General features: G+C 46.6%; 3 protein-coding genes and 1 non-coding gene across 14 annotated transcripts in view; 3 read left to right on the top strand and 1 right to left on the bottom strand.

Moving 5' to 3' along the window:
- The window catches only part of LOC118078799 (myosin light polypeptide 6), a 17,362-nt gene extending 17,167 nt beyond the window's left edge, over positions 1 to 195 (top strand). For both annotated transcript variants that reach the window (XR_009557231.1, XM_035102808.2), the window contains exon 7: positions 1 to 195. This exon is cut by the window's left edge and continues 85 nt beyond it. The gene's annotated coding sequence lies outside the window, so the exon portion shown is untranslated.
- Positions 196 to 10,746: 10,551 nt separating this feature from the next.
- MYL6 (myosin light chain 6) lies at positions 10,747 to 25,433 on the top strand. 3 transcript variants are annotated; one of them, XM_035102793.2, is made up of 7 exons: positions 10,747 to 10,860; positions 11,159 to 11,186; positions 16,436 to 16,579; positions 18,208 to 18,381; positions 19,006 to 19,083; positions 20,787 to 20,826; positions 25,119 to 25,433. In XM_035102793.2, the coding sequence occupies exons 1-6, from the start codon at positions 10,858 to 10,860 to the stop codon at positions 20,813 to 20,815; spliced, it is 456 nt and encodes a 151-aa protein (XP_034958684.1). In that variant the 5' UTR covers positions 10,747 to 10,857; the 3' UTR covers positions 20,816 to 20,826; positions 25,119 to 25,433. The 3 variants fall into 3 exon arrangements, with proteins under 3 accessions (XP_034958684.1, XP_034958678.1, XP_060128137.1); XM_035102787.2 differs by lacking the exon at positions 20,787 to 20,826; XM_060272154.1 differs by lacking the exons at positions 10,747 to 10,860; positions 11,159 to 11,186; positions 20,787 to 20,826 and adding an exon at positions 11,377 to 11,423.
- Positions 25,434 to 26,724: 1,291 nt separating this feature from the next.
- Positions 26,725 to 59,112, bottom strand: SMARCC2 (SWI/SNF related, matrix associated, actin dependent regulator of chromatin subfamily c member 2). Of its 8 annotated transcripts, none has more exons than XM_060272153.1 (29): positions 58,955 to 59,112; positions 55,616 to 55,735; positions 54,147 to 54,232; positions 52,428 to 52,509; positions 50,128 to 50,220; positions 49,149 to 49,218; positions 47,993 to 48,062; positions 47,644 to 47,719; positions 47,287 to 47,418; positions 46,287 to 46,402; positions 45,633 to 45,757; positions 45,255 to 45,314; positions 43,037 to 43,074; positions 42,171 to 42,301; positions 42,011 to 42,082; positions 41,283 to 41,396; positions 40,773 to 40,926; positions 40,383 to 40,475; positions 39,822 to 39,941; positions 39,449 to 39,511; positions 38,467 to 38,725; positions 37,173 to 37,334; positions 36,505 to 36,566; positions 35,958 to 36,087; positions 34,778 to 34,944; positions 33,967 to 34,101; positions 32,536 to 32,911; positions 29,805 to 30,173; positions 26,725 to 28,237 (listed from the first exon to the last, which is right to left on the bottom strand). In XM_060272153.1, exons 1-29 carry the CDS (start codon positions 59,063 to 59,065, stop codon positions 28,161 to 28,163), a joined length of 3,663 nt encoding a protein of 1,220 aa, XP_060128136.1. In that variant the 5' UTR covers positions 59,066 to 59,112; the 3' UTR covers positions 26,725 to 28,160. The 8 variants fall into 8 exon arrangements, with proteins under 8 accessions (XP_060128136.1, XP_060128135.1, XP_034958654.1 ...); XM_060272152.1 differs by having other exon boundaries at positions 36,505 to 36,569; XM_035102763.2 differs by having other exon boundaries at positions 36,511 to 36,566; positions 37,011 to 37,334.
- A 5,074-nt stretch (positions 59,113 to 64,186) lies between these two features.
- TRNAS-CGA (transfer RNA serine (anticodon CGA)) lies at positions 64,187 to 64,268 on the top strand. The gene has a single exon. It is a non-coding gene; the product is annotated as a tRNA-Ser (tRNA).
- The last annotated feature ends 5,242 nt before the right edge of the window (positions 64,269 to 69,510 follow it).

A 69,510-nucleotide genomic window follows, 5' to 3' on the forward strand; every position in this document is an offset into this window, starting at 1 on the left:
TTTTTCTACCTTTGTATAAACATAACCAGCCACCCAACCCTCAAAGGATGCTTCATTTATACTGCAACGTGGGAACATCACTGAGTGTTCCTCTGTAGAACCAGAAGGGGGCACCATCAAATGCTACAGCCTCTATGAGAAAAACTCTCCCAAAACAATACATTTAACCCCCTGGACAATAAAGTCTTTGGTTTTCAGCTCTTTCTGGTCTCTGAGTTTGTGTGGTGGTGGTGATGAAAACACATTTTTATAGAGCACTTCACAGCGTAAAATCATCAAAAGAGTATGCACAATTAAAAAATGTATCTTTGGCATCTTTGTGCAAGGAGGTTCCCCCTAACGCCAAATTGTCAGGGAATTGTGTGACAGGAAAAAAGCTCCGTACCATATTGGAAAGTAGGAGAGCCAGGATCCGTCAACAACATGTGAATTTGCACACACATCCGAATCTGGTTCACTGCTTTAGAACAAAACTCCACAAAGTGATTTCTGAAATCGAACGGGAGCTGCCATGGGGTTCCCTTCTCCCAGGTGGGCTGCCTGTGCCACACATGCTAATTCCACAATGCTTCAAGTCTGCCCAGGACCAAACATTATGCAGTGTGGTGTAGTGTTGGACTAGGAGCAGAGAGACCAGGGTTCAAATTCTCACTCAGCCATGAAGCTCACTGGGTAATTTGGCCAGACTGTCAAACCTGTAAGCAGGGGCGTCACAATGGGGGGGGCGATGGGGGAGGTCTGCCCTGGGTTCCACTCTGGGGGTGCCAAGTGGACTCCCAAGCCGAGCCTCCAGCCTCCCGGGGAAAAGTCCGCTGGGCTGCCCCGGCCCTGCTCCCACGGTGGAGTCTACCTCTTCCTGAATCTGAGTGACTTTATCTGCAAAAAAACTTTGCACAATCGTTGTAGGAGATCATGCAGCTCGACATTCATCTGTCTTGAGAGATAATGGAGTGTGCCTCTGGGGGTGAAGTCAAACCATGGCGTTAGCAGCACTGTGACTTCCCCAGTGTGTATGGAGGCCCTGGGCTGCCCAGACAACAAGCCAACCTCACTGATGTGGTCCAACGGAAAGCAGAGCAAGACACCTGGCACCAGCTGGGTTGCAGAAGTTGCCAGAAGGAAGCAGACAGGATGCCATCCCACTTTCTTAGGGACTCCACTCTGGATTTGTGTAGGGCTTACTCCTTAGCCCTTTCTTCTCCTGAAGATATCACGCGAGGCAGAGGAGGTTTAGGAATAAGAGTTTCCCTTCTCCTAGATGGGCTGCCTTCCCAGGTGGATAAGCCCCACCCACCCCTCACTTCCCTCTACAGCATGGGCAGAAACTGCCTTCTTGTCCACTGGACGCACTTTTGATCTCATCCACCCAATCCACTAGAGCCTGTCTTCACATGCAAGGGAAATCAAACGTCAAATATAGAGACATCTTGGTAGAAGAAGGAGGCCAGTTTAAGATGAAGACATATGGCCAAGTAAAACATCAGCTCGATGACTGCCTTCAATATCATCAGATATATGAGTTATTCAAAATGGATAGGAAAATTGGTTCTCAGTTAGAAAAATCCAAGTTGGAAACGGAATTATTAGAACCTAAAACCAAAGTTCTCTCCAGAATGTAGAACTTATTGCTGGAGTGGCACACGAAAGATGTATGGGAATGTTAGGGATGTGGATTAGGATATATTATTAGATAGATCCTATCCAAGCTTGTGTTAGCAAGCTTCCAATATTAGCAGAGTGACATTCCCCTTTTGTGCGCAGCAAAGCATGTGCGTTAGATTCGCTAGAATCTCTATAACAATATTACACTTTATAGTTCAATATTACACTTCCTGGCAAAGGTCCCCTTTGTCCCTCTTAAAAGAAATACACAACACAGTGTTTATAAAATAAGATAGAGTTTACTTACAGTTTCATCCTGAGTTACAGCATAATCTCAGAAAGGCAGGCTTGCTTAGAAAAGTTACAAGTATATATACATCTAGAGACTACTTAGTAAAGTAAGACTCCATTTGGTCTCACTCTTGGCTGCAGGCCTAGAGTGAGAACCATGCTAACTAGAGATTCTCTGGAGATGTGTCCTCATCGAGGGAGGAAGTAGCTAAGAGAGAGAGTGATTGCAGGCTAGGGCTTTTGTCTAATCCAACTCATTTGCATGTCTGAGGGAACAGGAACTGACCTGTAGTCAGGTGTCCCTCCAGGTGAGTTCCTGTTAGTGGACACTCTAGGAACTGTTGTGACTTGTCTGCCCCAGTGTTCCATCCCACAAACCCCTTCTCAGGCAATTCACAACATTCATTACATACAAAACAAAACATAAGCAACTTTATTCAACCACCCAAGAGTCCCAGCTTGACACGCAGGTTCTGGAAACTCTGTCTTGGCAGGGGTTTTGTTAGGATGTCTGCTGTCGTCTCCGATGTGCAGCAGTACGACAGTTCGACAAGTCCATCTTGTATCATCTGGCGAACGTAGTGGTACCTGACCCCAATGTGTTTTGAGCGTGCTAGGAACTTCTCATTCTGCGCCAGCTTTAGACAGCTTTGGTTGTCCTCCAGCAGGCTTATAGGTTCCTTTCTCTCCACGCCAAAGTCTGTTAGGAGTTGGTCCAGCCAGGAAATCTCTCTGCACGCTTCTGTAGCCGCAACATATTCCGATTCTGTAGACGATAAAGCTATACATTTCTGTTTATAACTGCCCCATGTGATAGCTCCGCCCCCATACATAAAGACATGCCCGCTTGTGGATTTATAATCAGAATTATCACCCGCCCAGTCAGCATCAGTGTACCCAATGAGCTTAGGGTCACTGACAGCTGGTAACTTTAATTTACAATCCATTGTACCCTTAAGATATCGAACCACCCTCTTCACACCAACCCAATCATGCTCAGTGGGACTACTCACTTTCCTGCTGAGAATCCCTACTGCATTGGCTAAATCAGGTCTGCATGTGGTAACTAAATACAAAAGTTTACCAATTGCTGAACGATACTCTGTGTTGTTTGGCAGCAGCTTCGAATCCTCTTGGTTCTTTAAGAAGTCTGTAGCCATCGGGGTGTCGACGGGTTTTGCATCCTGCAATTGCATACTCTCCAACAGTTCAATTATCTTTTGCTTCTGATTAAGTAGAAATGAACCATCCTGTTCTCTTTCAACTTGAATCCCGAGGTAATACTGAACTGGTCCTAATTCCTTCACTTGCACTTCCTTGTTGAGGTGCTGGACTACATTTTTATAATCCCTGTCATTTGACGTTGCGATTAAAAGGTCGTCAACGAAGGCAAGAATATAAGAAAATTGTCCATTACTCTGCTTAGTGTACAAACACTTGTCAGCTTCACCTTGCTTGTACCCAAGTTTCACCAGCATTCCATGCAATTTCAAGTTCCAGGCTCTGGCTGCTTGTTTTAAACCATACAGTCCCTTTTGAAGCTTGCAAACCAAATGTGCCTCATTTGGCTTTATAAAACCTTTAGGCTGCTTCATGTAAATTTCTTCAGAAATTTCCCCATGCAAAAACGCAGTAGCTATATCGATGTGTTTCACCTCCATCCCTTTAGATGCTGCGATGCTTAAAAGTAATCTTACGCTACTGTATCTCACTGTCGGTGCAAAGACTTGGTCATAGTCGTGGCCATATTGCTGTGAAAAACCTTGTGCCACTAGTCTTGCTTTGTAACGTTGCACCTCCCCTTCTGAACCCCTTTTAACCTTGAACACCCATTTGCTCCCAATTGCTTTCTTACCAGCAGGTAATTCTGTGAGTGTCCAGGTCTTGTTCTTGTGCAGTGCGTCAATCTCCTCCTGCGCGGCTTTCCTCCAGAGACTGGCTTCGGTGGCTGGCATCTGCTCTACCTCTTCCCAAGTGGAAGGTTCTGGTGGAGACGCCGACCCTGCAAAGTAGGACAGTCGTAGTGGCGGAACGCCCTTGTTGGTTCTGGATGAGCATCTGACCTCTGGTTGTGCAACCGCATCAGCATCCTCATCCTCCTCCAACGCTGGCATGTCCACGTACAGCTCCTCCTCTTTGTCTCTGGTGCCGCCAGGGGTCTGGACCTCTGCGTCTTCTGGGGTGTCGCCTGTAGGGGGTGTTGTGACACTAGAAGGTATATTAGTTCCTTGTGCTAAAGGAAAACTTATAAACTCTTCATCTGGTGACTCTCTAGAACAGTCAATAACAGTGTTCTTTGTATCAAACTTTCCTAGTTCATCAAAATGAACCACATGGTATGGGTCTACTCTGCCACTCTTTGGATCTAGAACTCTATATCCCTTTCCTCCAGGAGCATATCCAACCAGGATACCTGCTTTTGCTCTGGAGTCAAGCTTGTGTCTGCGCTCTTTGGGCACGTGGTAATAACAGACACTTCCAAACACACGTATGTGCTGCAGACTTGGGACTCTCCCGTGCCAAAGTTCAAATGGTGTGCGTTCTGCACCCTTTGTAGGCAATCTGTTTTGCAAATAAATCGCCGTATTCGCCGCTTCACCCCATAGCTTCTGTGACAAGTTGGCCTCTTTTAACATGCACCTTGTCATCTCCATAATAGACCTAAACTTTCTCTCAGCAATGGAGTTCTGTTGAGGCGTGTAAGCAACTGTAGTTACATGTGCTATGCCTTCTTGTGCCATGATGGCCTTCATCTGCCGTGAGCAAAACTCTCCACCATTATCCGAAATTAAGGTGGAAGGAGCTCTCTGGAATTTGTTCTTCACCATGTTTAAGTACAGTTTGAACAATTCCGGTGTCTGACTCTTTTCTTCTAGAAAATATCCAACACAATATCTTGAGAAGTCATCTATAAATATCAGAATGTACTTATTGTTTCCTAGGGAAGGTATATTCAGCGGACCACATAGGTCAGTATGAACAGTGTCCATGACTTTTGTGCTTCTCTTCTCTGTACAACGTGGGAAGGAAGGCTTGACTGCCTTTTCAGTTATGCAAGTTGTACAGTTTGGCATTGGTGTACTGCAATTCTTTACCTGTAGACCTTTTACCAGATTTTCCTTCTGCATTTTCAGGATAAGGTTGGTATCCCTGTGTCCAAGCCTTTTGTGCCAGAGTTCCAGATCTGGTTGATCCTTTCTGCTGGGTTGTGCAACCCTTGCAGACTCATTCTCTGAAATATCAATCTCATACACATCATTGATTAGTTTGGCTTGAATAAACACTTCACCATCTTTTATCACATTGCATTGTCCATTTTTAAATATAATTTCAAAACCTTTCTTGTCCAAGCTAGACACACTTATTAGATTACAGTTCAGCTTTGGTGCATACTTAACATTACTCACTGTAGTATCAAAAGACTCATTGTTCACTTTGAAATTCAAGTTCAAAGATCCTGCACCTATTGACTTTATAACATTTCCATCAGCAATTTCAATCTCAGACTGTTTATTATTGTCTATTTCATTGAAATATTCCCTTTTATAACAGAAGTGGCTGCTTGCTGCACTGTCCAGAAGCCACTTATTGCGCTTTCCTTCACAGCTCTGGAAAGCTACATTTCTTTCTTGCAATATCATTGCACGCCCATGACCCCCCTTCTTTTCGCCTTTTGGTGGAAAGGGGCGGGATTCATTCTTTGTAGATGCTCCATACTTGCGCTCAATATCCTTTAAGATTTGCGCTGCATCATCTCTGCTATTAATTGACGTTAGATGCTTATTGCGAAGTCCACTCAAAATTATGTGTCTGGCCTCGCTGTTCATGCGTTTCCAAGTTGCTATCTTTGCTAAATCCTCTTCTGTTTCACCAGTAGGCATAGGATTTTCAATGGCATCCAAAACATTCCTTGCATCTAAAAATGCTATCAGGCGTTGTTTCCAAAATACGTAATTGTGGTCATCTAAAGCCATGAATCCTGGCTTAACTCCACTATCAAAATCTGCAAAAGCCATCTTGGAATCTCAAAATTCTAAAAATTTCTCAAAATTCAAAAATTTGTCAAAAATTCCAAAATCAAAATCTCTAAAAATATCTCAAAATGCAAAATAATCTTCACTGCCTCTGAGTTCTCAGTGCTGTAAACTCTGAGGGAGGGGAGGGGTAGCTAATCCCCTAGGCACACTGGAGAACAATAGACTATGTGCTCACCAGGAAGTTCTAACTGAAAAAATCCTACTCAGTTCAAAATCACAATCCAAAGCAATCCTTCAAAAATACACAAAAATACGCAGTCCTGGGCCGTAATAACCCTTTATGGGAATGTTAGGGATGTGGATTAGGATATATTATTAGATAGATCCTATCCAAGCTTGTGTTAGCAAGCTTCCAATATTAGCAGAGTGACATTCCCCTTTTGTGCGCAGCAAAGCATGTGCGTTAGATTCGCTAGAATCTCTATAACAATATTACACTTTATAGTTCAATATTACACTTCCTGGCAAAGGTCCCCTTTGTCCCTCTTAAAAGAAATACACAACACAGTGTTTATAAAATAAGATAGAGTTTACTTACAGTTTCATCCTGAGTTACAGCATAATCTCAGAAAGGCAGGCTTGCTTAGAAAAGTTACAAGTATATATACATCTAGAGACTACTTAGTAAAGTAAGACTCCATTTGGTCTCACTCTTGGCTGCAGGCCTAGAGTGAGAACCATGCTAACTAGAGATTCTCTGGAGATGTGTCCTCATCGAGGGAGGAAGTAGCTAAGAGAGAGAGTGATTGCAGGCTAGGGCTTTTGTCTAATCCAACTCATTTGCATGTCTGAGGGAACAGGAACTGACCTGTAGTCAGGTGTCCCTCCAGGTGAGTTCCTGTTAGTGGACACTCTAGGAACTGTTGTGACTTGTCTGCCCCAGTGTTCCATCCCACAAGATGAACAGACAAAAGCTGTCATGATTCAATGGGCAAAGGATGTGGGACATAACATGGTTGAGGATTGGGAAAAGTTATGGAAGAAGCATATAAAATTTACTGCGTGTAATGTTTTGAGAGAAAACCTAATGAAAATGATGTACCGTTGGTATTTAACACCAGTAAAACTTGCTAAGATATATCATAAACAAGAAAACAAATGCTGGAAATGTAAAAAAGCAGAAGGAACCTTTTACTGCTCCCCAGGGACCCGCGCCCACCCAGGAGATCACGTACCAGCGACCCCCTCCCCCCCGACCAAGCCCACACCACACACACACACACACCACAGATCCCGCCCCCCATCCCGCCACCTCCAGCGACCCCTCCCCCCACTTCATACCCCCACACCCCACGGATCACACCCCCGCCAATCCCACCGCCTCCCGGGAACCACCCCTGCCCCGGAGATCACACCAATCCACCCCCACCCCACAGATCCTGCCGCCACCGATAACACCACCCCCACGGACCAGGCCGCCTCCACAACAGCCCTAGCCCTCTCCAAACCCTCTCCAAACTAACTCCCGCGATCCCCCCCGAACAAAGCCACTCCACACCCCCACACCCCACGGACTTACACCCTTCACACGCCTCTCCACAATCAAAGACCCATGACCCTCATGGACACTAACCCCCTTGGAATCCCACCCCACCACAACCCCCCACTACAACCCTCTACCCCCAAGACCCTCCACCCACAATACCCACCCCAACCAATACAAAGACCCCGCCAAGGAACCTCACCTTTCCTCAATCCTCCCCTCCCCCCCAAATACCAGGATCACTCAGGGAACCACACCTCCCCTGGGTGGGGGTTACCGGGAAGAGGGAGTTGGGGGATTCACAGGGATAAGCCGACGGGGGGGGGGGGGGACAAACAGATAAGATCATGGATCGGGACAGGGTGGGGGCAATCACAGGGATTAGCCACAGCAATGTGTGGCAGGGCCAGCTAGTACACACATAATATGTTAAAAGTGTGTATAATGGCTGCATAGGAAGGGCAATGAATATAATTGGCGCTTACTTATCTGCCCGACCCTCTCTCCCTTCCCAGAATAAATATTTAAAGTGGCACAAGAGAAACATGTGTCTTTGGATCTGTCCGGCTGTTGCCATTCAATATCCACACTAAGCCCAAGATTCAAAGGAGTTGTCAACACATTGACTTATGATGTGTGTGCAGCACATCTGTAGCCACTCCACCTGTGATGCATTGACATATATCCTAGCCACCCCCATTCAGGACTTGCACGGTAAGTCCTGTTCAGAACATGGGAACTTCTCATTAAGCAGTTTGCCTCTAAGTGTTGCAAGCGGAAAGTCACAACCAGACTTGGAATTTTTATAGCAGGTTGCAATATCTCTCTGTCCCCTCAATAAACATCCACTCATTGTGTTGTCACCCTCTTTGGACCCCCAGCCCCTAGTGATGACAGAAGAACCATCTAATCGCACTTTGCCCAGACTCACGACAAGCTGTCAAATTCAAGAAGGTTAAAAAGAAAAGGCCATTCCCACATCAGGGAATACTCTGGACTCATTAGCGCAGACGAGACACATTAGCACACAGCCAGGCCTGCTGATATATGAGCTGTATTAATGTGTTGCATTTAGTGCATGTGTGCCCTGGAGATTTGACTTTTGCTGCTGGAGAGGCTCTGATGTTCCAGTCAGAATCACAGCTCGACAAGGAGGCCCTGTACCATACCTTAGGGTCAACCTTCCCCAACCAGGTGCCCTCCATAGCTGTGCTGGTTAGGGCTGATGAGAGAGTTAGAGGGCACCAAGCTGGTGAAGGCTGCATTATCATTAATATTATTAATGATTAATATCATTAATATTATTAATGATTAATATCATTAATATTATTAATGATACCGGTATATGCATTTGCACCTTTTGTTGTGTATTGATTCAAAGGATTTTATATCTGTATTACTATTGTCTGTATTTGCATTAGGGTAAAGTAACTGCCTTTTGGTTCCAGAAGGTACAGCTACTATTGGTTCATTTAAGCTGCTGTATTTGGATCCTCTGTCTTATTGGTTGCCTCCAAAATGTATCCCTTTCTAGCTAGTCCCCCGTCCCTATAAATGTAGCTTTCCTCCCCTCAGAGCTTAGTCTTGTTTGCTTTAATAAAGAAGTGTTACTAGAGAACTATCTCCAGCATATTATGTCAAGAGAGCTGAAATCATGAATCCCATGTCACAACACCCTTTGTGTTAATACATGTATTTTTTCTAAAACAGTTGTTGGTTAGAGGACTGCAAAGCGAATTCCACAGAACTGTGAATTTTGAAGGCTGCGTACAGCTCACGTACCATTTGGGGAAGTGTGAATTAGGTTCACTTTAAAATCAGTATCAAACCGGATCCTTTCCCAAATAAACAGCATGGTTGCCATGCTTCTCATCTCAGAAAGTAGCAACTCCAGATATACCTAACCTTTATGGGAAGGTTGAGTCCCACTTGCTTTCTTGACTCTCATCTCACTGTTTGTTTACCCTCCACCAACCTCCAGCTCACTGCCCCAAAAATCTCCAGTAACCATTTTCATTGCGCTTCACTTCTCTAGTGACAAAGTGGAGTGGGTGCAATTAATATCCTTTCTTGAACCGGTGAGTTTTGTGAATGAGCATAAACATCCAAACCATAAAAGGCTGCTTTTTTGTATTGGTTTGGCTTCCATCATGTGGGGGGAACTGCTTTCTCCCTAAGACAGGAAAAGCCACCTCACTGGTTAATGCAAACAATTCAGGTTGATTAAATGGCCTGTTATTACAAAGCTCCTGGATTCATTCTGTCACATGACATGCATACTGCAAGAACTAGGGAAGGGTTAGGGCCCCAGGGCACTATATTTCGGAGTCAGACAAATGCATCCCCTCTTGCATTGCACTTCAGAGTCTCCACCCACCCAAAACAGAGACCTTCAGCCCACCTTATGATCAAGCCAGCCTTAGGCTGGGTTCCAGCTCCAGCATACCCATGGATGCACTGCTTAGCCTTGGGAGAAAACACTTTGCACCTCTCTGTCAAGGGCAACAGTTCTGCTAAGTGCGGTGGGGCGCAGCTGCTCACCTGTCCTTTGGGCGGTAACATTTCTGCTGTTTACTAGGAGGTAGAGGGTTGAGGCAGAAGGGAGGTTGGTGCGGTACAAACACACCATCAGGAATCCTGGATTGGCTCCAACCAAGCATTTGCACTGTGCCAGCTCACCCCTCCTGGTAAGCAGCTGCAATGCAACTGACTGGAGATCAGGTGAGCAGGGCCAGCCCATCACACCACCTGTGACAAGTCCTCAGTCCTTGGATCCTTGGCAGGTGCCTGGCCATACTGATGCATATTAAATTGTGTATTAGTTAGAAAAATAAATAACACATTGCTGTCCTGTAAGGAAATATGATGAAGCAAACACTGCAAAGCACCGTGCAGTTTGCACTTAAATAAGGTGGCCAGGTGGAAAAGAAGGCAGGGCTTCTGCACCTTTAACAGCTGTCTGGAAGAATTTCAGGAGGTGTGGCTAGTTATGCGAGTGACACCTGCAGAAATCTCCTCTTCTACAACGCTTCAGGAGTCTGGCTCTCTTTTTGCATCTACCCAGCCTGGTTTAATCCCCAATAACCCAGAGCTACAGCTCAGACAGGCAGACATCATGTTTTCTTTTATTTTTGGGGGTAAAAAATTAACTACATCTCCCAACATGCAATGCACCAGCTCCTTCTCTAAGGCAACAGCCTCGGCCCGCGATACTGTCATCTCAGCAGCCCATCTATAGGCAAAAAAAAGCTCGAGTGCTTTCCTATCTGGGGAACTCCGCCCACTCCTGACTCGATCCATTTTTGCTCCTCGTCAGCCAATCCGGGGCGAGTGCCTGCGTGCTGACCTCAGAGCCCAACCAGCAGAAAGACTTTGCACACGTTCAAGGCGGAAGGAGGGAAGCGTCAGAGCGCCAGGCGAGAGGAACTGCGAGCAGCCGGAATCATGGTGGGTGCTTTGTGATAGATTTGAGGGGCGGGGGTGGGGGGCGACCCAGACTGCGCGGTCAGGATCCAGCGAAAGCAAGGTGCCTGGATCCGGGGACTGCTGTTTTTATTCTAAGACAAGGACCCGCGGGTCACCTTGGAGGATGGCCAGGCTCGGCGGGGAGCCGACAGCAGCGAGTCCAAGTGCGCACCAGAAGTTGTCAAGGGGGTCCTTGCGAGCAGAAATGCGCTCTCTCGAGCCTCTTGAACTTATTTGCTGCTGCAAATAGTAATCGGCTTTTCTCTGATTTCCTTCGCAGTGTGACTTCTCGGAAGATCAGACCGCAGGTAGGTGCCCGCATCTCTTTCTGGGCGCTCCCACTTCGGGCAGCACTTGGGAGCCCCGAGGGTGGCAGCGGGCCAGGGCTTAATTTTTAAATGTCGAAATCCTAAGGTTTAAACCAGGGCGCCCTAAATCTGCTTAGGAGCCTGATTGGGGGCTTATGACTCTTTCCCCCCACCCTTTCTCTCCTTCTAGCTGCTCTCTCTTCCTCCCACCCACCTCTTCATCACAACCCCGCAATGGTGAGTTAGTATGTGGACAAAAGCTAGCCCCGTGTTAACTAACACGTTTCCCCGGCCTCCTCGCTAATACGCCCTTCCGCGTCTCTCCCCCCCCCCGGGAGTTTTGTATTTAAGCTTTGTTAAGCTAGGCCTGTGTGTGTGTGTGTTTGTGTCTGAACCTGGCTGCTCGGATGGAGCCTTTCTGCAAAGTTGTCCCCACCCCGGCCCAACCCTTTTGCATGGGAATTCTTTGGACTTCAGCTCGGCGCCCCCGCCCGCTTCGTGGCTCATGCACGATGCATTTCCTGGACCCACCCAGATCCCCTTCCGGCCGTTGCGCGGGGCAAATGCCAAATTTTGCGCGCCGGCGGGATCTGGGAAACGCCAGTGCGCCGGAGAGACGCGGCGAGGGGGAGCTGGAGGGGCGCGAGTTGACCCTGGCAGCCCGTTCCCCAAGCAGGAGGAGCCGGTCGCGCAGAAGCAAGGCGGGTGGAAATGGTTGCTTGCTCTTCCTTCTCCAACGCCGCGCGGCAGGCGGCCAGACTTCAGCCAGAGCGGGATCTTTCCCGCAGGCCTTTCCGTGCAAGAGCAAGACTCTGACCCCGCTGCTGCCTCCCCGGTTTGCAGGAGCGGACCAGCAAAAGATGGGCGCCGGCCGGGATTCTGTACTCTTGGTTTCCTTATATGGGCAAGAAACTCATTTCGGAGCAGGCCGGGCTGGGAGCTGCTGCATTGGTACATTCCAGCCTGGATCCCAGGCGCTAGGAGGCAAATGAGGAGAGAGTCCTATTGGCAAGGGAGTCTTGCAACTCTAAAGGTGGAGCTGCATCTCTGTGGCTGTATTACTTGACATCCCAATTGGAAGCAAGCGGGGAGGCTCCATTAGTGTTAATATAGTTGTGCATTGAGCCCACAGCATTTGGAGAGGAGTTGCCTGGCATCTCTGAGCCCAAGGCTTCCTTCCCCCAAGGGTTGTAGCGATGCTTGCATGTTTTGTGTGTGCATGTTTTGAGACTAAGGCTGGCAAGGGGATCTGTGGTTTTCCTAATTTTAGACTTACTCTGAGATTTTTGATCCAAGCTGAATACATCTCCATGCTGGTTTATAGTTTTGAGGGGAGTTTAGTTGCACCTGATGTTCCAGGAGCTTAGTGTGTTACAAATTGAACTTCCTTTTTTATTTGTAGACATGTTTTATTTACTGCCTTGTGTTTGCCCGAGGTGCTTTGCAACAGTGAAATACCATTTTGGTACAATAAACTGAGAACAGTAAAACTAAAACTCAAAACTAATAACATAACAGTTAAAATAATTTAAAATCTATGTCTTCTATAGGCTGTGTCACTGTTTATTATTTCTAAGCATTTATAATCTGCTTTCCTTGAATGTTTAATTTAATTGATGGTGTTTCCTGCTTGGCAGGGGGTTGGACTGGATGGCCCTTGTGGTCTCTTCCAACTCTATGATTCTATGATTCTAATTCCTTAATAAAGAGGATAGGGATAGGAACTAAGTCACAAGTCAGTTCAGATGGCTTGATGTAATAGGACTCAAATTGCTTTTGCTTAGAATCATCATCATAGAACTCTGGAGTTGGAAAGTGACCACAAGGGTCATCTAGTCCACCCCTGCAATTCGGGAATCTTTTTGCCCAACATGGGGTTCAAACCCACAACCCTGAGAATCTCAGGCTCTAATGACTGAGGGCTTGTTCGCCTTCTGGCTGCTGCCTTTTGCACTTAGTGCAGTTTGTGTACAGTCTTCAAGGGCAGCCTTCTGTGCTACATGTTGCAGGAGTCTCATCTGGATTCTGCAGCTTTGGAAAAAGTGTTCCGGAATCAAGAGAGGCTGTAGCTTAGTATTTGCAAGTAAAAGGCCCTAAGATCAACCCTCGACAACTTCAGTTATTTGGATGCATGTGTGTCTCTCATCACACCATCTCTGCACATACTAGAAAAAAGGAAGGTGGGTGAGCATAAAATGGCACCCAGGGCCGGCTCTAGGTAGAGTCCCGCTGGCGCAGGGCGCCGGGCCAGTAGGCAGGGCGCTGCGCAGCCGTGCGGAAGCCATGCTGCGCCCTTCGAGTGCGGGGGCGCCGGAGTGATCTCAGCGCCAGGGCGCTCAACCTGCTCGAGACTGCCCTGATGGCACCCCCACAAAGAACAGCATTCGTGCCCTTTCCTCCTGGTTTAAAAGTGAACAATCACTTAAATGGCTCCAGAAAATTGAGTGATACAGGAAACTCTAGGTAAACCTGACAATTAAGTCCAGTCGCGAACGACTCTGGTTGCAGTGCTCATCTCGCTTTAGTGGCCGAGGGAGCCGATGTTTGTCCGCAGACAGCTTCTGGGTCATGTGGCCAGCATGACTAAGCCGCTTCTGGCGGACCAGAGCAGTGCACGCAAACCCCATTTACCTTCCAGCCGGAGTGGTACCTATTTATCTGCTTGCACTTGATGTGCTTTTGAACTGCTAGGTGGGCAGGAGCTGGGACCAAGAAATAGGAGCTCACGCCATCGTGGGGATTCGAACCGCCAACATTCCAATTGGCAAGCCCAACAAGGCTCAGTGGTTTACACCACAGTGCCACCCTTATAGGAAACTCTAGTGATATAGGAAACTGCCTTAATGCTGGGTGAGAATATTGGTCTTTCTAGCTCAGCATTGCCTACACTGACTGGCAGTGACGCTCCAGGGATTCAGGAAGGGGACAGGGAGGTGGCAGGGTTCAAATGTGGGGCTTTCTGTAGGCAGAAGCTGAGCTGCAGCTTTCCCCACCCCCTTCACCTGGGCCGTGATTATCCTTTCTGGTACCTTCTGCCAAGGAGGACAACACTTGTGGTTCTCTCTGGGTCACACACTTCCCCTTTGCTAATCCTTGTCTGGTACAAATGAGATCCTGCTGCTCGCCAAGGTGGTATTGCCTGGCTGATTCCCTTGCCAGCCTTCCAAAGGCAGGGATGACCCTGGCACTTCCTGTGAGGTAATAAACAGGCAAGCATCTTCAGCTGAACGTCCAGAGCAATTAGCTGCTTTGGAATTTGTGGCTAGGCAAAAGCATCGTTGGAAGCGGATGGGGATAATCTCTCTAAAACAGGTCTTCAATCTGGGAAGGGCAGACAAGGCACTGCAGGATGCAAAAATCTTAATAGCTGATCCTGAGTGGCTCTTGTCTCCTCCCCACCCCCTGACTTGCTCCCCCTTAAGCCCCACTGGTGTCCCCTTGCATACAACTATATATTAAGTATGGACCCCCCCATTAAAATCCTCCACTGTTAGGGGTCTTGTGGGAACTCACATATGCAAGCCTCCCCTATTTGAATTCCAGAAGCTGTAGCTGCCTCTGGATCCTTCTCTTGCTACTTCTCCCTTCTCTAGGAGCAAAGTGCTCCTAGTTCTATGGTAAAAGGCACTCTGCCAGAGACGGGTGGCACCCTCTGTCGGCCTCAAGGTACGCTCTGGGGGAACAGGGTGCAGTGGGGTGCTCAAGTGTTTGGGGAGAGTGGTTGCCCACCCACAATTGGCAGTGGACCCATAATTGACTCCTGCCCCCCCCTCTTGAGAGCTGTGCTGGCCTGAGAGAAGCAGTGTAAACCGAATCAGTGGAGATTGGTGTAATATGAGTCAAATAGTTTTGGTTTGTTTGCATTCTGGCAGCTGCATTTTTGCACCTGTTGTAGTTTCTGTAGTCTTCAAGGACCGCCTCATGTTGTACTGTTGCATGGAATTATTTCAAGGTAGGTGTAAGCCTGCAGTTTTTGAAAAAGTGTTCCAGAATTAGGAGAGGCCCTAGCTGAGTGCTGAAAGGCTATGAAACCAGTCCTTGACATCTCCAGTTGATTGGATAATATGTGTATCTCCCTCTCCCTCCCATGTCACCCCCTCGGCTTAAAAGTGAAAAATCATTCAGGTGGCTCGTGAGCTGTCCTTATGGTAACTGGACTTCATGCAGCTCCAGAAATGTTCTCAAACTTACCCAGCTTCCTTCACCTCTGCACATGGAATTATTAATATTCTGTATGAGATCTTGATAACAGAAGCTGCTAATGGACACAAATGTAATGAAATAGGAATACAAACAAATTAATGGTTGAGTGGACTCAACAGGGGCTACAGATTCCATTTTCTTCTAAAACTCTACTAATTGTACAATGGCACAGTCCTTTCCAGCATCTGACCCAAGTGTACTGTAGGCTATGGAAGTTAATTTTCTTAGAGCAGAATAAAATTAGGCCGGATCCAACAGAACAGAAGCCAGTGCATGGACTCTTGTTAGCACGATGGTGCTTTCCACCCTCCCCTCGTGACCCCCAGTTGACTTGGGGGGACGGGACCCTCAGAATAGCATGTGGAGAGAGAAGAGGAGAGATTGCTCTGCCAGGCAGTTGCATCCCTTGTTGCTAGCAAGACTCTCTTTTCTCCCCCCCCCTCAAATATCCATCCATCCACCTGTCTGTCTGTCTGTCTGTCTGTCTTTCTGAGGTATATAGCCATTCTCTGATCATTCTTATCTTAGTCTTTCTATGCGGATCTTGTTACTTTTTAAGGCTCCAGTTTCTTTGTGCCTGAAGAAACTAGATCCTGCTTGGTGAAGAAACAGGCTGTGTCTTAAATGGAAGATTATCTAGTTGCCCGGTTAATAGGAAGGTTGTATTCTAGGCTCCTGGAAGCAGTGGCATAGGAAGGGGGCTGCGGCCCACCCCGGGTGTCATCCTGAGGGGAGGGGTGACATTTGGTGCACAGGCAGGCAGGGGAGAGTCCCTCGAATTCATGCCTAGGGAAAGGGGCATCTTACTGCAGCCTGAAAATATGTGGGTGCAAGTAGGCTGTCTTTAAAAAAGGAGAGGCAACCACAAGAGACAAGATAGGGCCTCAGCTTTAGGAACAGGAAAATACATATCTTAAGGTTTGTTTTGGGGTTTTTGCTGGGGTGGGGTGGAGGATATGAAAGGAATATGTGGTTGGTTGTCTTGACCACTCCCTCCCCCAATTGTTTTTGCGTCTTACCTCTTCACCTTCTGTGACTCCCTGCAGAGTTCAAGGAGGCTTTCCAGCTCTTTGACAGAACTGGAGATGGCAAGATCCTGTACAGCCAGTGTGGCGATGTCATGAGAGCCCTGGGCCAGAATCCTACCAATGCTGAAGTCATGAAAGTTCTGGGGAACCCCAAGAGCGATGGTGAGTGGGCCCTTCTGCGGAAGCAGTTTGGGGGGTGGGCAACAGGTCTCTGTGCTCTCCTGAGTGAAGGGTCCCTGATCAGGGTTTGGTTTAAACAGAGACCACTTGGCTTTTATAGTAGAACTACAAACCTGGCTGCTAGTTTTTTTAAAAAACAGTTTTCCTGTGCTAGCAATTGTGTGGACAAAAACCTGCCTGGTCATTTGCCCACAAATCAGAGACAGCTGAGCAAGACTCCCAGTGCAAGGGGGGGGGGCACTGGTGCCTCAGCTCTTTGTTTACTTTTGCCAACAAAATGAGCAAATTTTGTGAACTTACATAGGTCACAAAATGTGGCTACTCTTTATCACAGATCCTGCACCTGGATGAAGCAAGAATATAAGAAGAATCCTGCAGGATTAGGCCAGTTGCCCATTCAGCATCCAGTACTCCCAGGAGCACCCAAGCAGGCCCTGTTCCCACTTGTGGCTTCCAGCAGTTGGAATACAAAAGCAAAGTGCCTCCCCACAGGGGAGACCCATGGCTGTTGGGTGGCTAGGAGCCCTTGGCAGCCTTATCCTCCATGAATTTGTCTAATCCCCTGTTCAAGCCATCCAAGTTGGTGCTGGGTGAAGTAGTGTTTCTTTTTGGCTGCCCTGAATCTTCCGGAATTCAGCTTCATTCGGATGGCCCTGAGTTCTAGTATCATCAGAGAGGGAGGGGAAATGTCCACCTCCCCATCTGCTTTCTCTGACTCCATGCATTCATAATCTTAATGCACCTAATCTGAGCCTTTGAACCTGTTCTGAAGGCCAGAGGCCAACCTAGAAAAGGAGCAAGCGAGAGAGGGAAATGTCTAGACCAGGCATCTCCAAACTGCAGCCATCCAGATGTTTTGGCCTACAACTCCCATGATTCCTAGCTAACAGTACCAGTGGTCAGGGATTATGGGGATTGTAGTCCAAAACATCTGGAGGACCGAAGTTTGGGGATGCCTGGTCTAGACCCTCTCCAGATGTTTTGGACCACAATTCCCATCTCCCCTGACCACTGGTCCTGTTAGCTAGGGATCATGGGAGTTGTAGGCCAAAACATCTGGAGGGCCGCAGTTTGGGGATGCCTGGTCTAGACTGTCAGGAAAAGGCCTACTTATGAGTAGGACCCTGGCAGAGACACATACCCAGCTGGCATGTTCTCCTCCCTCCTGGGCGATCGTTCGGGAGCTTCATAAGCATTCTCCAGCCCGAACATCACAGCGACTGGTGCCAGAAGACACCAGCACACTTTAGGGTTGTGCAGTGGTTGCGCAGTTGCATAACAGAACTCAGTAGCACAGCATCTTGGCTAATCGACTTTATATACATATAAACACACGGAGCTCTTCATCATGGCTCCCTCTCTAGCTTCACAGACCCCAAAGAGAAAGAACAAAGGAACAACAGTCCCACTTAGGAGCACAGTAAGACAAACATCCTGTCTACGTCACTTCCACTCTGTGGAATGAAAACACATACAGTCATATGATACACAATAAACCTATGACTGCAGGCGGGGAATGAGTCTCCCAACATAGACTCCCCACCCATCCTCTGCGGCCATAATCCACCTACGATGCCTTCTCTCCCCCCCCCCCCGTGCTCTTTTCACAGAAATGAATGCAAAGACACTGAGCTTTGAGCAGTTCCTCCCCATGATGCAAACCATTGCCAAGAACAAGGATCAAGGCTGCTTCGAGGATTATGTGGAGGGGCTGAGGGTCTTCGACAAGGAGGGCAACGGGACGGTCATGGGAGCAGAGATACGCCATGTGCTTGTCACCCTAGGTATAGATGGAGAAGACTTGGTGTTCCATTTTAGTGTTCCATTTTAATCGCTTGCCCCATTTGTTTCAGGGTGAAAGCTCTTGGGTTATTAGCAGCATATTGCTATTACCACAATCTCTCCCCCTCTGTGCCTGTGCATTGGGTTGAGTATTTTTGCTGGGGCCATGCATCAGAGGAGAGAAGCCCTGATCCAAAGTGAGCTTGTCACTTGACTCCTTTAGTGGGATGAGTGCACAAAGAGGGCTGCCTCGCCTAGAGAATAGTTTTCCCATTCCACCTCAGAGGTGTCTTTCCCCCAGGGCCTCTTATGCATGTAAGCTGCTGCTTGAGCATTCCCCATTAACTGCAATACAGTATTAGAAGACGGCTGTGCATGTTCCAGGGAACATTTGCTTGTCTTCCCAAACTTGCATTCCCATTCCATTCATAGTTTGTACAAATGTTACGCCGGCCAGTAATTCATCTCCTCCCCCACTCACTTGCCCAGATTTCCTTTTTGTGACACTTTAAACCAGGGTGTGTTCTGCTTGTTGCTTGTGATCCATTTTGTTAAGGGCGTTGCTTCTTCTTGCCTGGGTTTGCAACCTAGCCAAACCTCCTCAGATCAACCTACTTTTCCTGCAGGGGAGAAGATGACCGAGGAAGAAGTAGAGATGCTTGTGGCCGGCCATGAAGACAGCAATGGCTGCATTAACTATGAAGGTGAGGGACAGAGGTGGTGGTGACTTCTCGGTTGCTGTGCACTGGTCTTGTGAGGAGGGGGCCCTGCCATCTTCCTCCATGCTAGATAGAGGAGGAAGGGCTTAGCGTTGGTGTGACTAGATGGCACCTGGTCTGGAGCTTCTTTCGCTTAGACATTTTCTCATGTCTCAATGAAGAGAACATCACCTACAGAGCTCTGGTCTAATCTAACACTATGCAGGTATGCACTTGGGGAGGCCAGTTGACTTGGGTGTATCTGACATCTGTGCAGGCACTCCTGTCCTTTGATTAAAATGCGGGCTAGACAATGCTACCATTCAGTGGATTTGTAAATGGCTGACGGACCAAACTGAATGGCTCCTCTTCATCCTGGAGAGTAGTGACTAGTGGGGTGCCACAGGGTTCTGTCTTGGGCCCAGTCTTATTCAACATCTTTATCAATGACTTGGATGATGGGCTTGAGGGCATCCTGAGCAAGTTTGCAGACGACACCAAATTGGGAGGGGTGGCTAATACCCCAGAGGTCAGGCTCACACTTCAAAATGACCAGATTAGACTTGGGCAAAATAAAAAAATGAAGGACACAAATACAGGATGGGAGACACTTGGCTTGAGAGCAGTACATGTCAAAAGGATCTAGGAGTCTTGGTAGACCACAAACTTGACATGAGTCAGCAATGTGATGCAGCAGCTAAAAAAGCCAATGCAATTCTGGGCTGCATTAATAGGAGTATAGCGTCTAGATCTAGGGAAGTAATAGTACCACTGTATTCTGCTCTGGTCAGACCTCACCTGGAATACTGTGTCCAGTTCTGGGCACCACAGTTCAAGAAGGATACTGACAAGCTGGAACGTGTCCAGAAGAGGGCAACCAAAATGGTCAAAGGCTTGGAAACGATGCCTTATGAGGAACGGCTTAGGGAGCTGGGTATGTTTAGCCTGGAGAAGAGAAGGTTGATATGATAGCCATCTTCAAATATATAAAAGGATGTCATATAGAGGAGGGAGAAAGGTTGTTTTCTGCTGCTCCAGAGAAGCGGACACGGAGCAATGGATTCAAGCTACAAGAAAGAAGATTCCACCTAAACATTAGGAAGAACTTCCTGACAGTAAGAGCTGTTTGACAGTGGAACTTGCTGCCAAGGAGTGGTGGAGTCTCCTTCTTTGGAGGTCTTCAAGCGGAGGTCTTTACTGCTCTGTCAGGAATGCATTGATGGTGTTTCCTGCTTGGCAGGGGGTTGGACTGGATGGCCCTTGTGGTCTCTTCCAACTCTATGATTCTATGATGCGTCTAGTGAGCCATCCATCTTCCTCATTTCTGTATATGTTTGCACATCCACCCACCCACACCTGCGATGTAATTCAGGAGGGTTCACGTCTGCCATGCTTGCATCCCATTGCTTTGTGTTGTCATGGGGCGTCTTCAGGTAACCTGTTGAATCGGAAAGAGTGATGTGTGCCATTTAGCTTTTTGGGGTGATTTGGGGGCAGGGGTGAGTTGTCTGTGACCGAGTCTTTTGCAGCAAAGGCTCTTTTGACTGCATGAACACTTCAGGCAGGTTGTGCAGACTCAAACTCACAAAGACTGCAAGATCTGTGTACGTGAGCCTCGAATGGGCTGGGGTGTGTGTGTTTTATGTCCATGTGTCCAGTTTTGTTTGTTCATTTGTTTGATCAATTTTGATGTTTCTTCCTTTCTACAGCATTTGTGAGACACATCTTATCAGGGTGAATTCGAACGGGGTACGCCTCCTCCAAACCTACCTTATATATTTTTAACAGCCTCCTTTTTTTGTTGACCTAAAAAAAAGGAAGATTTTTGTTGGCGCTCTTTATTGTTACTTTTCCCATCCTTCTTGTTCAGCATCTTCCTCCGTTTCTCCCCATCTTCCAGCATGTCTCTGCATGTAGCTGACTCTGTAATCTAAGCAAGGGGATCTGGGGAAATGAGGCAGCTCTGATTGGCTAAAGCAAGACTGTGCCTGTGTAACCTCACAGTTGTGGGGTAGGGATGCCGGTGGCAGCAGGAAGAGCAGCTTAATTGTTGCAGTGGTGAGAGTCACAAACTTGGATCTGTGGGTGTTTTTTTCAGTTGTCAAGTACTAGGGCCAGTGGTAAAGGTACCCCTGACCGTTAGGTCCAGTCACGGACGAGTCTGGGGTTGCAGCGCTCATCTCGCTCTATTGGCCGAGGGAGCTTCCAGGTCATGTGGCCAGCATGACAAAGCCGCTTCTGGCGAACCAGAGCAGCACACGTAAACGCCGTTTACCTTCCCACCGAAGCAGTACCTGTTTATCTACGTGCAGTTTGCTGTGCTTTTGAACTGCTAGGTTGGGAGGAGCTGCGACCGAGCAACGGGAGCTCACCCCGTCACGGGGATTCAACCGCCGACCTTCTGATCGGCAAGCCCCAGGCTCAGTGTTAGAAACTCAGTTATATAAGCTAATTGCCAAAAGGCACCTTAAACCTAGGTTGCGGTTGCCACAGTGGAATGTCTAGGCACCGTTTTTTTGCAGTTAAGAGTTATTATTAATAATAATTAGTAATATTTTATTTTCATTGTTATAATGCTTTATTTCTTAAAGAAATAAAACATCAGATAAAACAATCCAGAATAAACTTCAAGCTTCAAAGAAAATATTTCACATCCTTTGCTGATATGTTGCTTTTCCAATATTTATTTACCTGCTTAATTTATATAGCTGCCCCATAGAGAAGTACCCTAGGAAGCTAGTGTGGTGTAGTGGTTAGAGTGTCGGACTAGGACCTTGGGAGATCAGGGTTCAAATTCCTACTCTTGTCATGAAGCCCACTGGCTGACCTTTGCGTCAGTCACAACCTCTTGACCTACTTGACAGGGTTGTTGTAGCGATTAAGTGAGGTGGGGGGTGAACCATGTACTCCTTGGAGAAAAGTGGGATACAAATGCAATAAATAAGCTCTTCTGCTTACCTGCTTAAGAAAGCTGGAGGGGCCAGCCAGATCTCACACCCAGAGACTGACACCAGTCGCAAAACATGCCTGGCGCCTGAGGAATTTTGAACCCTGACTGGGCATGCCTTTCTGTTTGGTGTGGAGATCTGGATCTGGTTGGTTGGCCAGATTCTCACCTTCCCTATTTGCTGTGGGCCCTCCCACCTGTCAATTTGCCTGATATTATATTTATTATTTATTAAATTTGTATACTGCACTTTATCCATAGATCTCAGGGTGGTTCACAAGTGATACCACAGTGAGGGGAAGGGACGCGGGTGGCGCTGTGGTCTAAACCACTGAGCTTCTTCGGCTTGCCGATCAGAAGGTCGGCGGTTTGAATCCGTGCGATGGGGTGAACTCCCCTTGCTCTGTCCCAGCTCCTGCCAACCTAGAAGTTTGAAAGTACGCCAGTGCAAGAAGATAAATAGGTATCGCTGTGGCGGGAAGGTAAACGGCATTTCCATGCACTATGGCTTCTGTCATAGTGTTGTATTAAGCCAGGAGTGGTTTAGTCCTGCTGGCTATATGACCCAGAAAGCTGTCTGGACAAACGCTGGCTCCCTCGGCCTGAAGGACTGCCTTTGACTGGACTTAACTGTCCAGCGGTCATTTTCCTTTGACCTTCCCTACCACAATGAGAGCAGGTGTCCTGTTTTGGTCCACAGGCTTTGAATTCAGCTGCACAAAGGCATCGCACTTTGCAGGCGCTGACAATTGGCTAAGGCCTTTGCACAGCCCAACCTCCTTTTGGCCCAGCTGCATCTGTTCCTGCCCATAGGTAGGGCTTGTGTACTGAACACATAGGTGCTGCTTTGCATACTGCTGTAGATGAGACTGGAGACATTTTCAGCTTGTGGACTTATAATCTGTGTTTCTGCTCAAAAAGTGAAGCTGGACAGAGGCCTTGGAGGTCAGGTTCTGGTCCAGGTGTGGGGAACCTGTTGGCCCACCAGTTGCTGAATTTGGCCATGCTGACTGAGGCTGATGAGAATTGTAGTTCAGCAGCATGTGGAAGGTCAGAGGTTCCCGGGTCTGGTCTGGTCTGTTTCCTTGCTTGACACAGGAGACGTAGAGTTAGCACTTCCCCAAGAGATGTTTGTCCAGCCTTTGCATGAATACCTCCAGCAAAGGAGGGGCCCCGGCCACTCTAGCCCTGCCTTTGCCCCTTTTTGTATGCGACATCTCTTTGGGGAGAGAACATGCACAAGTGGCAACAGCAGACGTCGCAAATGACGTGGCCCAGGGGTGCTCAGCCAGCTGGGTGGGTGGGGCACTGCTGGGTGGCTTTTGGGAGCTGCTTTTGTACTGGAGCAGAGGAGGATGTGAGCCCTGCCTCTAAGCCTTCTAGTCAAACTCGTCTTGGTTTGCTGGGAGTTGGGTCTGGATCGGTGCTTTGGCTGCAGAGTCTTGTGGTTTCCAGGCTAGAGCGGATTGTGTTCACAGTGCTGCTACAAACTTTTCTCTCCCCAACATGGTGTTGGTTTTATAATAGAAGGTGGTATTTTGAGTCACTTTTCTGAGATAGCAGAGCTATATAAGTCTCTGAATGGTGCCTTATATCTAAACCTATAGACCCCATTGTCCTCAACGGCAAACAGCATAAAAAAACCAAGATCACGATGATAAAACTATAAATCCTTATGTTTGTCTGATATTGGTCTAGTGGTGCAGCTCTTTCCCTCAGCGCATGCATTTAAAGGATTTGTCTTAAATTCTGCAAGAATTGAGGTTGCAGGGAGTGCAAAAAACAGGAGACTGAAGCAGGGAGATGTACAGCTAAGCAACAGGGGAGGCCCAGTAAAAAAACAACAGTGTGCCCCCTTTCCTCACCTTATTGAACAGCGAAGTCTAATCTTGCTTTATTTTTATTTTTTAAAGCACAAATTGCAGTGGTTTTCCAAGTCTGTACAGAATACATGCAACCTTAAATAGGAAAAAATGCACCTTTCTTCAATGTTAAATGCAAGAGCAGATTGGGTTCTGTGGCATGCCACAAAAAGTTGCAGTAAAATGTTTATTGTCGGTGGGGATCCAGTACTTCATTTGGGGGGGGGGGCAAAATCTTCCACATAGCTGCTCTCATTGGGTGCAGGGTGCATGGCAACCCCTCCAGCTCTTCAGCCCCCATCCTGCCCTCTCTTGGAAGTGTTTCCACTTGAACTGAAGGTTAATTGGACAGTCTTTCTTTAAGGGCCTGTGCTGTGGCTGCCTGCCTGCCTGCCTGCCTTGCCCGCCCCTCTTCTCTGCCTAGGTAGGCTCAGTTGGAAAGCTGAGTCCTTTCTCTGCTGTAGCTCTGCAGAAAGCAGTGCATCCTCATAGGTTCAACTCCAGAATTCTGATGCCTGGCAACTAGTTTTAGAAATGGCCGCACTTCCTTCTGCCCGTGTTGCCTTCTTGTTTCCTTGTCTCTAGTTATTTTTCCTGATTGAATTATTTGTTAGAAGTGTTCGTTAACAGATGTGAGTGGGACTGGGGTGGGTCACAGAGCGAGCCCACAGGACATTGGTGCTGGAGAGGGGGGGTGGGACTTCTTGTGTGATCCTCTACTGCTGGCAGGGACTGGGGTTAACCAAAACTCTGTTGGGAAGGGAGTAGAGAGGAAACTCGGTTGTGCTTGTTTGTTTGTTTCCTTTGCTAGCCTTTTTCATTTTGTGACCAAAAGCCATCTATGCATCCAAAGAAACTGGACACCAGTTTTAGTGTTTCTGTCAGCCGATATAATTAGCTTTGTGCTATTCCTCCATAATTCCAACGTACAGTACAGCAGCTGTCACCAACCTTGATGCCTTCCAGAAGTTTTGGAGTACAACTCCGATCAGCCTCACTGTGATCCTGGGGGCTGATGGAAGTTGTAGTCCTAAAGCAGAAGGACACCAAGTTGCCAAAGGCTGCAGGAAAGCTCCTCATCTAGTAGAAAGATTGTTCATTGTCATTGCTAACCATGAATCCCCACGTTCTGGCAAGTCCCTTCCCCCCCCCCAAAAAAGTAGGTTTAGCCTGGCCCTACGTCTTCTGTTCGTGCCTGTCTGTCTGACATCAGCTTTATTTTCTCTTCCCAGAGTTGGTGCGGATGGTTCTGAGCGGCTGAAGATCACCTCTAGCTTCCCCCAAGAACCTCTTCCAGTTTATCCTTAAAATGTTTGTGCCTTTTTATCTGTCTGAAACTACTTTTGGTTCCCTCTTTCTCCAGCCTCTTGGTTTAGTCCTTGAGGCGGGAGCTAGGAAAGGAAGAAAAAACATTTGTCTGAAGGGGGTGTTCCTGAAGGGCAGGGAAGCAAACTGCTGGCTTGTCTTGCATCACTTTATTTCCAGAAGTGTTCAGCTTATTTCCTCTTGGTTGCTTTAATAAACTATTCCCAAAAATGTCTTACCAACACTGTGCAGTGTTACTTCTTGAAAACCAAAGTAGCTGCTGGAGTTCAGAGATCTTCAAACAGGGTTTTTCTTGTGATTCTGGTACCTATACTCATCTGAGCCAGTTTGAACTGTTGGCAGGAACAGTACATAAAAATGCTGTTGGTAGCACAGAACTAAGTTTTAGCTATAGCTCTGTTTGTTGGACTAAATCCTGGGAGACCAGGGTTCATATCCTGACACTTGGCCATGAAGTTTACACATTCTCCGCCTCACCTTCCTTACAGGGTAGTTGTGAGGATGAAATGGGGAGAAAACAATGTCACCTTAAAGGAAAGGTGGGGTGTAAATAAAATAAATCTAGAAGACTGAGTGGTATCCAATGAAGTTTTACTCAGAGTAGACCCTTTGAAATTAATGAACACGGCTGAATAAAGTTGGGTTGCTGTTCCAGGTTCTGTGAAAGTGGTCGTGGTATGTGTTTGTTCTTGCAACCTCTTCTTGCTGCTCAGTAAAACCCAGTAATTTATGGAGTACAGCTTTGATTCCCCTAGAACATATGTCATTAGTGGGCTTTGCCCTGTCAAGGAAGTCTCCATAGCCTGCCCTCCTTCACCATTCTTGGAAACAGTGCTACTGTCGCGTTCTAGGTACTATTTTAAAATGGCAGGAATTTGAAAAACAAAAACCTGAGCCATTGCCAATGGCCCTTTCCTCAATTAATCCTAGCTGTCAAAATGTGACTGCTTTGAACAGAAGGGCACGTTTCCTACTTTTGTAAGCAGCCTAATATGGAAAGGTGCCTGGAGCAGCACCAAATAAAGGCAACTGGACAAGGCATGTGCACTACACAGCAGGATTTGAAAATAGGGAGGTTTTGAAGCCTGTGGTAAGGGAAGGAGAGCAGACGCCACTGCCAAGTGACAAGAAGAGTTGTGATAATAGACTGGGGGTCTTCAATCAGACAGTAATGGCAGAGACAACCCGGAAAGAGTGGCTTTTTCATGGTATGCAGCTGTAGGGCACCAGTCAGGCCTGTTACATGAATGAATGTAACCTATTAAATGGAGAAACGTCTCGTCTAGAAGGCAAGCAGTAAGGCCAAACAGGTCCAGTAGGGTTTTTTTTTTTTAAAAAAAGAAAAATACAAGGGTTCCCTGTAACAGTCCCTGGATATAGGGTACTATTTCCACACTGCATAGGATGTGAAGGGGAAAACGGTTATGTTTATGCCTACACATACCTGTTCTTCTATCTGGAGTAAAATTAGCATGTTGCATATCTCTCCCCCCCCCCCCGACGGATTTATTTTTAAACTCTAAGGTTAAACAAAGTAAGGCTGGGTTTCTGTGCTTCAAAAAGCTGCAGGGTATGGCTGGGCGGTTTCAAGTACTGGATACAGGGCAGCACGACAAAAGTGGAAACATTCTCTTCTGAAGTTGCACAAAGGTACAGAAAGGAGTGGTGGACTTAACCATGTGCACACAGCAGATGAAGTTTATCCTGGAGTGGGTTACTTGCCATCCTAGGCAGAGCCCTGCAAGGGGTTTACTCCTTGTAGGGCGAGGAGCCCACTTTGGAGCAACAGGGCTTTAAAAGAATTTCAACGCTACACATTTTTTGCCTTGAGCAACTGTACGAATACCACTCTTACGCCTTCCCTTCCTGTGCAAGAAATCCATGTGATGGAGAGCGAAAAAAATAAACATTGCACTCCTGAAGGCCAAGGCATCGCTGTTATTTTTGTGAGAGGCAGCCCTATTTTGTGGGGTAATGAAAGAGAAGAATCACAGGAATCCCCAAAACAATGGAAATGGCATGGAAGTAATTTATAGCTTAACAAGACTACATGTAAAATGAACATACGCAATTGTAAGTTGCAGCCGTTGAGTAACAATTTCTCCACACTCCTCAAATTATGTTGAGATCTTGCAGGGTGCTTTCATGCTTCATTGGAACAAAGAGTTTCTCATGGGTGGCCAGCATGACTAAGCCGCTTCTGGCGAACCAGAGCAGCACACGGAAACTCCGTTTACCTTCCCGCGGGAGCGGTTTCTATTTATCTACTTGCACTTTGACGTGCTTTCGAACTGCTACTGTAGGTGGGCAGGAGCTGGGACTGACACCAAATAGTGCTGCCCAAACTGCTGAAAACCACTGCCTCTTTAATGCATAAACTACACATAAGTAAAATTTCCCTGCATCAGTGAATTAAAAAAAATTGCTCAGGTACAAACACCGTGTCCCCCTCTGGCTGCAATAGCTTCTTCCCTGTAAATATGCCCACTCTCAAGTAGATTGCTGTTTTCCCTGCAGAGGTGACAGAGAATATTTCTGTTAATTTTTCTTTATTGTTTTAAAAAAAGCGAGACAGACACATACAAGGGGGAGTTAAACTCCCTTTTCAACCATGTTTAAAATCAAAGCCCTCTATAAATAGCAGTGGCTGTTCGGAGACATTTTCTTCTTTCTGCCCCCCACCCCACCCCCGCAATTAGAAACACCGTTAAATAAAATCTTGGTACAACTGGATACAAAAAAAGCATTGAGGACACGAGGCGGGGCAGAGACACACAGGGGAAGGGAGTCAATGCAGCCAAATCCTCTTCCTCCTTGGATCACTGTTTCGAAGCCTTTTTAAAACCCATCCAAATAGAATCCATGTTTAACACGATTTAGGGTTTTCCTGTCCTTCCAAGTGATCAGGGCTCACTGAGGAAGCGCCAAGAAGCGTCGCTTGTAGCTTCTCACTGTGTGGGTGGGACTGGTGTGGCCGTGCTGGGACTGGGAGCGATGGGATCCGGCTGAAGTGAAGGCCCTTGATCTGGGTTGAAAGGGGAGAGAAGTGAGATGTTAGAGGAGGTTGGCAGTGCTGCAAATACAAGCATTACCTTGCTGCCACTTTTTGTGTGATAAAAATGAGTGTTCTGCTGTCATTTATTTACTTCAAAACCCTAACGGAGGAAAATTGGAACATCAATATCCATTGCACTGGAAAGACTTAAAAGGATCAACCTCCCTATTCCTACTGCCAAGCAGTCTCTTTAGCCTGATGCCCTATCAGACTGCAGAATCATCTGATATTTCAGTACCCCAGACCCCTTAGTAGGAAGGCAGTAGGTGAGCATATTGCCCCCTCTAATGCCTATCAAATCAGTTTCAGAAAAGTTTAGATCCCTTGGGAGCATTTTCCTCTGATTCTGAAGAGCATCACTACAGTACAATTTATTAGAAATACTTTAGATCCTGAAAGAGAAAACGGGTGAGGAGGTAGCAAATGAATTGCTGGATGTGCTGTCAGTTTCCTTTGTGGCATGTTTAGAGAAGAAAGTGGTTAGCAGCACTGCTTACTGTCACATCCCATACATAGCAGATATGATAAGGTTTTGTCATTAAAGCATACTGTAATTTACTGCTGCCCAGAGGGGGAACCTAGGTCTCATTCCTGTTTACAACAGAATGCCAATGGAATGTAAGAAACAACAAAACTGATGACATGGTTATCTAGGACTCTAGTGGAAATAATTCAATAAACCAAGATGGCTCAAAACAAGCAAGCCATGCCAAACAATAAATAAGAGATGCAATGTCAAGCACTAGCTCATTGCATGCTATTTTCTCGAATGCTTTTTGGGGGGTGGGAAGAGACGTTTAATCCTAGATGGAAAAGCCATCTTCCTAACTCAACCAAGACAGAGGTGCATAGGTATGATAGGATGGAATTCTACTGTAAATCTCAAATGTCACTATTAAAACAAGAAGTCTAATTAAGTGAATATATAAAGATATGCATAGCTTGCACATCTGCCCCGATGCAGAAAGTGAAAGAAATAATCCATGCCTGGATACTAATGAAGTATAAGGCAAGATTCTGCCTCTAGGTAACACTGGGCTTTGAAAAGCAAAAGGTACATAAATATGGTCACATGTAGAATGTAACTGCATAAACTGTAACTCCTTTTCTATGGAATAGCTTTCTTTTTTCTCCCCATGTGCAAGACATTCCTAGGGCAAAGTGGTGAAGTTGATTGAATGCATGTATGTCTTGACTTCAGGCTGATTTATTCAACTCCAGGACACTCCTAACACACCTGCATGTGACACTTTCCAAACATGGGCATCATTTCTCTGTCTAAGGCAGGGAGGGGGAGATAAAGGTAGGCCACAAGTTCCCCTCAAGTTCTCGGGGTGTGTGTGTAACACACATGCACACCATATTTACTTGTGAATTGTAATGCATTTATTTTGCCACAACAACGTAGGCAGGGAAGCTTCCACAGTGTCTGTCAAAGCAGCCCTGAGCCTAATGATCTTGCACAGCACCGTGCATCTCCGTACGTGAAATCCTCTCCCCTCTCCCACCCCGCCATGATCTCTGGGTCAATCCTCACCTGATCCAGCACCAGCGTTTGAAAGGAGGCTGCCCTGCATGGCTGCCACGATAGCAGGGCTCTGGGCAGCTGCAGAACCGTGAGGCAGTGGGGTGGCAGGAGGGTGCAGGGTGCTAGCGATGTTGACGATGGGCGGATTAGCCATGCTGCACGCAAGGTTACCATGCACTGGATGGATGGGCGTGTTAGCAGGGAAGTTAATGCCGATGGAGTCTGTTACGTTACTAGCCATGCTAAATGGGATGGAGGCAGGCATTCCGAAAGGCAGAGCCGAGGGGATATTACCAGCCATGGCAGGGTGAACGGTTGCTGGGACTGCCCCAGGGAGATTCTGGGAGGATGGCTGCTGGCTGGGGAACGGAGGCTGGGCTTCAGAGGGAGAGAGAGACAGAAAGAACTAATTAAGTGTGACAGTTAAGCAGGCAAGCAATGACTTAACATGACCCATTTGCATCCATGGTTGGAAAATACACACCATTCACCTTTGACCCAGCCTGTATACCAAACTGGGAACCAAAAATTATTATTCGAAGCTAAATGTGCAGCAACCACCCACCCAGGAAACTGACTTGATGCTGGAATATATCATTTTTATGAACATTTATTGAGATGATTTGGAACCAGAACCAGAAATACTGTACCCCATAAAAATGTGGAAGTTTTGTCCAAGAAATAAAATGTCCGGCTTTATAAGCAAGGCTGACACATTATGATTGCGGCTTCCACATTTTTATGACACTTGTGAATGTGCAGCTTTGGCTCATTTCACAGATTAGAGCCCAACAAGGACCTGTGGTCTGGTTGTAACATTTGCACTCAACAGAGGACTTTCTCATGCAAAGGTAGCTTCGGATCAGACCACAGGGAAGTGGGCCTGAATGCCACTTCAGTAGCATATGAACTGAAGTTTACTCTTTCATATTAGTTCCCATAATCTCCTGTGAAGTGCGTAGGCTGGCATTAACCCTGTTTCACAGACAGAATAAAAGACACAGAATTCCTCAAAACCAAGAGCCCGCTGTTAACAATCTCATCTTAAACCCATATCTTCCAGATCCATATCTTCCAGATCTGCCCTCTGAAGCACAAACACACAATTTACTGGGTTGTACAATCTCTAAAGCTTTTTCATACAACCCCCTCATGTGTACACTTAACATGAAATGGGGAAGCAGCATTATTCCCAGTGACCCCACCCCTTGACACCCACACATTCAGCAGGACCATGTGAAAACAAGAATCCTGTGTATTTCATATAAAAATGTATACCCCACCTTTCTAACAACACTGGTATTCCGTAAGGTTGCTTACATAAATTAAAATCAAAGTGGAACATGAAACATTATAATATCACACTATAGCTATCACAAATTACAAGTCTTTCCAGCACTATAACTGCAATATCAGTAACTAAACAATGACAGGCAATCAAATATGGAATCGCCTGACTCCCATAACATTGTGGCAGCCAATGACAAACCTCACTTCCATTATAGTTGGTACAAAACAGATCTCCCACCACATGACAATCGATATATATTAGGCATGGCAACATTCGGATACAGTCCAACTCCCTTCTCTACTGCTCAGGGAATGTGTAAATAAACAGGGCTTAAGACAGCTATCATTCTAGGTTGGAAGAATTCAGGTCTTCATTTTCCACACCGATTCCTGGTCTCTTTTTTATTTCCACCATGTTAGAGTAGCATAAACAGTAGCATTTCATTTAACCAAATTTGAAATGAAGTTGAGATCACTGCCTTCTCCCCTTGAACTTTGGAAAGCAAGAACAGCTGTCCGTCTTTGTATAAATCCCCACCCAACTCTCAACAGATTTGTGATTTGCTTCCACCCTGGAAGGGGGGAGGGCAGTGGGAAAGATGATGGTGGGGTCAGAATTGCAGGGGAGTAAGACATCTTCTACCAGAGACCCAGAAGTACAGCATGGGAGATTTTCTTGGCCAATTCATGTGATGAACTTTTATGGCAATCACCAAACTATTCTCATTCCAGGAAACAATTTGGAATGGAGTCGTCATAACTTTATAGTGGGAATCTACTGCATCTGAAATAGAGCCATTGGCTAATATCTACTGAGGACCATTCAGCTGAAAACATCCATTTTGGGCTTGTTGTAAATACCTAAAACATTCCCAGCAATGCCAGTGTAGACTCTCGAAAGCCTCGTAAGGCAGGAAAGTACACAAAAAGGCTCTGTAAGCAGCTTGTTCCATTAGATCATGAGTAGAGATGTCAAATTTCCAGAAGTTCTGAAGCCATGAAAAAACCCTGGGCTTTCCCCCGTTTTTAAAATTTAAAATAAAAGTTTTTACATACTGAAAGCCACTTTGTTACTTTAGGAACATAAAGTGCATTATGTATGAATTGGTTTACCACAGAATACACTTTATTCAGAACATAATTATCAACTGATTTTCTTTTTTAAAGTTTTTGTTACAAATGGAGCTACAAGCTTCTGAACTGTAAGGAATCTAGCATCTCTTTGGTTTTGCCAAGGGAACAGGTCTCTTTAGCTCTGGAGCTGACCTCGAAGGAGCCAGAGCTGTAGCATTTCTGCTCTGACTAGAGAAGCTCTGCAAACCCTTAGCACACTCTTCCTAGCCCTGATATTTGCAATATGAGAGATGAGCTTGTGTGCCCTTGCAGAGCACAGTCTCTCCCTGTTTCGTTCTGCCCTTGGTGGATCAAACGAAAAGCTGGTCCCACTTACCATGAGAACCTGCAGAAGGCTGTCCAGTCTGACCTGGCCCTGTTTGTGGAGCTCCAGTAGCTGCGGGCTGTGGCTGAGCAGCCACTGGCTGCCCAATCTGTTCTGCTGGAGCCAAACTGCTGGGCTGCCCTACGGTGCTGGTGGCCGGCACAGAAGCCTGGGCGATGGGCATGGAGTGTGCGGCTGGTGCCAGAGGAGCCCCTGAAGAAGGGAGGGGCTGTGTGCCCACAGAGAGAGGCGGTGGCGGTGGCTGCTGCTGCTGCTGTTGGTGCATCTGCTGGAAATGTTGCTGGCGAGCGCGCATCTCGGCATACTTGAGCTGCTCCATGTGGAAGGCCTGTCGGTCAGCCAGGAGCTGCTGCCTCTGGTACTCTAGCTACAGAGAGATCAGGGACAGGTTATGCTGGGCAAGTTCGCTATTCTAAACCCCCTCATGCATTGCTCTCCCTTCCCTTGGTTTCTTTCCTCCTCCTAACATGGCCACAAATTCTTACTCCACTGCACATGCTTCGTTACACACGGAGCCTAATGTTCCCAGGAGCTAAATCTACTTAGCTCCAGCATGTAACTGTGGCATGTGCCTTCAGAGCATTCTCTGGGCTTCCCATAAGGGCCACTGTCTGACTGCAAGTAAGAAGAATTGTGGCTGTCAACTGTGGGATAATATCCTTGTAGCAGTCAAATACAACATTCTTTGTTTGCCTAGAGTGGACACAGACAGGGAGATGTTGATCCAGCCAGTTGAACTTCCTGTTACACTTGGTCTGGAGCATCCTCCCCCTGCATGTAACCAGGTAGGTGGGTGTGACCCTTGCAGACCCCACAAAAGGTCCACTCACACAGCCATCTTTCTCTTTTGGACTTGCTTGACTCTTTCTTCTCTTGGACTGCACTGCTGGCTCTCAGCCAGCAGCACAAGGACCCATCCTCACAAAGGATGTAAGCCACATTCTGGAACTGTAATTACAAGCTAAAGCCTGCCTTCAGAGATCATACAGTGAACTTAATGTAAGTAAACTTTAAGGAAGACTGTTGTGTCTTTATTTCTTTTTAAGAGGGAACAAAAGGGGACTATAAACTCCAATCTGGGCATGCCAGTTTGGATTGCCTAGCTAAAGAGATTCAAACGAATCTGCCAACTAGCTTCCTGCTGTGTAAAAGGGAATGAGCTCTGCTATATGACTCACTAGCGTGAGTGAGAAAGGATAATATTTAATCAATATATCCTCTCCTACTATCCACAACATTCCCACATCAACTAGGGAAGATATAAAACAAACAGAGGCTGTGGCAGCGCCTAGAACAGGAGTCCCCACAAAACCCAGAAGCGCACGCGCACACACACACGTTAAGTCACATCCCAGCATGGGGATCAACCTGCTTTGGGCAGAGTAAGCAGTGCTGGAGTCAAGAGGGCACAAGTGTACTCACTGCCTCGCGCTCCCGGTCCATGATGGTCTCCAGCTCCTCGAAGTGCCTTAGCTTGATCTCAAGCTTCTTCATCTGTGTCTCCACCAGCAAGGCAACCAGCGACTTGATCTTACGCTCTTCCACAGCTGCCAAGTGCTGCAGAGAAAGAGAAGAGAAGGTGGATCAAAGCCCTGGAAGTGGCATGCCCTACAAAACTCCATGAAAAACCCAGAGACCAAAACTTCCCAGCAGAGGAGGATAGCCCTGTCCCACATTCTACATCTTCAGAAGTTACCCCACACCTTAAGCCTTAATGCCTGAAACAGGACTGAGAGATTGTCAGATTAGAAGCTAGGTTCAGAATTCCAACCCACGAGTCACCTAAGTGAGACAGCAAAAACAGAGTGCCTGAATGCATGGCAACGTGACCAACTTACTGGCCATGCTAACTTGTTGGCTGCCTAAAACGTGTCACATACAATATGCCAATAATCCGAACAATAGCAGTGCAACTATTTCCCTCATATTCCAGAGGAAGGATGGAAGCCAAGAGATTCTGTAGCTTTCCTAAAGAGATCAAGGAAACTCACAGCTGAGGTGTGATCTGAACTAGGGACCTCACTGTATCCATTGTATTGACTTGTTTTTTTAATGCTTCTGCTTGCTGTTTAGCTTCATGCCATTTATAAAATTTGTAACCCACTTTTTTTCCCATGGGGTTGCAGCCTAGCAACTGCACGACTACATAAAAGCAATTTGCTTCCTAGAAGCTCAATCCAAATGGCAACCCCACATGTCCATCTGGCCTATGGAGAAGCCTGCGGCCACTGACCTTTGCTTTCACTGCTGCTGCTGCCAAAGCTGCCGCCGCCGCCGTAGAAAGATTACCCTCGCCTATGTCCCTCTCCACTTTGGTTTTACGCTCCGCCTCGGCCTCGGCCAGATCCTTGGGCCCTTCTTCACTGCCATCCTTGGGTTCTTTTTCCTTTTCCCCATCAGCTGAGAAGGAGAAAAACAAATTATGGGCAGGGGTGTGTGTGATCTGCTGGGCTACTATTGCTTAGAAAGAGGTGGAAAACCCCTCAGTGCCCGGAGTTTATCACTGCACATTTCTTCATGCACTCAAAAGGCTGATCAGGCACAGGTGGGATGGGAGGGAGGAGGAAAGAAAGGAAGGGACAGCAAGAAATTAATGAGTGGGTGTTTTCTTTGTGGTACTAGTTGCTGTAGTAGTAGTAATCATCATCATCATCATCATCATCATAAAAAGAAGGGGAATTTGTTGTGCCCCAGCCACTCTGGTCAGCTTCCAACAAAATATAAAACACACAATACATCAGAAATTAAAAGCTTCCCGAAACAGGGCTGCCTTCAGATGTCTACAAAAAGTCATATGATTGTTCAACTCTTCTACAGGGCAGGTGCAACTACTGGGAAGGCCCTCTGCCTGGCTCCCTGTAGCTTCACTTCTTGCAGTGAGAAGCCCCTTGGAGATGGACCTCAGTGTCCAGGCTGAAGGATGGGGGCGGAGACGCTCCTTTGGGTATACAAGACCAAAGCTGTTTAGGGCTTTAAAGATCAACACCAACACTTTGAATTGTGCTTGGAATGTTTACTTTACTGCTCTGTTAACTCATCTTCCAGCCAACACTCTAACCAACGCTAACCACAAGCTTTTCAATTTTCCAATGGCAGAGCCGTCCCATTCCCATTAGGTTCTTATGCCTCTAGGAGGCAAGTGGCATACTGCACTGCATTTAAGTTAACAGGACCTCTGGGTGAGACTTTAGAACAGGGTTGGGTAAACTGTACCCCTCCAGATGTTTGTTAAGACTCCAACTCCCATCAGTCCCAACCAGCGTGCTCAATTGTTACAGATGAGACGTAGTTGATCAACATCCAGAGGGAGCCCCTGCTTCATAACATGTGACCACAGCATCCCAGCTCCATTCAGGCTCCTACTTCACTCGCTACTTTATGAGCTTTGCCATTACCCAGAAGGTGGTGCTCACCCATGGTGTCCCCGTCACTCTTGTCCATCTCCTTCTCGCTGTCAGCCTCTTTGCTTTTCTCCTCCTCTTTCCTGGGCACCTCTCCAAGTTTCTCCTTCACTTCCTCCTCCAGGGCGCCTTCTCTTGGTTCCTGCATTGAGAGAAGGGCTTGATTCCAACAGCTGCCTAATGCCTCCTAATCCTTCCCCTAGCTGTGGCATGGGGCTCATGCACACACATTATAGGAGGCACAATTGGAAAAGTCTCAGAACTGGAGACTCCAGACTGGAGACAGTTATTATTCTAGTGGCCAGGAAAGTAGACCAGAATAAGTATATTGCGATCAGAAGATTAATGAAGTGAAGGACTCTGAGTTGTTAGCAGGGTAACATGGTGCCTTACTTTAATTAGAAAAGTTGCAAGCTGGTGCTGCAAACATGCTGTGGGGATCCTATGAGGCATCTCCTCATTTTCCTCCCTCTCCTACCTACGTATGCCCCATGCAGGAAATTTTGGAGACTCATTTTTTGCTGAACATGTATCAGAGCTCATCCATGCCCTCCCGCACCTTCACCTCTTTCTTCTCTTCTGATAATGGAGGTTCTGCCCGGTTCTCATCTGTGCAGCTCTCTTCTGAGCAAAGGAATGGAGAAAGAGACAAGGACAAAAATACCAATATTAAAGGCTGCAAGTAATGCTCCCTCCCACCCACTAAAAAGGGGGTTTGGTTGGAATAATGAATGGGAGTGGGAATCTGAATGGGTGAGAATCTGTCTCAAGCACCTTTACAAGGAATGACTGCTGAGGGACCCACTAGACTAAGGCCCAATAAACCCTTCTCAGGTTGCTGGTATTTTAGACCTTAGAGAGGGAGAACTCCCAATGCCAGCCTCCACCTTCCCTTATTGCTCAGCTCCAGCTTAAGACCAGGCATCCCCCAGAAGCCATTCACTGAGCCAGACTGTAACCTCCTGGAGGCGAAAGCTTTAGGCACACAGCCCAACCCATGATCTGCCCGGTCTGATGGGGTAGGGGGGGGGGGGGTTAGATAGAGTAACGATGGGAATCCCTTACCCTGTGCCAGGCGATTGATTGTGAGCTCCAGGCCGGAAGCCAGGCCGGCTCTGGTCTCCTGCGTCTCGGCACCCTTCTTAGTCCCCACCGCACACTGGGCGAGGTCCATCGAGGGCGCTTCACGGGATGAAGCGCGGAAGGCGCCCCGCTCGCCCCCCTCACCTATTCGCTCCAGCTCATCGGATGTGGTCCCTGCAATTCCGCTGCTCTCCAGGCCAAATGCTGGGTCTGCCTTGCCTGTCACCTTGGCAGCTTCCTCCACCTTGCGGACATGAGCTTCAACCAAGGCTGTGGGGACCTCCTCCTTCATCTTGGAGAACTCCTCTGCAGAAGAGAGGCACAGGGTCAGCTGAAAGACCAATGGGTGGCAAAATGGTGCATGCGAGGATACAGGGACAAAATGGGCATTGCAGTGCAGGTGCTGCGGGCAGCAAGAAATCCTATTGCACCTCTTCTACCCACTAGGAAGTGGCTGAGATAGCCAAGAGTTGCAGCTGAAATAGAGCTGGGCAGGAGTCCACTGGGGACACAGGAGCTGAAGAACTGGACCTGATCAGGAGTAGTAGCTCGGTCAGCAATTAGCATCTCATTTCAACAACAAGACATCCCATCCACTTTCTGAGTGCTAGTGGATGCACTTTCCACATATCAGGACTTTCACACCTTATGGAGAGCACCTGAGTCCAACATCACATGTATGAATGCCATCTTCAAAAATATAAAGGGTCACATGGAATATGGAGCAAGCTTGTTTTCTCCTGCTCCAGAGGGTAGGACCCAAACCAATGACTTCAAGTTACAAGAAAGGAGATTCTGACTAAACATCAGGAAGATCTTTCTGACAGTAAGAGCTGTTTGACAGTGGAACAGTCTCCCTACTTTGGAGGTTTTAAAGCAGAGGTTGGATGGCCATCTGCGATGGATGCTGTCACTGCAGCATATACCTGTATTGTGCTTGAGCCAAGTCGTGTAAAGTACCCTCATTTCCTCTACAAGACGAGACTGTAAAACAAGTATTGGCTAGGCCTTCAGAAAGTAGCAAACTCAGAGATCTCAGACCAACAAGAGGTGAGGGAGGGGAAGTGAGAATGATGTTTGTTTGGGGACTTATCTGTGAGTCTCTGACCCAAGTTCAGCCTGGGTATTAGCATCACGTAAATGACAGCAAAAATTTCCTTACTGGTTCCCAGGATGCTGGCCCAGATGCTGGCATCCTGAGACCCACAGCTTTCCTTTTTCAAAAAAGTATTTAAGTATGTAGAGAAAAGCTTGTTAACATATGTGCACTATCAGCCCTTAAAATGACAAGGCTGGACAGAATTTCCAGGAGTCTCTTGGACAGTGATATGGTGTCCTAGGCCTGTTCTATAACTGCACCCATTTACAGACTTAATAGCCTTTCCGTCCCTAAGGGTGTGGTGTGGTGGTGGGGTCCTGAAGAGCCCCAGTTAATTACCAAGGGCTGACTTGGCTGCTGCAGATGCCACACGAGGGTCCACAACAGAAGCCAAGAAGGCCACGGTGCTCATCACGGGGTTGCCCGACTGGCTGAAGGGAATGGGTTGATAGGCCAGAGGCCCAAGAGAGGCCTCAGAGTCCTCCAGGTAAGGGTCCTCGATAGGAAGACGCAGGAAATGCAGAATGCACTCATCCTGCGTGCGGCTGCCAACGTGCTCAGAAACTTTGTTCCAGTCATCCTTGTACATCTCCAGAGCCTAAAAAGCAGTGAAGAGAAACAACACATTGGACGTGAACAGCCAGTCAACAGCAGAACAATAGATGTTCTACATGCCTGAAGCTTTTCAGAGGCCAGACTCACATTCAGTGCCCATGTTTAGTGTAGTTCCTAAATAAATGCATATTTCTGAGCACAATTCAAAGTTTGGTGTTGACCTTTAAAGCCCTAAACGGCTTCAGCCCAGCATACCTCCACCCCTATCGTTCAGCCCGGACACTGAGATCCAACTCCAAGGGCCTTCTGGTGGTTCCCTCAATGCAAGAAGTGAAGTTGCAGGGAACCAGGCAGAGGGTCTTCTTGGTAGTGCTACCTGCCCTGTGGAACGCCATCCCAGCAGATGTCAAAGAGATAAGAAAATGTTATGACTTTTCATAGACATCTGAAGGCAGCCCGTATCGGGAAGCTTTTAATATTTGATGTTGTTTTCTTCCTTTATATTTTGTTGGAAACCGCCCAGAGTGGCTGGGGTAATCCAGTCAGAAGGGCGGTGTATAAGAAATTTGCTCTTGTTGTTACAAATGTTGTCTATTTTATGTATTTGTGAGTCAGAGATACAACTTTTGAAAATCTATTCAGTTTCTCAGTTCACACAGTATGTGTGGATGGTCTAAGCACAAATTGGGGGCAGGGAGAGGAAGCAATACTCAAGAAGTGCCTTGGGCACTTTTGTGGGGAGATAATCATGTTTCTGTCCTCTCACCTCCAGCAGCAGCAGCGTCTCCTGCTCTGTCCACTCACGAGTAGCACTGGCAGCAGCTTTGCTCTGTGGGGAAGCCACACATTAGAACACAACCCTGGTCACTTACCTGGAGGCCTCTAGCCCCATAATCTGACCTTCACGTGTTCTTAGAGGCCTCTCTTTTTCAATGCAAGGTTTTGACCTGCCTGCCTTGGAGGGGCTTTCTGTTCTTCAGCTGTACTCTCCGGCTCAGCCTTGGGCCAGAACTGGAGAGGAGCTGGCTGTTTCTCTCTTACCCAGTCCTGTGTCCCTGCATGATCTAGGCAGTGGACAGAGGCAACCAGGGAACAGATATCTCACATGCGAGCAAACCCACCCTCTCCCCACTCTTTACCTTGGAAGGAGCATTCTTCTTGGTGTACATGTCAGTGCGAAGCCCAAAGTTTTGCATGTCTGGTGGCTTCTCCTTGCTCTTGTCAGGGAAGTTCAGCATCTGCTGGGAAGCTGTGGTTTGCTGGGGAAAGAGAAGAATGAGCTCCCTGTGATGTAAACACAGCCATAGAGAGAAAACATGTCCACCACCGCTTTTTATTTGTGGCCAATTTACAACACAGACTGCAATGGTTGGACAGCAACCATACACCTCTGTTGTGAAAAGATAGAAGTTGTCCACTTCTTGGATGGGTCTGGACTTTCAGTGGCAAATATCTGCAAGCGCCTTCTTTTTTGTGCCTTGCTTGGTCTTTGACAATGAAACTTTACAGTTAGCCTATAAGGGAAACTATAACCAACAACATTTAAGAAACCCCTGAAGTGAGAGATGTGACAATTCATCTCTTATGCATCCTAAAAATTGATGGGAAAGAAGGGGCAAAGTCCAAGCAGCCCTGCTCTTTTAGACCCCAGAAACACTGACAATTTCTAGTTCCCTTCCAGTAGCTCTCCTTTCTCCTACCAGCTCAGGTTTCCCCTTCACCGTCTCAGTGACAAGGTCTTCAATCTCCTTGCTCTTTCGTCCAGCCTTGGTATCACTATCGCTCTGACGACTCTGAAGAATAAGCACAATTTTGCACTAAGCCCCAGTCTGATGTACATCAATCTTTTAGGATAGGAAACAAAGAAATGCAGAGTCTTCCATAGAAGACTCCCCATTTTCCGATGTTCTAAGTCTAATTAATATGTCTACCAATTCATTTTATCAGATGTTTCTAGATTCTTGTATAATTTCATTTTGCTTTTAATGTGTTTTGGAAGCTACTCCTTGAAGATTTTTAAACCAGCAAGCTGATTTTCAGCAACACTGAAAAAACCTAAATGAAACTGAATAAATTTCTTCTCACGCTACCTGGGGTGTTTTGGGCTGCAGTGGCACCAATCCCGAAGGGGTGTCAGCCAGAACATGGAAATGAGATGTAGGTGGTGGTCCCATGGGTGTCGGCCGGCTCTCTGCATCCACTTGGTAATTAATGAGTCCCCATTGTTCCAGGAAGGCGTGGACTCTGCAGGAGAGGATCAGAGTTGGACCCGAAGCTCAGCCATGTGGCAAATTAAGAGGATCAGGAGCTGGACTCCCACCCCAGGACAAATTATCTGCCAAACAGCCAGATAAGGAAGATCAATTTTGTCAAACAAGAAGACTCTCGAGCAAAACTTCTGTTTCTTCTTCAACAGGGCATGTTCAGTCAACCTTTTCATCGCCTTTAAATAATTTTTACTATTAAACACAATGGGAGCTAAGAAACGAGGAAAAATCCTGTTGCATTAAGCGCTGCATGAAAGCTAGAATGCTAGAGGCAGCCTCTGTCTTGAATACATTCCTTCTGGCTTTGCTCAACTACTCTGTTTCTCAGCATACCTCATGATGGCACACACATCTCCAGCCAGGTTCCGACGGCAGGCAGTCGAGGTTAGGTATTCCTGTGGATTGAGCCGGTATGTGTCAATCATGAAATTGCGGTATGCCAAGTAGCTAGAGTGCAGCAGGAAGAAAAAGATGACAGTCAGAACCACTATTTATAAGCCATGTCACCCTGTGAAGTCTTCCCATTCTCTCTCATATACTACAGAGGCCAGTTCAGGACCTTTCCTTTTATTCAGACCAACAAAAGGACAAGTACAACGGTTCCCTAACTTTTTTTTACACTGACTACTTGAAAATTGCTGAGGGTCTTGGAAGACCACTTAATAGTTTTTCTGTCCATTGTAGCAATTGTAATGCACTGTGCCAAATGCTGTATGTTTTTTAATTGTACTTTGTTACTGCTGTCATTTATATGGCATTTTTTAATTATTCCACAGAATTCAAACTGTAGTATAATAACATACAACATAAAAACAAAAGAAGCAACAAAAATACAAGTAAAAATCAATATAAATATTTAATGCAGTCGATGTGCCATTTCACTGCTTCAAACTACAAATCTACAGACACGCCATGGACCACTTGAATGAAACCTGAAAGTTTGGGAATCCCTGGACTAGGAAATAAAAAGACTTCCCCCAGCCCGCCTCTTACCAGAGGAAAATGGTTTGCCACATTTACTATCCCAGAACAGATCTTACTGCTTATAACAGCAATCTTACATTTCAGGAGTCTTTGACTTGTTTTTGCCATTGAAAAATTCTGGGAGGGCTCTCCGCTCAATAGCATGGACACTGAGGAAGAATCAAAAGGAAGCATTAGAACATCCTGGAAGGCTGGAGGTACTGAGAGGAAAGCCCTGGCCAGCCCCCACTTGAGCACCTGTTATAGTCAAACCAGGCTGCGTAGCTGGGAATGATGATGTGATGCGTCTGTTCGGTGACATTGTCTTCATGTAGGTCGGGGTTCTTGGTCTGCTCTCCTTTGTTTCCAGCATTGTTCTCCTCTTCATCCTGAAACCAGAAAGCTCCTCAGTAGGCAACCTGAGTCCCCATTGTTTTCTTATGACTTTTGTTCTTGAGCTTCATTTTAAGAGCCTAGGGTGGAATTGCTTGTTCATGCAGCACTCAGAAAACCTGAGTCCTCCTCAGAGGATGACAGTAGGCAGGTGTACAGACAAATTGCTAGGTGATGAGAGAGGAATCAAGGGTGCTTTGCAGTTTCAGAGAGTGCTATGGCACAAGCATAATTATGGGTGCTGTCACAGGCCTCCAAGGAGGTGCCCTTCTATATCTTTGCAGCACTGAAGCAATGGAATTGTGTCCACTTCTGCCCAGGCCAAACTAGGGCAAGGAAAGAAGAACCAGAATATTAGCCTGTTTAGGAGGAAAAGAGCAACAGACTAGGCAAAAACAGAAGCTGTGGTGTCATCTTGCATTCTGCCTGTGGGGTGATGCAATGGGTGTGCTAAGGACACATCCCTGTTGATGCAAGTTCAATTGGCTCCCTGTGTGCCTGGGAGGAATCACCAACACAGCCCCTGATTGGTTGCCACTGGTGGTGTTTCCAGAACATGCCTGCCATTTTTATGTCATTTAGGGATTTTCTGGTTGTGAGTTTTTCCATTCCTCTGCCAAGCTGAGGATACAGCGGCCGTTCTGCTACCATAGTGGCAGCCCTCACCTTCCCATCCCCAGACATAACTAAAGGGTAGGATTGCTCTGTGAGTCGAGACAGACTTGGCTCACCTTGCCTGCAGTCTCCATGTTCTCATCTTCTGGCTCATCTGGAAAGCAAAAATGGCAAAAGCAATCTAAGTCATGTAGACCTATTTGTACTCATCCTACAGTAGTTGGGAAGGACAATATTATGCTGAGTTGTTGTTGTTGTTGTTACTGCTGCTGCTGCTGCTGCTGTTATTATTGTTGTTATTAACGATTTTCTTGGTTTACAGAAATATGTGCAATGTCTCTCGTATCATTTTTACAAATCAGTTTCATTTGTTGAGACATTGGGAAGAAAAGGGGAAAAGAGGTGGATGGGGGAAAGATGGGTGGGGGTGGGTGACAATGTTTCTATTTTACTTAATATATGTCGGGGGGGGGGGTGTTGTCAGCGTCGTTTGTGTAGCTTCTCTGCTGTTCGCTTGTGTTCCTTTGGTGGTGAGAGATGTTGGGGTTGGCCTAGGATATGGTTGTTCATTTGTGGTTGGCTGTGGTGGTCCTTGTTTCATGTGAGAGTGGAGTGGGTGGGTATTTTGGATCAGGTTAGCCATATTGATCTGTATGCTATTGGTGGATTTTTGTCATTGTCTTGTTGGGCTGTGTATGTGATAAAGGGGAGTCGTCTTCTTCTATTTGTCCCCGTGTCACTTTCAGCTTATTGGTTAATTTTTCTAGTAAGGCTGTTTCCCACACTATTTGGTACCATTGGTTCATGTTTTCTTCTGACAGGTCTCTCCAGTGTCTGGTTATGGTGTTTCTGGCTGCTGGGAGTAAGTGGGTTATGAGTTCTTTGTGATGTAGGTGGGCATTATTGTCTTGGAAGATGTTTAGTAAGGCCAATTCTGGGGTTATTTCTAATGTTTGCTTGGTTATTTTACATATTTCTCGTATGGTTGTTGTCCAGAATAGTTGGATTTTGGGGCATTCCCACCACATGTGGAATATTACACTGAGTTGAGTATTTATGAGATTCCTGTACATGCTGATACCTAAATGTGTCTAATCATATTTCACAAGGGTGGAGGAGATTATAAAGGTATTTTAGTGAGCAGAAAGCAAGGGTTGGTGTTTGGGTTTTTTGTGCATTTCATTGACCCTCTAAATATTATTAAGAGTTTATAACCGGTATTTATTATTGTTGTTGGTTTAAACTTCCATTTTTTTCTTGGGGCTTGTATTTGTGAGCCCTCTTGACAACACATTAGCATATTAATCAATCTTGGCTAAAACACTGCAGCTCATTCTGAGCACTTGGCATAGATGGGGCTATAAATATAACCTTTTCCTAAAAACTGCTAGAAACTGGAAGTGGCAGAAGAGTTTAATGTCCTGTTTTATATATATGTGTATTACATATGCATGCACTAATCTATTCTGTACATGCCCACAAGTATTTTTAAATACAGACTAATACATTTATTGGCTGGGGTCCAAATTGCTAATTAAGCTCGCACAAGGAGGCATGTAAATGGGAGTTTTTTGCTTTTTTCCTTAAACAGCTGACTCCCATAACATATCAAAACTTTCTTTTGAACTCCTGTTCCAAAAGCAATTTGCCATATGGCACGGGAGGTTGTTGTTTGATGAAAACAAGTCTAAAGCCCCATTGAGCTTAAGACAGCAAGCTGTGAGGCTCTCTGGATTCCAGCCAATAAGCCTTTGGCTTCTTATACCCTCTCTCTAGAACATCTGGTTGACAGTTGCAATTTGGCAGCTCTTAGGGTCTACTGGAATTACTCAGGCATAACATGCTACTATTACTGCATTTCCCAGTTTGGCTTACATACACAGATTATCTCACTCATGCTTACTTTAACCTGCTTCAGAGAGCTACAGAGGCCACTTTTTACTCTGCCTGGCTTATGCTTGTGTGGAAGCTCCAACAGTCAGTCTCTTCCAAAGAAGCATACACGTGGGCAAATCAAACACCTATGTGGGCTTCACTCATAATGCAAATTTATTTTACAACCCTGCCACAAAAATGTCACGTTTCAAGTAGCCCTTAGTATAGCATCTCAGGACACTAGTCGCAAGTCAGGAGTCAGTGGTGACCAGTTTTCAATACTTACATGAAGTGAATTTCATGCCCTCCAACATGTGGTTCTTCACAGTAACAAGGTGGGGGGGGCTACTCAATGAGCCTTTATTGTGGTTTAATATTGCTACCCAATATCCCACAAACACGGAAGAGCATGCACTTATTCCCATACAAAGAGCAAGATAACAAAAGGAAAAATATTACCCAAATCGGCCATGGTGCCACCCTTCACAGGAGCTGATTCAGAGTCTTTCTTGGTGTTAACTATGCAAGACAGAACAAGGAAGGAATACTTTACTGAGAGAAAATTCTCAAAGGATCTTCCTACCTGCCCTGTCATAAAGAAAAAACATCTCCTGGAAGATTCAAATATTCCTCTATTGCACTGTAAGGAGCAGACAGGCACAGAGATTGAAAGGGAGTGTGTGTGGGGGGGACTGTTATATTCATCAAACTGGTTCACAAATCAATGAAACAGCAGTACATTTGGGGGGAGAGACTCTGGTTAGTACAATCTTGACCTAGTGACCCTAACATATGGAATGTAGGAAAGGACAATAGCTATGATACTGTGATACTGACCTGTTTTTGGTAGTGTGACTTCTTCCACATTAGGGACAGGAGAAGGCTCATCCATGTCTTTAGTGAGGTCTTCTTGCTCCTCTTCACGGTGGCCACGCTTGGATTTGGTGTAGGGAGTGGAAGGCCTGTGGAGGGAGGAGTAAGGAGAGAGATCCATCAGCCTTGTTGGAGCAAACTAATACAAGCAGAACACCCTGGACTCCATCATGTATGGGCAGCATCAAGACTTGGTTGTGCACAGAAAACACTTATGATCAATGTTTTTGTCCAAAAGGAGAAAGGCTTGTCTTTCAGCTTGAGTGTCAGCTCTGGTAAGAAGGCACTTGGATGCTTATTCTCAAGAAAGGAAAATTAGGTGAAAGTGTCATGTGCTCATGTGACAAATCCACAGTTGCACACAGAAAGTGGAGTCAGCAGTGTAATCAGTCAATGGAGTGGACATGATGGGCTGATCTGCCAATACTCTGTGTCCTCAGGAATGTACTAGGAGGCCTCATTGCAGAACACTTCAAGTTCCGATCTTTCTTTAAAGACAATGTAATTTATGGAACTGGGGGAGGGGGGGAGAGATGCAAGAGAACTAATAAAATCAAGGCTGAGCTGGTTGATATCTAGTCAACCCAAAAGGGGGGGAAAGGAAAAGCTTGTCCTCACCCTTTCTTGGCATTCTTCTTTTTTGCTTCTGGAGTAGGTGAAGGAGAGGGAGAACGCTTCCTTTTCTTATAGTTTCCTCCCTTCTTATCCCGCCGGTCTGAGTCAGGACTGTTAACCTAGAAAGATGAAATAAGGCAACTGTACAGAAGGAGCAATGATCAGCATCTGCTGAGGAAGCAGTGAATGGACATTTCTCAGGCTTCTGTTCCTCATATTCTACACCAAGTCCATTACAGTTGGGAGATCTCAGTTCACAGGAAGTCAATAGTCTGAGACACAATACACAACAAGCAACCTCAAATCATCTATTGCTAGGCAGATGGCAGTTGAGGGCTTGGGTGCTTTTTTATATGAGAGAACTCCCCACATATTCAAAACAGCGGGGGGGGGGGGGAAGTGTGGCTTGGCCTCCTTCCTGTGTCTAATTGTTTAAAGGGGTGGGGGGTGGAGCACAGGAATTGAGGCAGAGCAAAGGAGTCCCATGTCCAGAATATGAGCCAGGTATAAGACACAGGAACACAGGTGGACCATATAGAACTTGACGGCTTTTGGAATTATTGCAATGAAAGCTGGACCAGATGGAACTTGGTTGGATCCAGCAAGGCACTCCTTACATTTGTGAGCAAGTGTGAAAATTCAGGATCACACTACATACAACATCATACAAAGCAAGGCTATAGGATCAGAATCTTACAGCACAGGTTGATTTTGCCTTAAAATGAATCTGCGCTATGAGATTCTGATCCTGTAGCCTTACTTTGTACAGTATGTTTAAAAAAGCGTTGCTGGGCATAGAGGAACTCTATTTAAAAGACCAAAATTATACAAGAAGTGGACACAGAAACAGTGGGTCTGAAATCCTATAATCATGCTCCTATATATGCTTTGGCCAGAGATGGTTTTGTTCTCGGTCTTAGTTTTTCTCTCATTAGAACATAGGTATATCCAAGATATCCCAAAAGTATGATAAAGAAATGGAAGTTCTCTAAAAGCATCGTACCTCATCAGTGAGAGTCTTGGCAGAGATTTTCTTCCTGCGGGAGACGGGGCTCTTCTCATCATTTACTTCGTAGTCTTCTTCATTCATCCACTCATTGAAAGTGTCTGTGTCCAGGATCCATTTGCCATGAACCTTGATGTGAGGAGAAAATAAACCCATCACTGAGCACCTTGAAGCAAGAAGGGAAATGAACCACTTCCCAATCCAAAACTGCAACAAGGAAAGGATCAAAGGAATGTCTCTGGCCCAGTGGACATAACATGAATTTAGGAGCCTCACATTCTGTGACAGCTGCCTTGAGTGACCCAATCTCAAGTTCTTTTTGTACTCAAACATCAAATGAAGGCAATCCTTTACCTTACGGGGTCTCTCTGGTGTGGGTGCGTCCTCCACGGGGGCCTCAATTTCACTTGCTGGTATCCAGGTGTCATAGCTATGAAAGAAAGCAGGTAGCAGTTGATTCAAAACTTCTCCTGCACAATGTAGCCAGTTTCAAGGAATGGGTGCAGAAATTAAGGCACAAGTTCATCTATACCCCACTTTCAGAAACAGGAAAAACTTAGAGTCAGCCAGATTCACATTCTTAAAATTTACAGGAATTGGTTAGGAGAAAACAAAAATAGCAGAGTTATAAACCACAATATAAAGGGGAAAACATGCTTCCTATACCTACACTGGGAAGGATGCTAACCCTGCTCCTGCTCACCTGTCAGGGTAGTAGCCCCAGTGCAGGAGGACCTGTTTGTCTCTCTTCATGATCGGGCGAACCCACTCTTCTACAAGAAAAAGTAAACATGGATGATTAGAAGTGATCTGCTTTGAGCCCCTGTAAGGGAAGTTGGGTAAAAGAATGGCTGCAGCTGCAATAGTTGAGGTCCTCTGCAGAGGCAGGTGGTGACTGGAGACATGCAGTGGAGCAATTTCCACCCCAGGGAAGCTTACCCAACCGGCCTGTGCTGTAAGATCATAGGAAGGTGCTTTCCTCCAGATATGGGGTTGGGTTTTTTGTTTTGTTTCTTGCAGGGTAATGCAGAAAGGCCTCCTTGTGATGGAGCCCCAGTTGTGGAAGATCCTCTCCACAACCTATGAGTGGTGCCACACAACAATACCTTCTGTGCCAGGCATAACCCTTATTTGCCTGAATATTTTAAGTATTGGTTTATGTTGTTAATCTGTTCTATTGTTTAACTGTTGAAAAACGTCTTTGTTTCAATTGATTGTTTTATATTAATGTATATTATTATAGAATGCCTCATTAGTCATGCCTGCTGTATACAGCCGAGATATCCTGAAATAATGGGAGAGAAGTAGCTAACAAATATTGGAAGCAAGTGAAATAAAATTGCAATGGGGACCAAGTATCCTGCCTAAGAATGGTGCATTCTGGGATATGCAGAGTAAAAGCTATAAAGTATTTTAAACACTGACGGTGCTATAGAAAATATGAGTGTTATTTTACTTCTTTAGATTTAAATGATTTGTAAATCATGTTTCGCTTTCCTTCACCACCACCACAGCCCCTCGGCCTTTACTAATGAGCTGTTTTCTATTGTTGCTGCTTTAAATGTGGTCTTTCACTCCAGCTGCACACGTGTCGTTCCCCTATTGGAAAAAATGCAAGTAGCACTGCAATTTGCTGACTGTTTTATCAGCATGTCTAGCTGCAACCCAGGGTGGGATAATCAAGCATGCAACAACCAGTGATCATAGCTGCTAAGTTTTCCCTTTTCTCGCGAGGAAGCCTATTCAGCATAATGGAAAATCCCTTTAAAAAAGGGATAACTTGGCAGCTATGCCAGTGATCACACAGCAAGGTGAAAGTTAAAATTCTACAACTGAATGAAAATAGACAGAAACCTTACCTTCTTCAAGGCTACCAGGGACAGGGAAGACAATATGGGAAGCATTGTTCTTATCTTCTGTTACTGTTCCCTGTGGAAAGAGATCAAAAGACCAGAACATCTGAATTCTAGCAGGGTATGCCTCATGATGAGGCAGGTTACAGAATGAAAGCTATCTGGAAAAGTTTATTTATATGCAATTAAACCTGTCTTCCTCAATGCCATGCTACACTAGCAAGAGGCCCAACTTGCTTATGAAGAGTTAAAACAGTTATTAAAACCTCATCACTGGATCCAAACCACTTAGGTTTGGCGAAGCATCTCACCCTGCAAGCGGTTTAGGTAGGCCTTCCTTCTCTTTGGTCAGCCTGTACTGGCTTTGAACCACCTGTTCTCCTTTGCAGCTCTTTATGACAGGGACTCCCACTTGGAAGTCCTACATGGCAGTACCTCTTCTCCACACAAAACTCACTTTCCCCATGAAGTCCTTAATTCTCTTCCCCAACAAAACCAAAATATATGCATGCGGAACTGGAACTGCTCTCACACATCTTTTGCTTTCCTTGCGTTTATCTCCTGCAGTGTCCTTATTTAGACTATTCTCTCCTTGAGCCTTTTGTTTTGCATTACTCTGTAAATTCTCAGGCATTATAGGAGTGCTGAATTGCTTAAGCACCCACACCATCAGGGCATTATTGTTCAGTGGTATTTTCCCAACTTTCAAATGCCCTCTTTACAAAAATTCACTAGTAGAAGGGGGTCACCAAATTATCATGTGCCATTCCATGAGAGAGACTTACTACTTTTAATATTTTAATGGTGCCTTGTGGTTATTCAAGTGAAAACTTACATACAGCATTGTGGCAAACAAGCAGATGTGTTGCTATATTATTCTTAATTCCCAAGCAAACAAGCATACCACACTCAGCCATTTTCAGATATGCATGACTCTGAAAATTTTTGTGATACCTAGCTAATGCTGTTTTGCAATCTCACCCACCTGGTGCCGTTTCACAATGTCTTTCAGCTTGGACTGCAATTTAGGGTCAACATCTGGATGCAAATAGATGTTAGGTCGGGAGAGACAATTGTTCTGGAATAATAATAATAATAATAATAATAATAATAATAATAATAATAATAATATATTATTTATACCCCGCCCATCTGGCCGGGTTCCCCCAGCCACTCTGGGCGGCTTCCAACAAAATATTAAAATACAGAAATCCATCAAACATTAAAAGCTTCCCTAAACAGGGCTGCCTTGAGATGCCTTCTAAAGGTCTGGTAATTGTTGTTCTCTTTGACCTCTGGTGGGAGGGCATTCCACAGGGCGGGTGCCACTACCGAGAAGGCCCTCTGCCTGGTTCCCTGTAACTTGGCTTCTCGTAGCGAGGGAACCGCCAGAAGGCCCTCGGCGCTGGACCTCAGTGTCCGGGCAGAACGATGGGGGAGGACACACTCCTTCAGGTATACTGGACCGAGGCCGTTTAGGGCTTTCAAGGTGAGCACCAACACTTTGAATTGTGCTCGGAAACGTACTGGGAGCCAATGTAGGTCTTTCAGGACCGGTGTTATGTGGTCTCGGCGGCCGCTCCCAGTCACCAGTCTAGCTGCCACATTCTGGGTTAGTTGTAGTTTCCGGGTCACCTTCAAAGGTAACCCCACATAGAGTGCATTGCAGTAGTCCAAGTGAGAGATAACTAGAGCATGCACCACTCTGGCGAGACAGTCTGCGGGCAGGTAGGGTCTCAGCCTGCGTACCAGATGGAGCTGATAAACAGCTGCCCTGGACCTGCGCCTCCATGGACAGCTGTGAGTCCAAAATGACTCCCAGGCTGCGCACCTGGTCCTTCTGGGGCACAGTTACCCCATTCAGGACCAGGGAATCCTCCACACCTGCCTGCCTCCTGTCCCCCACAAACAGTACTTCTGTCTTGTCGGGATTCAATCTCAATCTGTTAGCCGCCATCCATCCTCCAACCGCCTCCAGGCACTCACATAGGACCTTCACTGCCTTCACTGGTTCTGATTTGAAAGAGAGGTAGAGCTGGGTATCATCCGCATACTGATGAACACCCAGTTCAACCCCCCTGATGATCTCTCCCAGCGGCTGCATGTAGATGTTGAAAAGCATGGGGGAGAGGACGGAACCCTGAGGCACCCCACAAGTGAGAGCCCAGGGGTCTTAACACACATCCCCCACCACCACTTTCTGAACACGGCCCAAGAGGAAGGAGCGGAACCACTGTATGACAGTGCCCCCAGCTCCCAAGCCCTCTAGACGGTCCAGAAGGATGTTATGGTCGATGGTGTCAAAAGCCGCTGAGAGATCCAGCAGGACTAGGAAACAGCTCTCACCTTTGTCCCTAGCCCGCCAGAGATCATCAACCAGTGCGACCAAGGCAGTTTCAGTCCCATGATGAGGCCTGAAAAATGGTCCACTTCTTCCAGGAGTGCCTGGAGTTGTTCAGCAACCACTCGCTCAATCACCTTGCCCAGGAATGGAAGATTTGAGACTGGGCGATAGTTGGCCATATTGGCCGCATCTCAGGATGGTTTTTTAAGAAGCGTTTTAATAACCGCCTCTTTCAGCGGGTCTGGGAAGGCTCCCTCACAGAGAGAAGCATTCACCAACGCGCGAAACCCATCGCCCAGCCCTTCCCGGCTAGCTTTTATTAGCCAGCATGGGCAAGGATCAAGGAGACAGGTGGTTGGTTTCACTCGTCCAAGCAGCCTGTCCACATCCTTGGAGGTAACAGATTGGAATTGATCCCACACAACTTGACTAGGCAGGACTCTAGCACTCCCCCGCCCCGGCCCTGCTCCCACGGTGGAGTCAACCTCTTCCCGAATCTGAGCGACTTTATCTGCAAAAAACTTTGCAAAATCATTGCAGGAGATCATGTGGCCCGTACTGGGTCCGGATGGAGCAGGTGGTTCTGCTAAATTGCAAACCACCTGAAAGAGTCTCCTGCTGCTGTTTTCCGCAGATGCAATAGAGGCGGCGAAGAAAGTCTTCTTCGCCGTCGCTACTGCCACTTGGTAGGCTCAACTTTGAGCTCTAACCCGTGTCCGGTCAGCTTCAGAATGAGTTATCCGCCACCAGCGCTCTAGTTGTCTCAGCGATTGTTTCATTGCCCTCAGATCCGTGGAGAACGAAGAGGGTGCTTTGGAGCCAAACAGTCAATTGCCCTGGTTAACAGTCAATAGCCCTGGAAGATAAATAAATAGTGCAGATGAGCACCTGGTGGCCAGAAATCCATATAAGGGCAGAGAAAGGGAAGGAAATCACCTTACCTGCACCAGAGATTTTTCGATCGTCATGAACATCTCCACATTGCGGTCCATCCGTGATGGATTCTGGAAATCGAAACGCCGCCTTATTGGAAGAAAAGAGCAACCTTAAAAAAAATCTTAAATGTTCTATTTTACAAATCTAGACTTTTGAGGAAGAGTGGAAGCGGGCCACAGAATAAGCTGGCCTGGTTCACACATCACTATAGTTGATGTTAAACTACAGTTCAGTACAAATGGCCAGTGTGCTGCTCAAGAATCCCTACCTCATTCCTCCCCCACTTCCTGGCTGTGCCAGGAGCAACAAACCACAAGCCTTGGCTTATTGCATCATCGAAAACCTGGGCCTGTGGTCCATTTCTCCCCAAACAGACCATGAGTGCTACCTAAAGTTTGTTCTTGGCTTATTGCTTGTGGTTTCTTTGGGGGAAGCAAACCATGAGCCCAAGGCTTATTGCTCCCAGCACAGTATGGTCAGCATTGCAAGAGAAGCAAAGCTGGGACTTCAGAGTATATTCACCAGGATATTTCACTCACAAGAAAGCATAGTTAAACACAATTAAACATTAACTATCGTTTAACACAACGGGCACACAATGAAAATCTGAATGTGGATTATGATAAAGCTAGAGCAGCATTTAGTACTGTGAACCCAAATGCATCCTGGGGGATAGATACATTCATATAAAAAATGGTAACATGAAGGCTGTACTCCTCATTCATATCACTGCCTCCAAGCAGCCACATCCACACTATACATTTAAACCAGTATCATACAACTTTAAATATTCATGACTTCCCCAAAGAATCCTGGGAGCTGTAGTTTGCTCAGAGTGCTGAGAGTTATTATTATGAGACTCCTCACAAAGTGACAGTTCTCAGAGTTCTGGTTACAGGTAGGTAGCCGTGTTGGTCTGGGTCGAAGTAAAATAAAAAAAAATCCTTCAGTAGCACCTTAAAGACCAACTAAGTTTTTATTTTGGTATGAGCTTTCGTGTGCATGCACACTTCTTCAGATAACGTATCTGAAGAAGTGTGCATGCACACGAAAGCTCATACCAAAATAAAAACTTAGTTGGTCTTTAAGATGCTACTGAAGGAATTTTTTTATTTTAGTTCTCAAAGTTGTTTAACAATCAATCCCTCTTCACAGGGAACTCTGGGAATTTTTAGCTCGGTGAGGGGAATATTGGTCTCCTAACAGCTCCCAGAATCCTTTAACAAACTATAGATCCCAGGATCCTTTGGGGAAAGCCATGACTGTTCAAAGTCATATGATACAGCTTTAAGTGCATAATGCAGATGGGCCCTTAAGACTCCACAACAGCAAGTTGCTCCCTACACACAACATTGCTTGTGAAATGACACTATCTCAGTGCCATAGTCACTTTGCAAACTATATTCAGATTCTTACATTGTTAGTCTCTGAAAGGGGGAGTGTCAAGTTCAAGAATATTTTTTAGCAGGATGAGGTAGACAAATTTAATTAAATAACTAAAATGTCCTTGTTCTATAACCCCATGCTCCCTGGAAAAAAATGGATGGAAGGCAAAGAAACTGTTGTTCGCAACATTCAGATGCATTCAAATGACCTCTTTTACAAGCACTAAATCTGTCAACTCATTTCTGCACAAAGCCAGGAACTCCTACCCTACGAATACACAACCAAAACCTCTACCCTATCATGGAATGTGGTGAGAATAGTAAAGTAAAAATGCTTACCATCCTTGATCACTCTTGAATTTATAGGCTGCTGCAAGGATGTGGCATAGGGCACCACCAGCTTTGAAATCTAAGAAGCATTTTATCTATAACAGAGATAGCCAGAGTTAGATGAGCTGCATCTACTCCAGAAAATTGCCTTCTTAATGGAAAATCTCATGAGCTCTCCACCTGTTAGGGTGGAGAACAACATAATTCAGAGCACCTTAGAAAAAGTGTCTGATGCTAACACTAAAGAACTTAACTCTGGCCAAAGAGGGTAGCACTGACTATCAAGCAAGAGTGATTAAAGCCCAGCAAAGTAACTTGAGTTAGGGATACATGCCTTGGATGAATAGCAATGCAATAAGCCAAATAAGTGGAATATAAAAAATTGAACCCATCCTTCAGGAACCAACCAAAGCAACATTATAATCACCCTGCTGCAAGGAAGTCATGGAAAGCAACAAGATATAAGCCTCAAAATTTAAAATGATTTTGAATTATATTTGCACTGAATTTTGTATGGTGGTGTAGATATAGTCAGTATAATTTGTTTTTATGTTAATCTATATCAGTGTAAATGTTTTATGTTATTCGTCTCTATTTTTATAAACAGCATAAAAAATTAAACTGACTTCCAAGCTAGCAAAGCTCAGAACAACAACCAAGAGCACAGCAAGAGCAATATCCGTCAGTGCCAGCCTGAATCAAAACCTGACACAATTGTTTCTCCGGGAATGCAATAATTGCTGCTTATTATGTGTCTCTCCCAAGCATAATACTCTGAAAAATCCCAACAACACTGAACTGCATGCTTACACAGGGAATTACCATGCAGTTCTGCAAATAGCTAAGCCCCAGAAAAGCTTGTGCTTTATGTGCCCAATTCCTGCTATCATTACAGAATCTCAGAACTAGAATGAGCTAGGAGGCTGAGGTACTGTAGTAAAGGACCACATCAGGAAGAAAGACTTGGTCTAGTCCTCTGTCCAATCAGCTAAGCTTTCTGCATGAGGAACCACTAAAAATAATTCTGCCCCTGCAACATTCAAGTTTTGCAAGTTTCTAGTCCAGGGGTCAGCAACCTTTTTCAGCCGTGGGCCGGTCCACCGTCCCTCAGACCATGTGGGGGGCCAGATTATATTTGGGGGGGGGGGGAATGAACGAATTCCTATGCCCCACAAATAACCCAGAGATGCATTTTAAATAATAGCACACATTCTACTCATGTAAAAACACGCTGATTCCCGGACCATCCACGGGCTGGATTTAGAAGGCGATTGGGCCGCATCCGGCCCCTGGGCCTTAGTTTGCCTACCCCTGTTCTAGTACCTCAGCCTATCATTTTATTCTGTATAAGAAGACTAAACTGTTCTTAGGCAGACAGACAGACGGACAGACAGGAGATCTCTGTAGAAGCAACCTACTCTGCGGACGATGCTTTTCTTTCTCTACCACACCTGAACCAAGACAGTTGTGAGACTCACCGGTAACTTTGTGAGTGGTGCATTGCTGACATGTTTTCCAAACACCTCCTCTTGGAACTGCAGCAGCTGTACTACTAGGCTGGACAACGACTTATTGGTAGGTGGCTCTGCTTGGATGTACTGCGGGAAGAAGGACCGAGGCTTAGATGACTCCAATCCAGATCACTCTTTTAAGCAGCAATCAAGCACATGTGAGACCTTGGCAAGGAACAGACTGAGTATTCATCATCTTCAGCTACTGGGCTATGGTGACCAACATGCCCTATCCTAAAGTGAGTTACCACTGGTAGCGACACAACCAATTTTTTTCTTTATGTTTTTCATAGGGAAAAGAGAAAGAGGCAACAGAGGAAAACAGACAGATATGTTCAGCAAATAAAGATAAAGATGTGTGTTACAATGCAGGTTAGGATGAAAAGTGGATTCCAAGTATCACTGAAAGAGATGCTTTTTCAGAAGGAAAAAAATGGCACACCTAAAGAGATCCAGTTCTACACACTAAGCTACACACTATGGAATAAGAAAGATCCACTAGGCACAGGACAGCACTCTCAAGCAACAAGAGTTTCCCAAAGAACTGTGGGCACTAAACAAAGCTGGTTCTGGCCTCCAAAAACTTTCCGTCAAAATGGGAAATCTTGAATATTATGCCGGGAGATCTCTAGCAAAGGACTGGACTAATACCCAACACTAATGACTATTTTCAATTCATTCAGTATATAATGAGGACATTTTAGGTCCTATGTAAACAAATAATCATGGCCTCAAATCGGCACAATAACCATTTTCATGTGTGGGCAATGAATCTTTCAGTTGCAGTGCACTGCAGACTTCACAGAAGCTCATTTCATATCAACTCAGGTGGCACAGAGATGAGGGTATCATCAACCATATTCTTAAATCATTCTGTAGTCTGCTGCAGGCATAAAATATCACAATACTCTTGTGGACAACCCACCCCCACCCCTGCTCCAGATTTCGTATGACACAACTACCACTGATGTGACCTGGTTCATAGTTTTAATTGCAAACATTTCACATCTCCAAAGTTGTGCTCCCAAGAAAATAGGTTTGTTGAAGTCTCAACGCTGAGAACACTACCCAGCATGTAAGAGATAACTACATAATTTGAAATTACTAACAACAATGTTTCTATGGAACAAACGGTGTGTGAACACTGCAGAAACATAGAAGACTTGTGCTATGGTGTAACAGTGTTCATTCAGAATATGTTCCCTGTTAATTGCTGTGTCTATTGCCCTATTCTTTTTAGCTTCCATCCTCTGCACATTAGTTGGGGAAATGAGGGGTGGGAGGGAGAAGAATATATTTGCTCTCTCTCTCCCTCAGCAAACAGCAGGGACACCATTTCAAATTTTGGGACAAGAGTCTCAGCGAAAGTCTGGACATACTCAATATTAGCAATGCAATTATTCAGATATAAGTCTCACTGTATTCCAAGATACTCCCAGGTAAGTGTAGCTAGGATTGCAGTCAAGTCTGTTAAAGCTTTAAAGCATACTTCCTGTGAATCCTTTTAAAGCTTATAAATAACAATTTTTATAACTATAACTCTTTCTTGCATATACATGAAGCATTATTAGCAACACAGGTCCATCACATTTCTTTAAGCATTGGGCTTGGAGACTTTGTCATGCACTATCTAGTACACAGGTTCATTTAACGGTGTGAAACAGCAGACTGTGAAGCAGTGAACTGACCACAAAAAGGGATGAGAGGGTCCCCACCCTACCCTTGCTAAACAGCACCCCTACACAACAGAAGCTCAGCCCTCCCTGATTTGCCTGGTGTGCAAGTAACAGCCAAGTGTGCAAACAAAGTTTCATGCATGGATCATTCCACCTACATTTAAAGACAGCATTTTTTTTAAAGTTCCACATTGCTAGCTTGTTCGCAAAATTATGGGAGTTAGAATGAGAATCCATTCAATGCTGCTCCTTGAGTTGTTGCAAATGACAAGAGGGCTGGCAAGAGTTGAACTTGCAGGGAAGTGGTGAACATCAGGTCACAATCTGCCACTCCAAACACAGAAAGCTGTCTGGTGACTCAGACATTCTCACTTGGAAGGTCAAAGGTAAACAGCATGGGAACCAAAACCCATGCTGCTTGCTAGAAAGGATACAACTGTCAACAGCAGAGACCCTGAAACAGGAAAACTACCAGGCAGCTTGCACGTTTCCTCAAATTGCCCATCCACACATATTACATTTGTGCATGTGTGTTGGAGAGGAGATTCCATCAACATTCATTTCAGCTTCTCGGCCTTTGGCTGATCAGAGGACCACAGAGGAAAGCTACCGCAACATGCAAACAGCCTCAGTAATCTGAGGAGAGGAGTCTTATTGCAGACTTTGTTAATGAAAGGAAGAGGCAGAGAGGTAAACTGCAACACACAAAAGCATTTCCATTTTCTGCTGACAGGAATCCACATTAGAACAACAGATCAGATAAACTGAAAAAGCAAAGCAAAGTACCCCAGAGATTAAGGGGCAGCTGAGCAGCTCTCCTGGAGGTAGGAAAGAAAACCACTACAGTACACCGCACCCCGTTTCCAGAAGACTAATGCTTCCTGCCCTGTTACATTTCTGCAAGTCAAAGAGCACAGTTTCAGCAGGTGGGAGAGCATTTATTGAAGTCAATTGGGGATTGCTTCAGGAGGGAGGGTGAACCGTTTGGAAGAAGAAGGGGGTAGGGGAGGTCAGTCAATATGTCAGTGAATGAAACTTTCAGTGACACGACTGGGAGAAATCCATTTGGAATCAAATTACGAAGAAATGCGTCAAGGGACAATGGGGGCATCATGCACGAGGCAGCAGGTGACAAGACACCAAGAGGTCAGATCAGGGAGTCTGTAACCCTGGGCGGCCTGGAGGGAAACAATGGGATGCCAAAATGGGGTCCCCCTTGTCCTCCGGCGGAGGAGGGTGGAGACGGATCGCAGCCGGAGAGAGACCCTCCCAGGGGTGCGGGTGGGGTCGTTGGGATGCCCCTTCCCTGTGGAAAAAGAGGGGGGAAGCGCTGCGCCTCTTCTGCCCGCCAGCTCCTCCTATCCCTTCTGGTCCTGCACCGCCGCCCCCCAACACCCCCCAACCCCTTCTCGCTTATGGGGAGCAGCCCGGGGCACGCGCAGCGGGGTCCCGCGGAGGGAAGGGAGCGGAGGAAGCAGCTGAGAGGAGCCGGCGAGGCAGCAGAGGAGGAGGGCGGGCGCCCCGGTCTCGCCCTCCCTCCCGCAGCGCGGGCGGCCTCAGGCGGTAGGTAGCGCGGAGCCGACGCAGGAGGCCCGGGCCTGGGCGAGAGGCCGGGCGGGAAGGCCGCTACCTTCTTGTAGTTCTTGCTGAGCCAGATGCGCGCGCTGTCGAACTGGCTAACGGTGTCCGAGGCCTCGTAGTACTTGACGTTGGGGCCGCCATCCTTCTTCCGCACCGCCATTTTCCCAGCGCCGCCGGCCTGGGCCGCGCCGCCGCCGCCGCCGCCGCTCGCCCTTCCCCGTGCGCCGCCGCCGCCAGGGTCCTCGCAGCGCCCTCTGCTGGCGGCGGCTGCCCCGCGCGGCGCGGCGTAGGCGGCCCGGAGCAGCGACCCCTCCTGGGCAGAGAGAGAGGGGAAGGGAGGAAGCGGGGAAAGCCGTGCCTCGGTTGGGATGCGACGCGCCCCCTGCCGACGGAGAGCCGGAAGACGCGGGGGCTGAAGGGTGGGGAAAGCGGCAAGGGGTGGGACGCATCTTCCACCGGAAACAAGTGTGTGTGTATAATATGTATGCATCCATGCAACATAATATATACATATTTTGGGACTGAATGCTCTGTTTAGTGATGGGAAAGGACACGAATTGAAGTTGAGACTGAAAGTAGCCAAGAATAAATTCCCTTGTTTCCTTCAGTTCAGGAAATGTAGGAGGGGGGCTGAAAATGGGGGGAGGGGGGAGAGGTTACAAAGCGAAATGTTGTAGCTAACAATTGGGTTGAGTGTGAGTGGGATCAGGGAATTCAGGAAGGTAAAAGTAAGGAATCTCTTGGGGAGAATTAAGAAAGCAAGGCTCAAGCCATATGCTGGACTGGAGTATGAATCTATATATATATAAATGTAGGTATTGCGTGCGCAGATGTCCTAGCCTTTCTCCGTAACTGCTGAACCGCATTGCAACAAATTTGGGCACAACGTACCTTGCCCATCAGGGAGGGATCTAGCATTTAAAAAATATAAAAAAACCACACCTTTCACACCTAAAATAATGATTAAACACAAAAAGGTGACACACAAATTAGACATCACCAGCAGAAGCTCTGAAGACTCCAGCAGCATCCAATAGAAAGGCAGATCGCCCACTGCTGCCTCCAAAGCCGCACCACCAGATGACATCACAAAATTCCACAGCAACCAACAGCAACCAACAAGGCCCAACATTGCCCAGCAGACTGAATAGGCCGCAGCAGACTAGGCCACTTTCCAGACTACGCTAAGTGGAGGTAGGGGCCTGCCGGGGGGGGGGCGAATAGGGGGCAGGGATAGGTAATGGGTCAGAACAGGGTGGGGGGAGACACAGGGATGAAACCTGCCCTCTCCACAGTATCTCGCCTCGGCTTTGCAGACTAGGCTACTTTCCAGACTAGGCCAAGTGGAAGTAGGGGGCCGGGGGGGGGCTGAATTTGGAACATGCCTTCTGTTTAATAAACGCCTGGCAGCATTAGGTAGTCATTCATCATTTACCCTAACACGCACTTGGGGACACGGCGACGGGTTTTAGCTTTTTAATTTAGCGGCCATTGTGTCACTCCAGCGGCCATTTTAAGTAAGGGCAGTCGTGCCCCTTTTAACCTAGGCTTCATACAATGACTGCAAGTCTCTGTGTCTTTAAAAAAAAAACAACCATGCACTTTCTCTCCCCAGTTTAAGTCCTCGGATATTTGCAGTGACCCCCCCCCCTCGATTTACAATTCCTTACGTTCCCCTTGCCACTTCCTGATTTTTTTTTATGGAACCAAACAGCTCGGGCGCTTCGGAATGCGCCTTCTGTTGCCACGGGGCTGTGGGGCTTCACTATTTGATCCCCCCCCCCAGTTGGGATTTTTAAAGTAGTTCTCTGGGTCCCGGGACGCATCATCGCCCCCGATCCTTTTCTTTGCCCAAACGGACCTCTCCCCCCTGACTTTGGGCTCTACCCAAACGGACCTCTCCCCACCTTCCTCAACACCAAATGCTCCTCAATTATACCCACAATAAAAACCATAAAAATAAAAAAGTTACAAACAACACATTATAAAAGCAAAATACATCCCATCCTACATTCCAAAAAATTACACCAAAAATAAAAAACCAAAAAACACCCACACCAAAATCATACACTACACACCAAAATAAATGACAACCCCAACTAGAGAAATAAAACATCGCCAACATCAAAATAAAAAAACAACCACATCCTACATTCAAAACACCTACTCCAAATTTTAAAAATCCAAACAACCACAAAAACCACAAAACACACAACAACGCCCAAATCATACAATACCCACCAAAATAAATGACAACCCCAAAAATAAAATTAAACAATAAAAACTTCTGCTTCTCATGTTCTTATTTCAAATTATATATATATATATATATATATATATATATATATATATATATATATATATATATATATATATATATATATATATATATATATATATATATATATATATATATATATATATATATATATATGTAGAAGGTGCATGTTTGTATTCCACACATTTCTCCACAACCACTTGCCCGAACGCCCTCAAATTTGGCCACAACATCAGAGTCACATGTTGGAGTGTAACCACCCACTTACACTGGCCAGATGACACACCTAGCACAGGTAAAAACCTGGATTTATGTTTTTTTAAAAAAATTGCGCCATCCAGTGGACATCCAACAAAATAAGGACAAACATACTCCCACAATCCCTGAGGCCCCGGAGACCACGCCTCCAGCAGGGTTTACATACTACCTCTACTTTATAGCCTACAGACTAGACCTTGGCTATACTTTACATACTATCCCAAGTGGATCCCTGGGTGGTGGGAGGAGGGGCCCGAATAGGTCATGGGCTGACCCAGGGCGGGGGGATGGGATACCTCATGGGTCGCTACAGGATGGGAGTACAGTAATCACAGGGATGAGACACAACGGGGTGGGGGTGGAAAAAACACATAGTGCAGGGGGGGAGGACACACCCTCCCCTATTCCTGGGAAACAAGGACCCTGAGTCAGGCACAGCAATGCGTGCCCGGGCCAGCTAGTACAGCACATAAAAATGTTCACAATGTGTGCGCAGAGGCCAATGTATGGAGATACAGGGGGGAGGGAACAACACTCCCCGGAGACAGCAGAGGGCTCAGACAGGGGGTGGGGGGAGGAGAGGGCTCAATAGCTCATGAGTCAGGACAAGGTGGGGCCATTTTGAGAAATGCATTACAAAGGAATCTTCACAGCTCCTGTGCGTGCTCAGAGGGGCCACAGATAATCTAAGCATCTTTCTGTTTAAGGTCTGTTACATTAAAACTATTCTGATTACATGACATCTCAGAAACAGCAGCTTCATACAGTGCATTTATATCATTATATTTATTTATTACATTTATATACCACCTTTTTCTTCCAAGGAGCTCAGGATTCTCCTCCCCATTTCATCCTCACAACCCTGAGAATTAGGTTAGTTAGGCTAAGAGATGGGGACTGGCTCAAGGTCACCCAGGGAGCTTCATGGCATTATTCACTCTTTTGCACCAAAGCCCTTGGGAATATTGCCTCACCTTTCCATTACAGGGAGGGCAAATTTAGCAGGGGATCAAATACTTTCCCCCCTCACTGTATCATTAGCATTGTCAGGGGGGTGTGTTCGAGCCCCATGTGTGGCAAAAGATTCCTGCATTGCAGGGAGTTGGACTAGATGACCCTTGTACTCCCTTCCAGCTCTATGATTCTGTTATTCTAAGGGCCAAACTAGAAGGCAATTAAAGCAATCCTAAAGGAGAGAGACGCTTCATGCAGAATGCAGAATGTGAGCAGCCAAAGTTAGTCTTCCTTGCACATCTAAAGGAATGAAGCTTGCAGATCAGACAGTCTTGCAGTCTTGAGTGCCGGACATGTTGTTTAATGCAGGAAGTTCCCCCCTACCCCCGGAACACACTTTAGCCACCATTTATCATAACTGGGAGATGAAAAGAGGGGCCTTGCCTTTTAACTGCATCCTATAGGAGATGCGGATTCTTAAACAGCCTCAGTCCTGTATACCTGAAGGAGCATCTCCACCCTCATTGTTAGCCAGTGGACACTGAGGTCCAGCTCCAAGGGCTTTCTGGCTGTTCCCTCACTGCGAGAAGTGAGGTTACAGGGAACCAGGCAGAGGGTCTTCTTGGTAGTGGCGCCTGCCCTGTGGAATACCCTCCCATCAGATATCATTGTATCTGAAGAAGTGTGCATGCACACAAAAGCTCATACCAAAATAAAAACTTAGTTGGTCTTTAAGGTGCTACTGAAGGATTTTTTTTATTTTGTTTCGACTCAGACCAACACGGCTACCTACCTGTAACTATGTTACTTTTAAAAGAATCTGTTTAGGGAAGTTTTAAATGTTTAATGCCGGCCATATTGTTTTCAATATTCAGTTGGGAGCCGCCCAGAGTGGCTGAGGTATAAATAATAAATTATTATTGTTGATTATTATTATTATTAATATTATACCAACTGATTTTGTGTACCCAACAAGGGGTGGCAGCAGACGTGTCCAGGTAACACAGTGCAAGGATTGGGGGTCACTTTTTTCCTGTACCAAGACTTAGCTCTGCAGCATGTGAAATACTAACTAGTGGTGATGCCCATGAACCCATTTCCAGGCTCATTATTTATGGAATATATCTCCTGCCTGTGCTCTCAAAGGAACCTGGTGGCAAAGCTGGCCCATGATTCAAAGCGAAGGTGTGCAGGACATAGAATCGCAGAACTATAGAGCCGGAAAGGGTCGCAGGGTCATCTAGTCCAACCCCAAGAACCAAACAAGCCCACCCTGGGGAAGAGGCTTGTGCTGGTCTACGTCCCAAGCTGGGAGTCGCTAAGATTCCGTGTGTGTCGTGACCTCAGTCGAGCGAGCCTGCATTAGGCGACGGGGAGCCTCCTCAAAGACTGGCAACTTGGGAGGCGGGAATTCTGCACATGCTCAGGAGCATGAAACCCGCGCGGCTTTCCTGGCAGCGCGGCCTGAGGCGGGAAGGCGAGCGGCGGACGGGGAGGCGGAGAACAGCGGCGGCGGCTGAATTTATCGGGAATATTCGTATTAAAAATGGAGCCGGCGCTGCCCTGTGGTCCCGGGATTTGGGGATGGCGAAGCGGAGGAGGCGAGGCGAGGCGAACGGGAGGCGCCGGAGTTGGGCGTCCTTTCTGGCGGCGGTGAGGCGACGAGGGAGGAGGGGAGAAGCGGCGCTCGGGTCTCCGCCGACGGGCTTCTTTCCCGCTTCCGCGGTCGGCGCAGTGCAGGCCGCCTGGCGGGTCGGTCTAGCTGAAGCTTCGCGCAGCCTTGGCCCGAGAGTCACGGTGGCCGAGTGGTTAAGGCGTTGGACTCGAAATCCAATGGGGTTTCCCCGCACAGGTTCGAATCCTGTTCGTGACGGCGGTCTCGTTTTTATGGGGGGAGGCGAGGCGCCATCTACTTTTAACTTGACATCCCGCTTCCCCAGTTTACAAAATAAAATAGAATATAACAAAAAGAACCGAGTCGGAAAGCGGTTTAAGAATCGCGGGGGAGGACAGGGAGGAGTTCACGGGCAGCGATCGTCCCAGCGGTTAAACGGAAGGCGGAGGAGCTCCAATTGCGAAGGGAGGGAGGGAGGGAGAGGCTGTCGAAGGCGGAGCTTGAGCGCCAGAACGGGCAGATCGCGGATCTCACGCGTCACTGCCGCATCTGATCTTCCCGTCCGCATCCCGCCTTGCTCTGTAGCCCAGCCCACTGCTTCCTCCATCGGACCCCACAAAACGGGGTGGTCGCTGGGGTGGGGACTGGGTTTCCAGATGCTGACCCAGATGGACCTTGGGCCGGATCCAGCTGTCTGGCTCTGTGCATCTTTTGATTTGTTGTTGTTTAGTCGTTTAGTCGTGTCCGACTCTTCGTGACCCCATGGATTAGCTGCCCCCTAACCCATTCCTGCCCTCCTCTGTCCCCAAAAGGAGGGCCACTTGCTCACCTGACGCCATGGGCTTCTCCGCGCCTTGCAGGGGGGCACCCTGTTGCTGCAGCTGATCAGGTGTCTTAAGCACCTGAACCGAGAAGAGGCGAGCAGAGAGAGCGACTCGGAAGCCGGCAGCCCCAATTCTTGAGGGGTGTTTGTGTGTGAGGAGGGGCGTCTGGCCCGATTCCTTCCATCTCTCTGCAGTGCAGTGACCTGAAAGGGCATCACCAGAGCTGGAGAGAGGCAGCCCAGGGCACAAAGGGCTGGCAGAGACAGAAAGGAGGCCCCAAGTGCTCTGGGTTCAAGAGCTCCAGCCCAAAGGAAAGAGAAGCATTGCCAGCTGTTAAAGGGCTGCTCTGCTCTTCCTGGAGAGGGAGGAGACCCCTAGGAGGGTCCTCCAAGCATCAAGGTGTCCCAGAAGAGGAGCAGAACATGAGGAAGGTGATGGAGTCTTCCTTGGAGCCAGAGAGACCCCCAGGACTCACACCACACCCCCAGGAGACCAAGAGAAAGGGAAGGAATCCTACTTAGTCTGCACATTTTGTTCACAAAAAATTCCCCACCTCCTCTCTAAAATGCCCACCCAAGCCTAACTGACCCCACCCCCAGCCCTAAGTCTAAGCCTAACCCCCGCCCTAACCCAACACTTACCCCTAACTACTCCTCTATGCACAAAATGAATATATACAAAATATTTACCAAATGTGCACAAAATAAAAATGTAAAATAAAAAATATGGAAATAAAGAACTAAAAAATAAAAAGTGTTAAAATAAAAAAGTAAAATAATAAATTTTAAAAAATAAATCAAATCAAATGAATCAAATAAAAGTAATAAATCAGATAATCAAATGAACACCCCTCCTTATCTTCTCCAACCACCACCAACTCCTCTCTCCTCCACTCGCCTCACTACTAACCCACAATGGCCCCTGCAAGTAGGTGGCTTTTAAGGGAGAAGCAAGAGATGTCACAAAGGAGGGCAGGTCCTTGTCACCGTGGCAACCCTCCCACCTGGACCTGGCCCCTCCTGAGAGGTGATGCTCCTCTGTCAGAACTTGGAGACACCTGCTGTTCCGCCTGCAGCTGGGCTGCACCTTCTCTTGGCAGATTCACGTCCGCATTTCACATCCTTCTTCCTACCGCCCCATTTCCAAAGGGAGACCATCCCCACGTCCTTTAAGGCAGGCTAGGAGTCTCCATAGTGCAGGATTAGACCATCTGCTTTGTATGCGGGTCTTCTGTCCTGGGCGGCATCTCGGCGGGGGGGAGCCTGGGAATGTGTCCCCCCTCATATGAAACCCTGGAGAGCTGCTGCCAGTCAGTGCAGGCTAGTTGAAGAAGGATATTGAGCAGCTGGAAGGTGAGCAGAGGAGGGCGACCAGAATGATGAAGGGTCTGGAAACCAAGCCTCATGAGGAACAGTTGAGGCAGTTGGAAACCAAGCCTCATGAGGGATGGTTGAGGCAGCTGGGTATGTTTAGCCTGGAGAAGAGGAGACTGAGAGGAGAGGGGAGAGCCATCTTCCAATATCTGAGGGCTGCAAGAGGGAGCAAGCTTGTTTTCTGCTGCTCCAGATTCAGACTAAACATTAGGAAGAACTTTCTGATGGTAAGACTCTTTGGGATGGTGGTGGACTCTCTTTCCTTGGAGGCTTTTAAGCAGAGGTTGGATACCAACCTGTGAGGGATTCAGCAGCAATTTGGGAAGCGCATAGCACTGGCCAGTGTGGTGTAGTGGTTAAGAGTGGTGGACTTGTAATCTGGAGAACCAGGTTCGCTTCCCTGCTCCTCCACATGCAGCTGCTGGGTGACCTTGGGCTAGTCACACTTCTCTGAAGTCTCTCAGCCCCACCCACCTCACAAGGTGTCTCTTGGGGAGGAGGGGAAAGGAGATTGTTAGCCGCTTTGAGACTCCTTCGGGTAGTGATAAAGCGGGATATCAAATTCTTCTTCCTCTTCCTCTTCCTCTTCCTCTTCCTCTTCCTCTTCTTCTCTACTTTACAGGGTTGTTGTACCCCTACAGGGCTGCTGAGCATCTGAAAGTGCCTGCCAAATATTGCACATTCCACTTCATTGTGGGGAACAGCTGCAGCACATCAGAAGGCATCCCTCAACTTCTGTTTCTTTTCTCTCCTGCAACCAAAGGGGCTGGGCTGGATTACCAAATAGGCAGAGTAGGCACTGGTCTATGGGCCCCACACTTTTTAGGGGTCCAGTGACAATGGATCAAAATAATATTGATATGATATTGAAAGAAAGCGACAATCAAGCTTTCTTAGTTCAATGTTATTCCAGTGTGCACACGAGGTCTGCCTCCTGTCCAGATTTTGACTGCCAAGGGGCCTCCACTGGGTTTAAGCCAGCACTGCCCCGTAAATGGCCCACTATATGCAATAATATTGTGCATTTCAAATGTTTGTACATAGCATTAGCGAAGGTGCAAGCTCCTTCTGCTGGGAACATATGTATTGGAAGGTGTATGCTTGAGGGTTTCCTATAGGCATCTAGCTGGCCACTGTGAGAACCGGATTCTGTTCTAGATGGGATTCAGCAGGGCTCTCCTCAGCTGCCTACCTAGCTGCTTGGGTGCCGGGTGCCGGGTGCCGCTCGCGCGTCCTGTAGCCCATGGGGGTGGGGCGCGTTGCATGGAGCCTCTCTGCCGCTTCCCACTCAGCTGTAGGGCATCTGAGGGAGAGGTGGAGGGCAGATGCAAGCCCCACACTGCCGCTTCAGGCAGCACGGAGCCTGCAGGCGCCCAGGAGAGACGTGGCTCAGGCATGCCGCAGGCCCCACAATATGTGCCGGCCCCCAAAGTGTGGCGCCCAGTGCCAGCCATTTTTCTTTGTTGACTAAACTAAAAAGTTTCGTGAGCCCAATTTTTTTAAAATTTAAAAACACCCCTTATATTTTTGTCATTTTGTCACCCCCCACAGTGATGACACCCCTCCCTCTGCCACTGGCTCTTCTTGTATTCTAGGTAAGCTCTTTAAGAGTGGGGGCATATCCGCACTGGTGCTTATTTTTTTTGCAGTTGTACTTACACAACACCTCAGCTTCCTGCAGTCACATCAACAGTAGGCTGCAAACCGGCAAATTTAAGTAAAAAACTTCATTCATAAGAAATTCCCATTGTGAAAAATAGGTTTTAAGTGCTTATGTTAAGTAAATAAACCAGAAAATAACACTTACAACTGTAAGTATCCTATTTTTTCCTTCTTTTAATAATTTCAATGTGTGTGTGTGTGGGGGTTGACAAGAATTTTTTTGCACTGGGTACCACCTAACCTTGCTATGCCACTGCCTGAAACAGCCCCCAAGTGTTTTTGTTTGTTCTGTTAAGGCAGAAAATTTAGGCATGTGTGTCTTTAATTACCATGGAGCCTATGATGTATGTGGGCGTGGCACCACATCTCTGCTTTTGCAGCCTGATCAACTGCAGGAGAAGGGAATGTGTTTGGGGGGTGTGCTGATACAGCTCCTTGCCAAGGGTGCAAGTGGGGTGGGCACAGTGATTTGCATGGGGTTCCTCCTGAGACACAGGACTGAACTGGGCAAGCAAGTGGGCACTTCTGTGAGCAAGCTGAGGTTTTTTTTTCTATTGGTGGAACTGACATCACATTCTTAGAGGCAGAGTTAACATTGCCAGCTCACTGTTTGACCTAGGTCCTAATGCCTCTCTAGTGGCAGGTGGTGCTTCCTTGCTAGGAGGTGAGATTGAGGCCAGATCAGATGCCTTCTCCTCCACACTTGGGGTTGTTGCTGTCACTGAGGCAGGGCTCTCTCGACATTCTGTGACGTCCCTTGCCAACATCCAGAGCAGCACCTCCCCTGCCACTCAACTTCTCCATAAGATCAGGTTCAACCCTCCCGTCACATTCTTCCTCCCCCAGACCAACCCTGCCAAGCAAGAGGTCTCCACGGGGCTCACAATGGGCTTTCCAAGAGACTGTTTTGATCAACAGAGAGCAACAGATCATTCTGTGTCAATGCAATTCATTCTGTATCTGGCACAAATCGACACAGGTTGTCCCAATCTCATTTGCTGTTTGGGATTCTGGCAGTCAGTTGCACAGTGCTAGCAATTTCATCCCTTTGATTTTCAAAAGGCAACTTTGCAATACTGGCTATTTAAATGGAATTGTTAATTTTGTTTCTGTAAAATTTTAATGGTGGAAAGTATTTGGTTTACATGGTTACCTGAATATAATTTCATTGGGGTGTGTCACGGAGAATCAGGATTCATGCAAACCTTTTCACAGTGTAATTCTAATCAAGTCTACCGGTAGTTAGAAGCAAGGAGGGATGAGCCTGCCAGGTTCAGTGTCTTATTTTTCAGTTCAGTTCACTCCATTTCTGCACCAGTTTGTGAGTTTTTTTTAATTACAAGTCTGCAGAAAAAAATATTTTTGCAAAAAAATATATCAAGGAAGAACATTTTTGAATGCAATTTTGCACAGTATGCATAATTTTTGCAAGAAATTCCCTCTAATAAATTTTTATATGTTGTTTTCAGTAATGTTAGTATTTCTATATGCATTTTTCGCTGTGGAGAATGACAAAAGAACAGGGAGTCATTGTAGTGATCATTTTTAGTTGGGCTTTTGAGTTCATTCTTTAGTTTAGGTGATAGGATATGCAGGAAAAAACCACTAAGTACCCAAGCCACTGATTTGTCGGGCCTGAGT

The sequence above is a fragment of the Zootoca vivipara genome, chromosome 2 (genome assembly GCF_963506605.1).
Source record: "Zootoca vivipara chromosome 2, rZooViv1.1, whole genome shotgun sequence".
Taxonomy (NCBI): Eukaryota; Metazoa; Chordata; class Lepidosauria; order Squamata; family Lacertidae; genus Zootoca; species Zootoca vivipara.

Bases quoted from the DNA above. Each gene is read 5' to 3' on its own strand.
- MYL6 (XM_035102793.2), top strand. The intron at 11,187-16,435 runs GTAGGTGCCCGC...GACTCCCTGCAG, and splicing joins CTCGGAAGATCAGACCGCAG to AGTTCAAGGAGGCTTTCCAG. The intron at 18,382-19,005 runs GTATAGATGGAG...CTTTTCCTGCAG, and splicing joins CCATGTGCTTGTCACCCTAG to GGGAGAAGATGACCGAGGAA.
- SMARCC2 (XM_035102742.2), bottom strand. From the start codon at position 59,065: ATGGCGGTGCGGAAGAAGGATGGCGGCCCCAACGTCAAGTACTACGAG. The intron at 47,720-47,992 runs GTGAGCAGGAGC...TTTCTTTCATAG, and splicing joins TGGGGCTACTACCCTGACAG to CTATGACACCTGGATACCAG. The intron at 45,315-45,632 runs GTCAGTATCACA...TGTCTTGCATAG, and splicing joins AGTCACACTACCAAAAACAG to TTAACACCAAGAAAGACTCT.